At 45.3% G+C, this 66,500-nt stretch overlaps 2 protein-coding genes across 2 annotated transcripts in view; one reads left to right on the top strand and one right to left on the bottom strand.

The window, feature by feature from the left end:
• TASOR2 (transcription activation suppressor family member 2) overlaps positions 1 to 15,872 on the top strand; it is a 67,283-nt gene extending 51,411 nt beyond the window's left edge. The window contains exons 18-23 of the mRNA XM_026648587.2: positions 1 to 2,686; positions 5,492 to 5,617; positions 8,157 to 8,310; positions 9,799 to 9,904; positions 13,934 to 14,115; positions 15,754 to 15,872. The exon at positions 1 to 2,686 is cut by the window's left edge and continues 602 nt beyond it. Of these exons, the coding sequence (XP_026504372.1) occupies positions 1 to 2,686; positions 5,492 to 5,617; positions 8,157 to 8,310; positions 9,799 to 9,904; positions 13,934 to 14,115; positions 15,754 to 15,872 (3,373 nt within the window). The remainder of the gene's footprint in view (positions 2,687 to 5,491; positions 5,618 to 8,156; positions 8,311 to 9,798; positions 9,905 to 13,933; positions 14,116 to 15,753) is intronic.
• A 7,329-nt stretch (positions 15,873 to 23,201) lies between these two features.
• GDI2 (GDP dissociation inhibitor 2) lies at positions 23,202 to 51,994 on the bottom strand. Its single transcript, XM_024200538.3, has 11 exons — positions 51,857 to 51,994; positions 39,527 to 39,634; positions 38,258 to 38,357; positions 36,496 to 36,630; positions 31,583 to 31,781; positions 30,972 to 31,103; positions 29,305 to 29,404; positions 26,053 to 26,224; positions 24,742 to 24,886; positions 24,268 to 24,322; positions 23,202 to 24,180 (listed from the first exon to the last, which is right to left on the bottom strand). Exons 1-11 carry the CDS (start codon positions 51,899 to 51,901, stop codon positions 24,025 to 24,027), a joined length of 1,347 nt encoding a protein of 448 aa, XP_024056306.1. The 5' UTR covers positions 51,902 to 51,994; the 3' UTR covers positions 23,202 to 24,024.
• Between the last annotated feature and the right edge of the window lie 14,506 nt (positions 51,995 to 66,500).

Raw genomic sequence — 66,500 nt, 5'->3', positions numbered from 1 at the left:
CAGCTGCATTTCTCAGGAAGACAGAGGAACTGATTCTGCCGATTACACTTCTCTGAGTATTAAAGAATCAAATCAAGTACAAAGCAATACAGCAACTCAAGGAGAGCAAAAGAGCCCTTCTACTGACACAACAGAGCTGCCGAACAAATCTTCAGGAGCAAGTGAAAGCTCAGGCCTAGTCTTTGAAAATACACATTTGGAAGCTGACTCTGAAGCTGAGAAAAGCTGTGACAAATTTAAGAATACCGGAGTCTGTTCTGTTACTAAAAAGTCCCCATGTAATGATGAATTAAACCAGATAACTATGCTTATTACACATGGAGAACATGAGGCCTCTCTTTGCAAATTGGTAGAATCAGCTTGTATCATATCAGCGGATAATGAAAAATCTTTTGCTAAAGAACATTTGGACTTGAAACAAATTCATTTGGCAAATCATCAGTATACGCGCAGTCTTATTTTGAGTGAGGAAGAGACAAGTCCAGCTGACAAGCCCACTCGTACTGACCCAGAATTGATGACTGGCTCTCCTTTCCAGCAGCACAGCAGCCCTATTAGCAGAGAGACTGAATTGCACAAAAGTATATTAGAGCCAAGTGAGCATGATCCAGTGCTCTGCAAAAATATGAATTCTGACCACACTGATCAAAGAGATGTGACGGAAATGTGCTCCATCTCTGAGAATCAAACACCCTTGTCTGCTGGGGATGACTCCTCAAGTTCTTGTTACACCGAACGACCAAAGAAAGACACATTTCTAGAACACGAAACCCCTGTAGTTAAAAGAGCAGACTTACTGGGGAGTAAGGAAGAGATTTCTCCAACTGACAAGCCCACTTGTACTAACCCAAAATTGTTGACTGCTGTTGCTTTTCAGCCACATAGTATCCCCATCAGCAGAGAGACAGATGTGCACACTAGTTTATCAAAGCAAAGTGAGAAGAATCCAGTATTTTCCAAAAGTATGAATTCTGACCACACTGATAAAAGAGCTGTGATGGAGATAGCTTCTTCTGCTGTGGAAGACGTCTCAGGTTCCTGTTACACAGAACCGGCAAAGAAAGACATGTTTTTAGAACATGAAATCCCTGTTGGCAAAGTAGCAGACTTAGTAGAGCATGATGACAAAGAAGAACCCACATCATGTGAGGAATTTGATCCAGGAAGCACTAGTCCTGCTGCGAGCCCTGCATCTATCTTAGAAGAGGAGGAGGAACAGTTCGCAGAAGCATGTGACCAGAGTTCTGTTTGTGAAATAGCAGAACTGCAGAGTGATTGTACGATGGAAGAATCTAATCTGTTTGCTGATTTACATCAAACCGACTCCGATGTCACTAGGGAAGAAATCCCTGGTTCCTCTGTTCAAATGCCTACAACATTATGTGCACACCCAGACTCTAGAGAGACTCTAGAACTTAGTGATACTGAGGATATTTTGGAGGAACATTTGGCCAACCAAGGTACAGAATTCCCTAACAGAGAGAGAGGTGTGCATTTGACTTTTGAAAGTTTATCATATGAGTCTTTTTCTGGAGACTCTGACCAGGAGTACTTTGGAGGTACGGTCCATCCCACAGCTAAATGTAGGGGCTCTTGTGGTACAAGAGCCATTGGTGCGATCCGTGCAACAGCAGTTACAAGGACTAATTACAATTATTCACGTATAAGCTCAGAGAATGAAAACTGGAAGAGTGATGACTGGGACTCGTTGGAAGCAGACAAAAGATTTTCAGTTGTGGAGTCAGGCTGGCCCATTGGGTTTAGGGAAGATGATAGGTATGTGCCCCCGTTTGTCAATATTAAAGATGATCAGGGCACCCTGAGGGATTATACAAACTTTATTGTTACCAAAAAACACAAAGACAAAACTAGACCTTTACAATCTTCAAAGAGACATGACCATTCTGTGGAACGATCTGACTTAATAAGCTCATTGACTAGGACCTGGAAGGTTATTGATGATCTGACCCAGAACACTTTAGATATGGAATGTCTGCGTTTCAGTTATAAGCTAAAACAAGTAATAAAGAGCCAGAAATCACAACTTTCTACCTCCAACAGTATGTTTCCAAAAGAGTTTTCTGCCCAGGTAATGGCTGAGACTTTGCCCCTGAGAGAGGCTCCTGAAGCCCCTAGTCTAAATGCACCACCCAGGAGTAGGAGTCCCCTTCTGGTAACTGTTGTGCGTTCAGATACAAGGCAGCGTAGTTCAAGTTGGCACCTGAGAAACGATATATACACAGATTTTGCTGCACCACCTCTCTTTGTGCCATGGCAGGATAAATTTAGCAATGAAAGAAAGGCTGCAAAAGGCAAAAGCCAGGGCCGTGACTATGGTATTCCTTTACATCTCAGCAAGTTAAAATATGATGATAAACTAAAAGAATCCCGGGGGGATATTTCGGTCATTTTAAATGAATATGCTGAGTTCAACAGGGTGATGTTGAACAATGTACATGTGGGTAACAAAGGAAGAGGTCAGAGCACTACCTCAGAAGAGACTGCAGGCAAAAGGAAAAAATGCACAAATTTCCCCAAAAGAACAGCCTCCTATGAGAACATGATTAGTGACTTATGCAACACTCTACACTACAGACTGAAAAGTGTTGTTAAAGAGGCTTGCAAAAATGCTTGTATGTTCTACCTGGTTGAAACAGAAGATGATCCTTTCTTTGTGAGAACGAAGGTAATGTGGCAATTTCTAAAACTTCCTAGTTTGTTTAAAATTGTGAGTGATCTTAGTGCTTCTTGTAATGTTGAACTGGTACCAGTGGCTATGACACAGGCGGTCTCTATGCAAGCTTCCTCACACAATTTGGCCAATGCTGCTTAATGCTGACCTGCAGTATCTTCCTGCTGTGTCAGTCCTAGAGGATTTCAGTCCTGATCAGTAACACCTTCTGCTACTTCATCTTGGCTCTCTGGAGCTGTAATTCAAACCAAACTATGCCAAAGTGTGTGGTAGTTTAGTGATGCATACACAGAGGGAACTAGGATCAGCGATCACTGATTAATTTTCACTTGTGATCAAAGAAAAGAGGTGGACTTCAGGCATTAAAGGCTAATCCAGCTCCTCAGATTTTTTCTGTTCATAATAGTAAAGAATTGGCAAACCACACAAAACCATGTGCCAGATGAGTACGGTTTGAGTTTGCCAGGCTGTACCGTGGCCGTCGTTTGTGTATGCTTCATCATTTTTTTTAAATGTTTATACTGGGAAGAATGTGAGGCAACCTTTGCTCCGCCTTTGTCATGGTTTTGCACAGTTTAGGAATAATCCTGGCTCCTTGATTGTCCCGGAGTCTCAGGTGGCTTCTCTGGCTTGAAATGCCTTTTTTTGTTTGCATTTGGCACAACTATGACTGTTTCTGATTTAGGTTTTGCTTACTTGCTCCGGTGACGTGGTGGCCAATTCTTTCCATAGAGAGCACATTGCATCAGTGTTCCATAAACTGCACTGGCGTCTTCTGATTGCTTTTGATCACAGTTCAAGACATTTATGATGGTGCTTTTAAAAATAACTTTACAGTACATAGTTTGATTCCTGTTTAACCTGAGAAACCGGCCTATCTCACTGCACCTGATTGTGACAGCCAAGTTTAACCGAGAGTCCGAGTGTTTTGAACATCTGTGCGCTACTGAAAGGTGGTTTTCAGTGGGGGGTCTTTGACACTAGAATTTGTTTCCCCAATTAGACTATATCTATTCTACAGTTTTGGGGGGGAAATCACTCCGTTTCAGCTGCACTGGAAGTGGCAACGTTGCAGAGCTAGTGTAGACAGTCACTGGCATCTTTACCACTGTTGTTATCTATATCAGCTCTGAACTGGTCTAGAAAACAGGTGGTAAAAACAATGGTGTGTGCCAGGGCCTTCTCTGTGCTCCCAGTTGTGCCTTTTCTGACCCAAAAAAAGGGCTTTTTCACAAAAACAAAATTTTCCACAAGAAAACGTCAGTTTTGCAGGGGGAAAAAAGAGACTTTTTTTCCATTGGGAAAATCAAAATGAGGGCGCCCCAGCTGCCTGACAGCAAGGCCTTGGTCAAGTGCCCTTTCTACCCGTGAAATTGACACAAGCTTTCCTGGAGGGCTGCCAGGCTGTGTCACTTGGAGACTCTCTCCCTCTCCGGCAGGCAGGCTGGAAGGCTCTTGCGAATTTCGTTGACAAGTGTCTTACAAGTGGACAGCCAGGAAGCCAAAAGATTCTGTTTCAGTGCTCCCGAAAGAGAATATTTCCTGAAAACCCTTCCCCTGAAAAATTTTGCATGTTTGGCCTTTTGTCCCAGAGTGGGACAAAAGAAAAATTTCAAACATGCAACATTTTACGCAGGAAGGTAGATCTGTTTTCTGGCCGACTCTCGTAGACAGCCTTAGTCCCACAGAACCGTAGCCTGACTTCCAGGGTGTGGTGGAAAGCCCATCTGCTTACTCATGCTTTTCTATGTAGGTGATTGACTTGGTGCATTTTTTTTTTTAACCTCAGCAACTTAATTCTGCAGTGGAGTTTGTCTATAAAGCGAACTTTAAAAAATGTAAAATTAAATCAGCTAGTATGCTGTCTCAATACTGGGTCATCTACTCTCTGCATTGTGGCTGCAGCGTACTTCCCCGAGAGCCCATGCAATATACAGATCGAGATGTTTATCTAACCAAGAGTATATTAGAGTACGAAAATAGATTTTGCTGTGCTGATGAGTTGAGATGATATAGGTGCTGGCCGTTCTGAATCTTTCTTCACTGCAGACTGGTTGGCACAGGGAGAGTCCACTGCAAAATGCTTGCCGTTTTTTCTTATTCTTTCTTTGCCTGTGTGGTGTTGGAGTAAGTGATCAATTTATTTTTAAAGTTTTTTGTTGATATTTAGAGTAAGTTGAATGTTCAGATAATTGGATTATTTTAGAAACAAAATAATCAATAACAGAAATACACCTTAGGCCAGTGGTTCTCAAACTTCTGTACTGGTGACCCCTTTCACATAGCAAGCCTCTGAGTGCGACCCCCCGCTTATAAATTAAAAATACTTTTTTATATATTTAACAAACACCATTATAAATGCTGGCTGCAAAGTGGGGTTTGGGGTGGAGGCAGACAGCTCGCGACACCCCATATAATAACCTTGTGACCCCCTGAGGGGTCCTGACCCCCAGTTTGAGAACCCCTGCCTTAGGCATGTTGATAAAATAGCTTACTCTTTCCAGTCCTGACGGGTACTCTCATCAAACAAGCCTGGATTATATAAGTTCAAACTTTATATAAATTTGTTTGCAGAATTGGAGAGAAAACCCATCTAATAGTAACTAAACAAAACAAGATTTATTTTTCATGCTGGGCTTTAGCATATCCAGGGTCTGAATATCCAGGTTATTTGCAGATAAATCATCGCTTTCATACACAACTGGAAATCATATTAAATGGCCTATTTTTGGTAAGGTGTAAAATATGTTGGCCATACAAACATTCTTACTTTATTGCAATGATTTATTTGTGTTTCAGAGCTTATTGAAGAAAGGTGGCCACACTGAAATTGAACCTCTGAATTTCTGTAAAACACAACACCTGGAGACAAACAGACTGATTGTCATTATTAGAAATGAGGACATATCTTTGCATATTCATAAAGTAGGTTCAGAAATATCTTTCTTGTGCCAAAACTGGAAACGCCCTTTCTAAATACGACAGTCCATTTTTAAACAGGTTTCTAATTGTGCACCTATCCAGAGTTTTATTTTTAATTGTTCAGGTCTGCATACCTATTGGTGATGTCCTAAAGATGTGGCAGTTTAAAGCTAACCTAATACTTATGCAAGGTACATGGCTAAGGAGTTGTAAAAAAAGCAAGAACAGAGGGCCCATTTCTTTCACTGCCGTTGCTCCACTTTAGATCACAAAATAGCTAGCGACCTCCGAAGTCAGTACAAACCAGGCAAGGCACCAGTCTGGGTTGTCTGGTTTAACCAAGTTTAGCTTTTCCAAGTCTGCACGGTAAACTAGTTGGAGCCAGGGTTAGAATGCAGGAATTCCTGGCTCGTAGGCCCCGGTTAAGATCCCATCAGCATTCCAGGAGCACCAATCACTGCAGAGTCTAAGTACAGTAACTCCTCACTTAAAGTCGTCCCGGTTAACGTTGTTTCGTGGTTATGTTGCTGCTCAATTAGGGAACATGCTCGTTTAAAGTTGTGCAATGCTCCCTTCTAACGTCGTTTGGCAGCCACCTGCTTTGTCCACTGCTTGCAGGAAGAGCAGCCCGGTGGAGCTAGCTGGTGGGTGGTTGGAACCAGGGTGGACCGACAGCCCCCCTATCAATCAGCTCCCCCCTCCCCTAAGTTCCCTGTGCAGCAGCTGCCCAGCAGGCTAGCAATTGCAGCTGTCCCTTCCCCCACTGCCATGTGCTGCTCCTGTCCTCTGCCTTGGAGCTGCTCCCTGAGACTCCTGCTTGCTATGTTGGGGGGAGGAAGAGAGGGGCTGTCAGGGTATCCCCCTCCCCCCTGCTCCTGAACCCCGCTTACCCCATCTTCCATAGAGCGGGGGGGGGGACACGACAGAGGGAGCTTCCAGGCAGCAGCAGCTACCCTCAGGTCTCAGCTTGCTGATCTAATTAACAAGGCAGTGTACTTCTGACCCCCCTCTTCATACTTAAAGGGGCAATGCACATCTCTCTCTCACACACACAGGGTGTGTGTCTCTGTCTGCCCTCCCTCCTTTCCTGCTGCCTTGTACAGTAGAGTGTGAGAGTTAACCCTTGAGGGCTCAGCCAATTGCTAGTTCATCATTTAGCAGTAAGGCATTCCCTGGAAACATCCCACCCTCTGACTCCTCCACCTCAGCCAAGCTTCACAACCATCATCACTGTGTACTAGTATTAAATTGTTTGTTTAAAACTGTGTGTGTGTGTGTGTGTGTGTGTGTGTGTGTGTGTGTGTGTAGAGATAGATACTATAGTCTTTTGTCTGGTAAAAAAATGTCCCTGGAACCTAACCCCCACCCCTTTACATTAATTCTTATGGGGAAATTGGATTCGCTTAACATCGTTTCGCTTAAAGTCGCATTTTTCAGGAACATAACTACAGCGTTAAGTGAGGAGTTACTGTTCTGTACACAAGGTCTAAAACCCAGGTGAGGCTTTCATTGAAGTCACTTTGCACTGAATTGACACAGGAATTGCCACTTTCTGAAATTATGTGATCATTATACTAGGGCAGAGTGTCATTTAGAATATTTCTCTGGGGCCTGTGTGGTAATTGTAAACCCTGCATTTCCTCAGTGTTACCTGTTAGAATTAGCAACTACTGGGATAAGCTAAGATGTGACCAGAGACGATTTAGCAAAGTACCCCCTTCCTGTCCACAGCTCCAGCTTTTCTCTGTCTTTTTTAACTTGCATGTTTTAAGACGTACTAGAGTTCACTGTACCCTGTGACCCAGTTTTGATTACTCTACCTGGTCTCATGTCTATACTGCACACTAAGCCCAGGTCTGTGGACTCACTGTTCTCAAGCCCATGCTTACGCCGCCACAGTGCATTGAAAACCTGGGTTTCAAATTGCTGGACCCGGGTCTCATGGCCGAGCTAACGTTCATACTGCACGATGCAGACTTTGTGACTCAGATCTGCGGCTTGGGCTGCGTCCACTCTGCAAGACGAGAGAACATGGACCTGAGTCACAGCAGGACTTGGGCTCCGACACATCCCCTTAGCAGGCTCTGTGGACCGGGTTCTGAGTGCTCGCTGACCTGAGTCAGGCTGCTTTGCGTCTTGTGTCTGTGGACAGGAGGAGGCAGAGCCTGGGCTTCGCATGCAGTGTAGACATACTCGTAGTTCTTGAATTGCTGCCAGTGCAGTGGGTTCAGCCCTGTGGCTCGGAGTGAGAGAGAAGTACCTCATATCCTCACAGTTATCACCACTGGACTATTAAAGAGAGGTCTAAAAGGCTCCTACAGAGTCCCATTGAGTCATCCACAGCTCGGAGGGGCTGTGCTGTGGAGACTTGAGGATGAAGTGTGTAAAATAGGAGGAAATGGGCAACATCCTCAAGAGTCCAGCAGGGGGACACCGTCTCCTGGAAGAAGAAAGAATGAGAGAAGTTCCTGGTTACATGGTGTGAAGTCTCACCAGTTAAAAGGTACATATTGTACATGAAGAATGTTTTTGCCTTTAACAGATCCCATCCTTGCTGAGATTAAAGCACTGCCCAAACGTAACCTTTGCTGGAGTGGACAGCCCAGAGGACGTAACTGATCACACTTATCAGGAGCTGTTTCACATGGGGGGGTTTGTGGTCTCTGATGATGAAGTGTTAGAAACTGTAACTTTAGGTGAGTCTTAATTACCCCCACCCCCTTTATACCCATGAAAATCGTTGGTATTTGTTGCAAGAGGATGATCATTACAGCACTGTAATAACTGTGACTTAAATAGAGCACAGGCTTACGATGGATATCTAGGGAAACATGTGGCTCTAGAAGGCCTTGGCATTGTCAGGAGCCTGTCGAGAGATGTTGGTCGGTAGCAGATGCCAATATTCCCAAAGCCAGTCAGGATGGAGCATTTTCGCCCAGAAGAGACAACTTGCCAGAGGCTTTTTCTTTCTGTGTATTGAATTTAATGCTTGTGAAAGGCATCAGATTGGCTTCCCTCTGTCCACAAAATGGGCACCATCACCAGTTTTCCTTAACCATGACAATGCGAGATCATCTCAAGGGCTGAGAGGGAAGTTCAGTGTCCGTGGCCCGTCACGGGCATTAAGAAAGGGATAGACAATAAGACAGAAAATATCATATTGCCTCTATATAAATCCATGGTACGCCCACCTCTTGAATACTGCATACAGATGTGGTCGTCTCAAAAAAGATATATTGGAATTGGAAAAGGTTCAGAAAAGGGCAACAAAAATGATTAGGAGTATGGAACGGCTTCCGTATGAGGAGAGATTAATAAGACTGGAACCTTTCAGCTTGGAAAAGAGACAATAAAGGGGAGATATGATAGAGGTCTATAAAATCACGACTGCTGTGGAGAAAGTAGATAAGAAAGTGTTATTTACTCCTTCTCATAACACAAGAACTAGGGGTCACCAAACGAAATTAATAGGCAGCAGGTTTAAAACAAACAAAAGGAAGTATTTCTTCACACAATGCACAGTCAACCAGTGGAACTCTTTGCCAGAGGCTGTTGTGAAGGCCAAGATTATAACAGGGTTCAAAAAGAACTAGATAAGTTCAGGGAGGATCAGTCCATCAATGGCTATTTGCCAGGATGGATAGGGATGATGTCCCTAGCTTCTGTTTGCCAGAAGCTGGGAATGGGCGACAGGGGATGGATCACTTGATGATCACCTGTTCTGTTCATTCCCTCTGGGGCACCTGGGATTGGCCACTGTCGGAAGACAGGATACTGGACTAGATGGACCTTTGGTCTGACCCAGTATGGCCGTTCTTATGACAGCTGTGATGTCAGTTCATTCCAATGAGAATGGGAGTGTTTTGTGGTGTGAACATCTGTACACTAGAAACTAGGCAGAGATTCCCACTAATTGATTTTACATAGGCCAAAGGACAGTGTTCAGTTGGTAATGTCTTTTGGCCGATACCAACCTTCTCTGGATCCACTGGCGAGTTGGAGATGAAAGATGCCTCTGTTCTAATAACCCCTTGAACTCTCACTGAAAAGAATACAAAACTCTTTGACTTTTTGCGCTTTAAGAACACGATAATGTTCCTTCTATATGTAGTAATACTTGGACATCTGGTTTGCCGACAGCACCTGATTCTCAGACTCCATACTGAAATATTTTATTCCCACAGGTCAGCTGAAGGAAATAGTTAAAACACTGGAAAAGCTGAACAGTCATGGAAAGTGGAAGTGGCTGCTTCACTACAAAGAAAGTAAAAAACTAAAAGAAGACGTAAGGTAACAGTCAGCACGGATCTGTCAAGAACAAATTGTGCCAAACCACCTTATAGCTTTCTTTCACAGGGTAACAAACCTTGTGGATGGGGGGGGGGGGGAGACTGGGGAGCGGTAGATGTATATCTTGACTTTAGTAGGGGTTTTGATAATGTCTTGCATGACCTTCTCATAAACAAACTAGGGAAATACAGCCTAGATTTAGCTACAATAAGATGGGTGCGGAACTGGTTGGAAAACCGTTCCCAGAGAGTGGTTCACAGTCAAGCTGGAAGAGCATAACAAGTGGGGTCCCGCAGGGAGAGATCAGTTCTGGGTCCAATTCTGTTCAGTATTTTCATCAATGATTTAAATAATGGCACAGAGAGTACACTTATAAAGTTGGCAGATGATACCAAGCTGGGAGGGGTTGCAAGTGCTTTGGAGGATAGGATTAAAATTCAGAATGATCTGGACAAACTGGAGAAATGGTCTGAAGTAAATAGGATGAAATTCAATAAGGACAAATGCAAAGTCTTCCACTTAGGAAGGAACAATCAGTTGCCCACATACAAAATGGGGAATGACTGCCTAGGAAGGAGTACTGCGGAAAGGGATCTGGGGGACATAGTGGCCCACAAGCTAAATATGAGTCAACAGTGTAACACTGTTGCAAAAAAAGCAAACATCATTCTGGGATGTATTAGCAGGATTGTTGTAAGCAAGACACGAGAAGTAATTCTTCTACTCTACACTGCGCTGATTAGGCCTCAGCTGGAGTATTGTGTCCAGTTCTGGGTGCTACATTTCAGGAAAGATGTGGACAAATTGGAGAAAGTCCAGAGAAGAGCGACAAAAATGATTAAAGGTCTAGAAAACATGACCTATGCGGGAAGATTAAAAAAATTGGGTTTGTTTAGTCTGGAGAAGAGAAGACTGTTACAAGAAGGAGGGAGGTAAATTGTTCTTGTTAACCTCTGCGGATAGATCACGAAGCAATGGGATTAAATTGCAGCAAAGGAGATTTAGGTTGGACATTAGGAAAAACTTCCTAACCGTCAGAGTGGTTAAGCACTGGGATAAATTGACTAGGGAGATAGTGGAATCTCCATCATTGGAGATTTTTAAGAGCCGGTTAGACAAACCTGTCAGGGATGGTCTAGATAATACTTAGTCCTGCCATGAGTGCAGGGGACTGGACTAAATGGCCTCTCGAGGTCCCTTCCAGTCCTACGAGTCTGTGATTCTAAAGTAATGACAGCACTGGCTGGCTGGTTTCCCAAGGCTTGTCTACACGGTGCTACAGTGTGGACTACAGAGGTGTGGTTTCTAGAGCACTCTGCCCTATGTAGCCTCTGCTGGCACGAACTACAAGATCTCTCGTTTGTGGGGATGTAGTCCTATTTCAAACAGGACTACATTCATGCACATTAGGTACCTTTAAGACCACGCCAGCAAGGTCTATGGAGAAGTCTGAGCGCAACATGTTAGAGTGCTCTAGAAATCACACCCCCGGAGTCCGCACTGTGGCACCTTGTAGACCAGGCCCCATCAGATTCATTTAGCTTCCAGACCCTCTGCATGGCCTTTTATCAGTTGTATGAGTGATACAGCCTGACATCACAGTCTTCAGAAAGTCCAGTACGGACTGACGGCTAGTTAAGCATCTAAAACTTTGTCTTGGTCCCTTATTGGACTGATTAGAGGGTTTTAAGTTCTGCTCATGTTCCTTTATGTTTATGTGAGCAATTTTTTGTTAGACAAGGACCAGTTCCAGCAAGTTTATAATTAAAATCTTAAATCCAGACCATCTATAAATCAAGTAAAGGTTATAAAAAATCATCTATCAGAGGGTAGCCGTGTTAGTCTGTATCCACAAAAACAACAAGGAGTTCAGCTAAGATTTATTTGGGCATAAGCTTTTGTGGGTAAAAAACCCACTTCTTCAGATGCATGCTGAAGAAGTGGGTTTTTTACCCACAAAAGCTTATGTCCAAATAAATCTGTTAAAAAATCATCTGATACAGATTAGCAAAAACGCTTCTTTAATCTGTTAAACCTGGGGAGTGTGAAAAAAGGCCTCATTCAGTGAAAGCATACACACAACGGTGGTAAAAGAGATTATGCTTCCAAAGTCAAGCACTCTCGAGTTAGAAAATGCCAGAATTAAGGTTGCTTGTGCATATGGTGATAGTCTTTAATTAAATGCTCACATACTATCTTTCCACCAGACCTGCCTCATCCAGTGCACATACAAACTGTGCAGCTACACTGAAAATAAAGTTATATTGTGTAGGTAATTATAAAGCTACAGTAACTGGAGTTACTGGCATTGGGCCAGATCCTGAAGTCCTTATTGAGCAAAGCTCCCATTGAAATCTTTGGGAGTGTTACCTGTGGAAGGACTTCAACGTTTGGTTTATTGAGGGCTGTTTGGGTGGGTTGTGGTTTTTTCAATTGATATTCAAAAGGAAATTTATTAATTTTACAAATTTCCCTTAAGCGGTTTCAGATCAAGTGGATTGGACTGTATTATTTTTATTAAACTGTCAGATCAAATTAGGCTCAGCGTAAGTTTTGTAAAGGCAGAGTTTTACAAAAGCTAAAGTTAAAAGGACATTGTCAACCTGAAATCTAGTCAGTTTTCAAAAAAAGAGTTCCAAGTATTTTGTGGTCCTAGGTCAGCCACTAAGTTTCCGGAATAATGTTTGTGGGTTTGTTTGTTTTTTTGTTAAAACATTTCCCCCTGTTGCTGTGTGAAAGACTCACACAAACAATGAGGGGCCTTGACTGTGCCAGGAAAACAGTGAAACCAACCATTCAGGGAGTACTGTCACATGGACAAAGTTATGCATGCTGGAAAAAACATCTCGATCCGTCAGTCATTTTAGGTGCTACTTGTAAGTAGGGTGACCAGACAGCAAGTGTGAAAAATCAGGATGGGAGTGGGGAGTAATAGGAGCCTATATAAGAAAGAGACCCAAAAATCGGGACTGTCCCTATAAAATCGGGACATCTGGTCACCCTACTTGTAAGACCCATACGTTTTTTAAAAAGTGATTTGTTTTAAAGTTTACAATGTCCATTTAATAGTATTGCTTCCATGTTTTTTTAAAATGAAAACAGTTTGTTTGGATTTGAACATTCCCCTGTTGTGTTTTTTCCTGCTAGTGAGTGAGACAGAAAGTGAAACTTACTAGACTCAAAGGTGAAAACTGAGCAGTCAGTTTTCACTGCCCGAGCAGAGAGAAGTACAGAAAGGAAAATTGGTGAAAAGTAAATATATTTTTAAAACTCTTTCACCTTCAGCGACCCAACGCGTGAACACAGGGCAGGAAATGTGATTGCTCATTGGACAGTGCGTCCCTTTGAATCAGAAACTTTGGGTCTCTGACGTCTGCACCGCAAAAAGAACAAAACAAAGGCCACGGCCGCAAGTCTGAGAACCTGGGTTTACAGACTCGAGCTTGCACTCCAGCGATAAACATAGCCATGTAGACGTTCCCGCTCGGGCCCAGGTGGCTTTCAGAGCCCGGGCTCTTGCCCTAGTGGGAGCATCTAGGCTGCTATTTTTAGTGCCGTAGCAGGACGCTCATTGCTGCAGCGTTTTATTTGCAGCATGGACGTACCCTCAATGGGCTCTCTCTTCAGAATCTACCAGACCAGGATCCTGCAGTGCGTAACATCTGTAGGTGTTAGCTACATCGATGGAACCATTACTCCAATTAGACTCAAGCAGCCCTTCTCAAGTCCTGTTCCAGTGCTGGTAACAAGACACCTGAGCTGACAATAACAAGCCACCCTAAGACCAGCTAAGCGGTGGTCAGCTTTGGGAGCTCCCTTGGCAAACTTTCTTGCAAGGTGGCGGGGTGGGGGTGAGCTGGAGTGACAATTACTAACGTAATTGCATTGGCACAGGTTAAAAAGCAGGAAAGTCAAGGGGAAAGGAACAGGTGTGTAGAACGAAGGCTGTAAATATTATCCAGGATTATTCTGTCTGAACGTAAACTGACGCCATGATTCACGGGGTAAAACTTGTTTCTGTTCCAACAGGGTGGATTCTACTGCGCACAAAAAGAACTGGCTACTGAAATCGTGCCAGGAAGCTAATACCATTGAAGTTCTTCACTACCATCAGTGTGACTCCAAATCGTGCACAAAATCTGAGCATCTGAAGTGCTTGTTGAACCTGCAGGTTCAGCAGATCAGTGCTAGGTTTGCTGTGTATCTCACAGGTAAGAGCTGAGCTCAGGACACCACTAATGATTTGTTTTACAGTAGCACCTTTTAACCCCAGCCGGCATTGGAGCTTCATTGTGCTGGCTGCTTTACAATCGTCAAATAGACAGTGTCTGCCCTCAGATTGTTTATGTGCTAACGAAGGACAGGTACGGTAGGTGGGTGTGAAACACAGCACGAGGCCAGGGTAACAAAACAGGGACGTCCGGTTGCACATAGTTCTGGTGTCCCTGGCCTCTGTTTGTCAGAAGCTGGGAATGAGGGACAGGAGATGGATCACTTGATGATTACCTGTTCTGTTCATTCCCTCTGGGGCACCTGGCATTGGCCACTGTCGGAAGACAGGATACTGGGCTAGATGGACCTTTGGTCTGACCCAGTAGGGCCATTCTTACGTTCTTATGGATTCTATTAAACATTCATTTTTGATGACAAACAGATTTTGACATGAATTATAATTGGTGAAAATAAAGAAAAGATTCCTTTGGGAGTTGAACCGTAATTAACTCAAAGCTTGTGAGGCAAGCACCTGTAGCGTCCTCTTATCCTGATAAGGGGGATGCGTAGGGTGACCAGATAGCAACCGTGAAAAATCAGGACAGGGGTAGGGGGTAATAGGCGCCTATATAAGAGAAAGTCCCAAAAAACGGGACTGTCCGTATAAAAATGGGACATCTGGTCACCCTAGGGATGCATCTATAGCGTAGGGGACCAGAAGCACAGACATCTTGTTGTCTTCCCAGCTTTGTTACTGTCTGGCTTTTTTACTGGAAGGATGCATCTGACCTCCGGGCTTCCATTCGCCCTTCTTCCAAAGGAGCGTGATGATGTGATAATGCTAATACTGATCTGCCTTGCCTACATGCTCTGTGAGCTTTACATAGCCGAGTGTTTGCTTGTAAGCACAAAGCGTTGTGCCGTCTTTCAGTCGAGGAGGGTAGAAAATAGATGGGTCCATGGACCAGGCAGAGCTAATAACTGTCCTTGGTGTAGCATACGCTAGAGTCCCTTCGCTCGGATAATCTCACAGTGCTTTACAAGCATTTAAGGAATTAAAGCGTAGAAGAGCCTTGGGACGTGATAGTGTTAACTGCTCTTTAGCGCTGGGGAAGCTGATGCATAGACCAGAGTCACACAAGGAGAGCGGGAATCTGATCCAGGTCTCCCATTCCAGCGCCGCTCTCCGTACTGTTGTACTGTATTGCAAAATGTCGCTTGCTCAGTGCAAGTTTTTTTTATTTTTTTTGGGTCAGGCAGATAAAATGTTGTTCCATTATCATTCGTCACAGTAAAGGGCAGGAGAATTTTCTGCCCGCTTGGGTAAATTTTTGGTGCCAGTTTTTCAAGGCTATTTAATGCACTCGTGTGTTTCCTTATAATGGATCGTTTTATTATTGGCGGCTCGGCAGCTATTTACAAAGCACTTTCATTAATCTGCTGAAATTTGCAAAACAGCCAATAATAATTGGCATCCGTCACTTCACCCGGGGAGATGAACAGGAGGAAGATAATACCTGCTGGTGAGAGAGGTCCGCTGGACCTTGCTGAGTTACTTTCGGTTTTCCATGAGCAAAGAGAACGGTTTCATCTCATCAAGGGAATTCTTCTTCTTCCCGCTGCTTTTCCATTTGCAGATAAGCCCAGCGTCAGCAGAGAGGTCTTTGAAAGCAAAGGGATCCTAGTCACGGATGTCAATAGCTTCACTGGAACTGTGCAGAACGTGGTTGCCCCATTTCAAAGCAGCTATTGGTAAGAGCAAATGAGTGCTTACGATGTGAATCCCTCTATCAGAAAGTGCGCTAATGCCCATGCTGGGAATTGCAGAAGCAGCAAATCTAGTAACAGACTTCTCAATATCAGAGGGAATTGATCAGTGCTCTGTGGGGAGAGAGTGGAGTCCTGGAGTTTAGAATTACTCAGATGAGGCAGATCTAGCCTGTTCCACAAGGGGGCGATATGGCATTATAGCTTGTCATTGTCTTGTTCGTTTCCTCCCAGTCACTGCAGGAGCTTGACTACTCAATGGCTCCATCTGGTGCTTTGGGAGAGGGAGAGGGAGTTACCTTTGTAGCTAAACCCTTTATGTGTTGTGTCCAAGACCCAGGAGCTGGGACTCCCGAGTGCTGCTGTCTTTTGCACTAGTGCTTTGCATCAAGGGCTAGGGAGCCACAGCCAAGCCAGGGATTGCTCGAGTGGTAGCTGCTTTCCAGCAGCTGAAAAAGGGAACAGCTGCAGGGTCCAGAACGCAAATAAAGGAATCCTAGGGCTCCGGAAGGGAACATGCTCGCTTACCTGCCTTGTCATGGGCTCACTGTTGACTCCAGTGCCGTTTTTTAAAGCTTTGAGGTCAAGGCAGCGCCCCTCATACCCAGCCTGCATGTTTCCAGTGGTCAGCGGAGTATCTGTGCTTCCCTCGGTCAGAGAGTTGAGCCTGTCGAAGGGCAGTGCTGACTCTTGGACTGCGCACAAATAAAACGGGGACAGCGGAGTTGTATCAGCAAACCCTTCCGCTAGGCTCGTGTCTTCTTCCTGAGAATCCCAGTCTGCGCCCCTTGTTCTGCAACACTTCGCCACGCAAGCCGCCTGGCCTCCCACCTCTTCTGCACCCCACTGCTCTCCTGCCCCTGCATCTCTTCCTCCCCTCGCCACCTCTCCAGCTCCCTGCCACGAGGGCGTTCCCTGCCTAATTGCCTTGCGGCCACTGTCCACCTGATTGCTCCCCACTCCTCCCCCAGTTTAAAAACCGGGGTCAGCAGGGGGTCTTGATGAAAGAACTCTGTAAGACTATGCAACCAAAAGTCAGGCACTTGTTAGCTTGAACTCTCTGATTATTTTGGTGCGCATGTAACCGCAGGGCTTAGCTTCACTGCTGTGCTAGCAAATGAACTCCTGGAGCTAGCGTAGCTCTGCTGAGCGTGCTCACGCTGTAAGCCGCTGGAGCGGCAGTGACTGCGTCAGCTGAGTCCCTGCTGGCTCACTTGCTCCAGCGGGAGCAGCAGTCGAGCATTAAACCAGGGCCCACTCCTCCCGGACAGACCAACTAGCTCATGTACAAAGCACCATTTCCCAGGAGCTAGAGATTGGCGTGGACAGGAGGCAGATTGGGGTAACAACTCATGCTAACACTGCAGCGTAGATAAGCCCTTAGCGCGCACCTTGTGTTAACATGCAGGTTGTTAGTGCACAGACCAGTGGTTCTCAACCTGTTTATCACTGTGGGACGCAGGTTGAGAACCACAGCCCTTTCCCCCCCCCAACCTCCTACAGTTCCCTATGCCCAGCGCCTGCCCCCCAGAGAACCCTCCACAGAGGGGACCAGAAGGGGAGCCCTGGGAGGCAGCTGGAACCTGAGACCCCACCGTGGGCAGCGGGACCAGGACCCCGTGGCATGGGGCCGGGCAGCCTGACCCCGGGATCCCGCCCCACGGGGCCGGGCAGCTGGGACTCCTGCGCCGGGCCAGGAGTGGAGCGCCAGAGGCGGGCCGGCAGCCGAGTCCCTAGGTGCAGAGCCCTATCTAAAAGCAGGCACCCTGCAAACCTCTGGTTCCCAGCGTCCTCCACTCCCTCACAGCCCAGAGACCCACTCGCCAGCCCCCTGGTGGCAGGAGCCCTCCCTGAGCCTGCCCTGCCCCCTAGCAGACCAGAGCGGCAAATTTTGAATTTTTTTTAGCGCACAGCTGGGCCACAGCTGCGTGGTATTTGGGCCACATGCAGCCTGTGGGTTGAGAACTGCTGGCACAGACTTTCCAGGGATGAAGGGTTGTCATGGTAATTATACAGTGAGGGGGCCGCAGCATGCTCCCCTCGAGCTCGGCTGGGACAGCAGATGTGGAATAGGAACAGCCTCTCCCTTGCCAGCAGGCAGCAGCCTCTGCTGAGCTGAGGGCTCGTTTTGCCGGCTGTGCTGGTCAGGGTGGCAGGAATTGAGTGAGGGGGGCTGTGCTGCCCTGAATGGAGACCTGGAATCCAGCTCACCCTCCCCTACACTGAGCAGTGGAAAGAGAGGGATGGGGGGGGGATGAAGCCTGCACCCCCCTTTCTCCTGTGCTCAAGGGGAAAAAGGGATGTGGGGTCAGAGCCCTTTGTGGGCAAGGGGGAGCCCTGGGCAGGGAGAATTGAGCAGACTGCCTGAAAATGTTTTCCCATAGTGAGACTCTACTGGAGGTAGCACCAGCTGGTAGTTTCAGTCATTTGACCAGATGCCTGGATGTTCTTCCGCTTTGACAGTGTGGCTAGCCCACGTGAACGTATAGAACATCCTGCCTGTCACACAGCATAGAGCGGGTAGCCAGTGCCATGGAAATAGCTACTAAAAACCATTTGTGAAACTTCATGTGTTGCAGGTGATGAAATTCAAGGACAGCACCGGTGGTTCCAGTGACAAAGAACGAAGCTTTTGTGAAAATAGTTTAGATAAAGGTAACTTGCTGGGGTGCTGCTGTTACAGACTAAAGCTCTCCCTCTGCCTTCTGCGCCGAGTAGCTTCCCCTTTTGTAGTAGGATGTTAATTATTTGAGGGTAGCCAATGAGTCTCAGTAGAGGAGCAGATGCACCCCCTTCCAGCTGCATAGGAAGAGAGCTATTTTAATGTATACAGTATTTTAAATTATTTGTTTTCTGAAGTTAGTACAGCTGCATATGGAAACAGTAGGGGAAGAACAGTTTACTTGAAGCTTAGAGATGTTAGTCCATTTTAGCAAGTGCTTTTTATAAATGCGTGTTTATGTACATAAGATACACAACATGCATGTGGTATCTGAGCAGCAGGATTTTTGTACATTTTCAGTGTGTTCAAGATTACTTCTCCAGATCACTACGTCTGCAACTGGTCAATCAACACTACATTAAGTTCTCACTGGTTTTCTAATGGTACCATTTGACTTGTGGGACTTCTGTTTTCCACTAGATGGAACTCTTGTAAATAGCAGAATGTCAGGATTCTGGAACAAAAAGCATATTTATGGTATTCTAAAAAACTAATAGATTTTGAAAGGAAACTTCAGCACTCAAACAACATTTGTAAGATACTTAAGGTATCTACTGGGAGGAAGTGTTTTGTAACTAATCATTTTTTAAAATAAAGCAGACGAAAAATAAAGCTGTCGTGTACAGGATGACTTTGTATGATGTTTGACTAATAAAACAAGACAATTCAAAGTCTCGTGCATTGCTGTTGGTTTAGGACTTTACCAAAGCACTCAAACTTTCTTCCCTGTAAATGAGTATAGCTTCCCCTCCCCGCATACAAATTGTTCTGGTGAACTGCATTGACAAACAGGGAGTTGGGTGGGAAAAGAGAAATTCCACGTCTTTAGCGGGGCTGTAATGTTTCTTATCTGCCGGCTCGCAGGATCAACGCTGCGGTGTGCCAAAGAACCTCGGCCAGGTCCAGAAGGGCCTCATTGATAGGGAAGGTTCTCTTTGCTGACGTAGAGATATGCAGGATACCAAGCAGCTTGTGCTGTTGCTCTTTCACTTCCTCCGGAGGCAGGGTTGGCTCCAGGCACGAGTGCAGCAGGCAGGTGCTTAGGGCGGCCAACGGAAAGGGGCGGCATGTCCGGCTCTTCGGCAGCGCGTCCCTCAGTCCCTCTCGGAGGGAAGGACCTGCCAAATTGCCGCCGCAGAATGAAGCGGCAGCGGTAGAAGTGCCAATCACGTTTTCCCCCCGCCGCTTGGGGCGGCAAAAACGCTGGAGCCGGCCCTGTCCAGAGGGAGCTTGAGCCTACAAAAACAGGCCCACACAGCTAGCGCACTCTCCCTCTGATAGATAGATGCCACTCACAGCACAAGCGGGGTGGACTACATGTGCAGTCCAACAGGCACTGCTACCAAAGATCTCCAATCCCAGGTGCAGGGGGCACTACTGCATGTAGAGTGGTGCATGCATGGGGGAAGGGGGAGGGGGGAGGAGAGAGAACTACATCTTGATGAACCTCAGTTACTGTACAGGGGAGTAACCTTCTCTTCCTATGGGATATTAATGGCATGTAGTCAGAGCCTGTGTTTCAATGGGCTGCTGAGGGGACACCAGAGCAGTAGGGCATTACTGGTTGCCACAAGCTAAAAACCATGGCTGGTGGTTGGTTAAAGATTCTACCACCACCCAACCCTTCAGTGGGCTTGTACTGAAATAGCAGTGCATAGAGTTCTAGGAAAGACCTGACCTTTCCCCTGCACTGGGCAATGGAGTGATCCTACCCTTCCTGGTGTATTTAGTGTCTTCAAGGAAAGTTCACTCTTCTAGTCCTTTGTCATGGCAGGGTGCTGCTGTGCCCCACCTGGCAGTGGTTTTGGATGGCTCAAATAGTCTGCAGAAGTCCATGAATCTCTCACATTCCATGATTAAAAGGGTGCTAGAAGCAAGGGAGACCAAGTTGAGATGGAATCCTAAGCCTACATCTTTCAAGTAATAGTAGTCCAGGTGGGCACCCCCCAATCATACCTTAAAAGATGAAGGATGTCATGAGAAAGATACTCCTCACGGTATTGCAGGGCAGGGAGAAGACGACACTTCCCACAGAGGACACCCACATGAAGCAAACACTATACTCCGATACCATTGATGTAGGCTTCCAGGGACGTCCTCTACTCCTTCCCCAGTTGTGGGGAGAAGAGAGAGGAGAGCATTAACCAGACATAGCTTAAGAAATAAGCCTCTTCACTTAATACCTCCAAACAGGAGTTGAGGCTGCAGCCAGACAGCACTGATGAAAAAGGTTTCATGCCAAAACCACTAGCTGAGAACCATGAGGGGAAAAACGTTTCTTGGCAGCGATGGGAGAGTTCAGGGTTCTAACAACTCTAAAAACAAATTCTGGAGCACAGAATGGCCAGACTCCAGTTCACTGTTTGAAGCTGCAAACTAAATGGACAGATAGCAACAGCACAGGAAACTCACTGTTTTTACTACAGTAACATTCCTTGTCCACCACCTATATCCTGAGCTTTCAGTGGAAAACAAATTAGGTCCATTAACTTACCTTTACACACTCCTCTGCAATTGCATAGGTGGCCAAATGTAGGGAAAGGCAAGATTTACTCCTCCCATAGCTTGATCATCACCTAAGAGTAAGACCGGGCTCCAAAAGCAGTTGAATCAGACAAGAGATGAGACTCTGGCAGCTGAAAGGTGAAAAGTGTGGCCAGCTCTGACAGCATCCAAAAAGAAATTAGTCTATTGAGAGTAAAAATAGACTAGTTGGAGATCAATCTCTCCCCTCAGTTAGTGGCTGCGATGCGATAGTAAGAACTAACCCCTCATGCAAGTTCTCAAGGTGCATTAGTTTACAACCAAGCACATTAGTTTTATTGTGGTGCTATGTCAGAAACCATCATTTCTGCCTTTTTCCAAAAGCACTGTGAGGCATTTGAGAGGTACTGGTGAAACTCGGAATTTTGTTCCAATTTAGCATGCAGCAGTAGGGGGTCTTTGCACTTCTGGCTCTGTTGTGCAGTTGGCCAGTCACTAATGCCACGTGTTGCCTCCACAAGCATTTTGGCTCACCTTTAGGGCTGATAGCCAGCACCACTGTCTCAGTGTCACAGGCCCAAGGACTCCCTCCCTCGGGGGTCCCATGGAAAGGCACATTAGCATTGTATGGTGCTATCGTGGGTGTAAGCATTGCAAGACATTTTGGGGGGAGGGAAGGGACGGTCAAAGGTGTGAATGTGGAATGGAAGATTCCTTTACAGGTAGCAAGAGGTCAAAAGGGGAAAGAAGGAGACAAGGGGGGGCGCAAAGCAGAGCTGTGCGTCCCTGGAGCTGGTGTGTTTTGGGGAAAGCTAAGGTGGTCACAGAAAGCCAGTTTGGACTGGTACAAAGAGCACCAGGAACAGAGGGCCCTAAACAAAAACACCCTCAAAAGAACCCAGGACTTAAAAACCCTCCCGAGAGCCATAGCAAGTCGGAGATTACAGCGGACCCTGGACTACCTAGGCCCAGGACAGAACTCCCATCCACCCTATCCCCCTCTTCTTCTTACATTACACCCAGGCTTGGCCAGCTGTGGGTAGAGTGCGTGTGTGAGTATGAAAGGGGGTTAGGGCTTGGGGCACTAACACTTTTTTCCTTCCTCTGAGTGATGTGGCGAGCTCCCATCACCCTCCATTGTTATTTTAAAGCTTTATTAATAGAATAATAAAACTCAGTCCCTTGGTGTACTTCATCATCTCCTCCCCTAAAAAAACCCTGTGGCTTCAGCCTGATCACCTGCCGCCTCAGGCAGACTGGTAACAGAAATCTGTTACATCAGTGACAGCCTCCTATCACTTCCTAACCTACACATCCACTGAGCGTTCTGGTTCAGCGGCCAGTTACCAAACCTAGGTCAGCAATTGCTTTACTACCTCCCATCGAGGTCTGAGTAGCTGTATAGCTGTAGTCCAACACGTTGTGCCATACCCTGCAAAGCTTGTTCTGGTAAATGCACGATTACTTTGTGTGAACGCTGAAATGAGAAGTACTAAGATCTGGCTAAAGTCTGAAGTACCCCCATCGAAAGGAGAGACCCGTGAATCTTTAAAACAGCCAAAGCTAGGCTTGTTAACGGGCATCAAGTTAGACAGGAGTTTGCAGTCCAGAACCAAGGTGATGCTGTGCCGTTTTCAACTGCAACAGTGGTACTTGAGGGGCAAATGAAAGTAGGCAGCCCCGGTGAGACTGGATAGAGAGTCTAGGAATCTGGCTGCACACCAGCTTGAAACACCAAGCTGTCAAACTTCCCGCTTAGTTAGAGAGTGAGGATAGGGCCAAGTAAGGGCTGAAGTGTTTAGCCCAGGTGCTACAGTGCCCTCCACGTATAGTGATTCATCTGCTCTACTCCCCTACTGCTGATTAGTAGGGACAGATTGAATGTCCATGAGATGGGCTTACAGCTTACATGGTCATCAGCTGCTCTGAAAGGAAGTGCACAGCAGCTTTGAAAGTCAAGCCAAGGATGTTTAAGTCCATTGTTTTTCCTTGTATTTGAATGGTTGAATTCCAAGCCATAGAAGCGTCACTCTCTGGCAGGCATGCATCTTTTAAGATCTCAAGCAGACGCTATCTGTACAAAGTGGAGTGAATCAGACCAGAGCAGAGGACTGGTTTCCAGAATTTGGCTTTACTTTGCAGTACAGAAATCATTTGAGCCTTTTCAAGAGACATCAGAAGCAGAGGCTCTGTCATATCAATACTGCAGTGCAGTTTGGTCCATCCAAAAAGCCACATGGGGTACAGAAAATACTTTCACATCATGCCTGCTTTGTAATTTGTTCTCTCAATTTTATTAGATTGACACACAAAGGAACCTTAGGCACAGTTGTCCCAACTGATGTAAACAGTTTTAGACGCTTAAGGGTGGGTTAGGTTCTGTGCCTAAAACTATGCCAACATTTGCTGCTACAATAGATGTGGGCTTTGTCCATAATACAACTTGCCACAAAGTTAAGATTGATGGGAAAGACTTTAGGGATGCTGTCCACAATAATGGAGTGCTCAGTTTAGAGTTTTCTTGGTATCAAGTCTGAATGGCATCTGTCAAGTTCACTGATCCACCAGAAGCACATAATTGGGGAATGGTTCACAAATGATTAAAAATACAAACGGTAACGTATCAATGAGTTATTTCAGTTTGCACCAAAGTCTAGGTCTGCAAAAAAAAGTTCAGTAGTCTGCTTTTTGCTTATAAGGTTAGTGAACAGTTAAATGTGTCAGTAATTAGCCAGATTCTGGACAGCAGCCCTACTAGAATGAAATTAACACATGATATCCAAAAGGGGAGCATTTACCAGTGCAGTACTCTTCAGTCTCTCAGAGATGTGATTACAAAAGCAGGCCTTACAATATTGAGTTTCATACAGTGTTCATTAAAGTTCCTTATATTCATATTAGCCGATTTAATTTCTCCTAATTAGACATTAGCTCATTACTGCTGCTCCTGCTCCCCATAGATATCGTTTTTCTTGCGTTTCATCTCTTCAAAGTCGAACTCTGATCCCATCATCCTCTTATAAATATCTTTGATGTCATCACACGTCGTCTCAAAGTGAGTGGTAGCATCATAGGTGCGAGAAATAAAGATCTGGAAAATAAGTTTTCAGGCTTAGTGTCTGGAGATTCTCCCCTTACATGGACACACCAATTGGATTGTTTGCCATTTCATACTAACCTGGCTTTCGGTTCCCAAGTCAGTAGGTGCAAACAGATCACTGATGCTAACAAACCTAGGAGAGAAGACATATTTCAGAATGCTTAAATGTTACCCAACCTCTCGAATCCCAGCACCTCAATGAAAGGTGAACCAATACAGGAGCCAGGTAACTTGTAATATGATCAAATGCCAAAGCCCTAGAGCAAGAAGTGCACATGAGGAGGTTTTTGGTGCTAGGATAGAGCATTGGAGCAGTTGTCTTGGGTGTGAGGGAGTAGGCTGAGTGAATATTCCAGTAGGAGTGGATGTATCTGCCATTGGCCTTCCGGCCTCCCTCATCTGCCCCATGACCTCTCAAGGTCAGAATACAACCAGAAGACACCCAGATTTGTCTTTGTGTGGCAAGTAATGGTTAACTAGTCCACTGTGCTAGTTTAGTAATCACTAATGCATATGTGCTGCTAGATTGCTGATGCAAGGTGGAAAGCTTACTTCTGTTCAATGGGCTCCAAGAGATCTAAGGCAGGTTTGATTTCTCTCTCTGGATCGCCTGTTTCCACAGTAGTACTAACAATGGCTATGTACTTCCCTTGCGCTGCCACATTGTGTGCAGAGGAGATCATGCAAACGTAGATATCTAGAAAAACATGAAAGTAATGAGAGTTGATCTACACCACATGCCAATTGAGAAGAGCTAGGAGATGCTGACCGTGACTTTGGATGTGAGCGGACTCACCCATAGCTGGGCCATGTGGATGTGCATTCACATTTCTGTTTCCCTCTTTTTCCTCCTAGAACTTGTTGCATTTGAATCTGGTCTGAGATCTAGTTTTAGTTCGTTGGGACAAGGATTTACATGTAATTCAGACCTCTACATACATCAAGCCCTTGGCGTAAGTGTAGGGGTTTTCATCTAAAATCCCACTGTAATTTCAAGGAGTTTTTACACCCAGTAGAGAGATCTCTGGCCACACAAACCCCCATCAGCTGATTGCACTAGGAACAGAATTCAGCCCTCTGCCTCCACTGCTTGAGCAAAGGAAGACAATAACTGACAGCATAAGAGAAGAGGTGGCCCTTCTCATCAGGCCAATCAACTGAGTTGGAAACTGGGCAGATCCAACTACATCCAGTATTGGACAGCTATGTATAAGCTAGTACATCACAAGCCTTCAAGCAAGTTTCAGGCATAAAAAAGTGTTTCCAGATCCAAGCTGAATTAGAAGCAGCAAGTTTCACATTCTGGCTCATGCCCTTGCACAGTATTGGACTGCAAACACTTAAATCCCTTGTCTGAATCCAAAGCATACAAGTATGAAAGCCTTGGTTTGGGGCCTAAATCAGTCTGAAATACAAACTTCACCTAAACCTTTTAGTTTTTCATGTAGCACTATTGGCACTTGGTGCTTCAGATACAGAGGTCCCTGCCTAGATTATCGGAGGGCAGCAAGCAGCTCAAACTTGGGTCCATAAAGCACTTGGACATCTTTGACAAGTGTGGGATTAGGAAGGGAGCTAGATCAAGACACTGAGGACCCCAAGAAGCAGCATTAAAAAGGAAGGTGATCTGTTCTTTGGGAGGGTGGCTTCCTGAAGTGGTTTTATTACAAACTGTTTAAATGTTTTCCTTGATGACTGATAAAGCTTATTACTTCACAGAAGCCTAAGACTTTCATTTGGCCCAGCGGAGGCAAGTCCACTTACTATGGATTTAATGAGCATGCCAATTCAAGTGCAGTCTATAGCAACACCTACTTATGCACCGACATGCTAAGCATTTAACAGCCACTCTTCCCCACACACCTGATTTCCGGTTGACCTGATTCTGTGGAATGATGATCTGGCAGGAATTGGCATCATTTGTGTTCTTGATTGGGTGGTTTAAGATACAGATGACTCGAATCACTAGGCCAACTTTTGTTACACGATCTGGGACATAACTGGGATCACAGATGAGTTGTTTGCAGCGAGCAACCTGCCAAGGATAGACAAAGTACAAACTTAAACTCCTCAAACTGGAAGAATAGTTTTCCCAGATGTTCTCAAGCACAGAGTAGCCTCTTCGCATCTCTAGTCAGAACTGATGAGATGCACTGCTGCTCACCAGCAACAAACAAAAACTATTTGAGATTTAGTTCCGTGAGGTGGTTGTTTCCAGTTGATTAGCCTGACAGTTTAGTGCAGTGTCAGATTTTCACAGCAGAGAAGTAAATGCTTAGAGCAATGAAGCCCCCAGTATGTTTGTCTAGTGTACATAAGAACATAAAAATGGCCGTACTGGGTCAGACCAAAGGTCCATCTAGCCCAGTATCCTGTCTACCGACAGTGGCCAATGCCAGGTGCCCCAGAGGGAGTGAACCTAACAGGCAATGATCAAGTGATCTCTCGCCTGCCATCCATCTCCACCCTCTGACAAACAGAGGCTAGGGACACCATTCCTTACCCATCCTGGCTAATAGCCATTAATGGACTTAACCACCATGAATTTATCCAGTCCTCTTTTAAACGCTGTTATAGTCCTAGCCTTCACAACCTCCTCAGGTAAGGAGTTCCACAAGTTGACTGTGTGCTGTGTGAAGAAGAACTTCCTTGTATTTGTTTTAAACCTGCTGCCTATTAATTTTGTTTGGTGACCCCTAGTTCTTGTATTATGGGAATAAGTAAATAACTTTTCCTTATTCACTTTCTCCACATCACTCATGATTTTATATATCTCTATTATATCCCCCCTTAGTCTCCTCTTTTCCAAGAGGAAGAGTCCTAACCTCTAATCTCTCCTCATAAGGGACCCGCTCCAAACCCCTAATCATTTTAGTTGCCCTTTTCTGAACCTTTTCTAGTGCCAGTATATCTTTTTTGAGATGAGGAGACCACATCTGTACGCAGTATTCGAGATGTGGGCGTACCATCGATTTATATAAGGGCAATAATATATTCTCAATCTTATTCTCTATCCCCTTTTTAATGATTCCTAACATCCTATTTGCTTTTTTGACCGCCTCTGCACACCGCATGGACATCTTCAGATAACTATCCACGATGACTCCAAGATCTTTTTCCTGACTTCTTGTAGCTAAATTAGCCCCCATCATATTGTATGTATAGTTGGGCTTATTTTTTCTAATGTGCATTACTTTACATTTGTCCACATTAAATTTCATTTGGACAACAAAATGGCAATCACTTAGTTTTGTGAGATCTTTTTGAAGTTCGTCACAGTCTGCTTTGGTCTTAACTATCTTGAGCAGTTTAGTATCATCTACAAACTTTGCCACCTCACTGTTTACCCCTTTCTCCAGATCATTTATGAATAAGTTGAATAGGATTGGTCCGAGGACTGACCCTTGGGGAACACCACTAGTTACTCCTCTCGATTCTGAGAATTTACCATTAATTCCTACCCTTTGTTCCCGGTCTTTTAACCAGTTCTCAATCCATGAAAGGACCTTCCCTTTTATCCCATGACAGCTTAATTTACATAAGAGCCTTTGGTGAGGGACCTTGTCAAAGGCTTTCTGGAAATCTAAGTACACTATGTCCACTGGATCCCCTTGTCCACATGTTTGTTGACCCCTTCAAAGAACTCTAATAGATTAGTAAGACACGATTTCCCTTTACAGAAACCATGCTGACTATTGCTCAACAGTTTATGTTTTTCTGTGTGTCTGACAATTTTATTCTTAACTATTGTTTCGACTAATTTGCCCGGTACCGACGTTAGACTTACCGTCTATAATTGCCGGGATCACCTCTAGAGCCCTTTTTAAATATTGGTGTTACATTAGCTAACTTCCAGTCATTGGGTACAGAAGCCAATTTAAAGGACAGGTTACAAACCTTAGTTAATAGTTCCGCAACTTCACATTTGAGTTCTTTCAGAACTCTTGGGTGAATGCCATCTGGTCCCGGTGACTTGTTAATGTTAAGTTTATCAATTAATTCCAAAACCTCCTCTAGTGACACTTCAATCTGTGACAGTTCCTCAAACTTCACATTTATATTGTGCAATCTTATGGATGTATCAATAGTAAGAATGTAGGGACATTGAACAAAAATTGCCTCATCAGCATCAGAGGGATTATGGTTATGAATGCATATGTCTAATCAGTGAGGTCATCTGGAGATTTGGAAACAGAATTTGAGCACAAGTTAGATATTTGGTCTATACAGCATCCATCATTTGTAGTTTTATTTAGATTCACCCTGGTATGAACTGTGCCATTTTTTAATGCTTTGAAGATTAAGAGGCATCTGTATTACAGAGATGGTTAGCCAGTGTGACAAATTCAACTCGCCCTGTAAAATTGCAAGCAAACTGGCAGATGAGTGAAGTGTTTTTAGAGCTGCCATCAGATATGGGCAAGTAGATTTTCTGCTTGGGCTGGTAAATTCTGATAGTTGGGCAAGGCTGATTTACTGAGTATCTGGGGAAACAGTAAGGAAATTCAGTGCCAGAAATACACAAACAACTAATGCATCTTAAGGCCAAGGCCAATTTTATATTTAGGTTAGATGCACTGACCGCTGCAAGGAAAGGTGTCTCGTTTTGATTGACCTGCCTCCTCAGCTTTCAAGGAACACAACAATCCTGACATACATCCAAAGTGAAGATTTAGGATAAAATCCCTCTGACGTTATTTTCTAAGTCTACTTCAAGTAACACGTGAAGTTCACCTGTTTAGATTTTCTTACTGTCTTTTTACCACATCACTCCAGTGGCACAGCTTTGGGAGCTTAAAAGCCACCTTAAGATTGAGTCAAAAATCCTGCAAGTTTACAATCTGATGGCTCAACCTCGTTTGGGTGCGTACCAACCCAAGCCTGAGTTCCTCAGACACCACACTTGCTTTTGCACTAATTGACGCACACCCCCCCCCCCCAAAGACAGCTTGGTCAGTTCCTGTAGTATTTCAGATGCCCTGCTAACTGTTAAGTTAAGCCAATATTAACTGATGGGGGTTCGCGCAAAAGCAAGTGTAGTGTTTGAGGAACTAAATTGAGAAGGAGATCTCTAACCGCAAATATTTGAGAAAAGAATCCAAAGCATTACTGTACCTCTCCTTCCGATTTCACACCAACCACTTTGCCATTTTCTATCACAATCTCTTCAATTGGCTTGTTCAGCATGTAGGTGCCTCCGTAAATAGCACTTAGCCTACAAGAGTAAGGAGACTTTAGCATAATGAAGCTTCACGTTTGCTACAGCCTTCTTATAGCTGATTGTTCATTTCCTCTGCCTTAGCAGGCAGCTGCATACGCTGGAAGTGACTGAGCTCCTGGTAACAGTTCCCTGGCCTCCGTAAGGAGTCAGAGCCAGGAGGCTTTGGAGAAGAAAAATCCCCTTCCCCCCACCCCACCTCGCCCAGGGAACACATGCCCTGCCCAAGTCTAGGTGACGGACTATTCCTCAGGCGGCCATTTAAATGATCAGCGAACCTTTAGTTTGGAGTCAGAAGTGTCTTATTCCTGTAACTCAATCTAGGGCCATAGTTTTACTGCCCAGGATGCCATTAAGAATATACTTCAGTGACTTCGACAGACTTGCTCCCAAATTCTACCAGCCCCCAAATATCTATTTTACAATTAACTTTTAAGAGCAGTTGCAGTTCTAGCCAAGATGTGCATCTTATTGTAGCAGTTGCTTATTACAAATATTAAGAGGAGAGGCCAATAATGTGGTAACTTAAGCAACTTCTTTTGAAATTGCATGGGAATTACTGAAAGCATAGACTCAACATGTGCAGTCACTACTTACTTCTTTGATTAAGAATCAAGACTGTCAATTTAAGGCCAAAGGAGGAAACTGAAGTGAACTATCAAGACACCAGCCAGTACTTGTAAATCATGGCTTTGACTAGTCCCATCTGCTGACTGGTCAGAATCAGCTACTTGTTGGCCAAGTAACTCAAATAGGCTTCAAGCCACTAAACTCCAAGACCTGCAGCATTCAGGGAACAGTTCTGTGGTGGAAAAGCCAAGTCTATTCAAAAATGCTGGATACTGTTTCAGCTTTAACATTTGGACTTTGAACAAATTCTACTCTGCTTATACGGATCTCCCTGTGTCACTGAGAAAGGTTTAGTAATTCTGAACATCAGCCAGCAGGGCCTCAGTTATGAAAAAGCTGGAGTGTGATTCCACATCAAACACTGGCACATTTAGAGTGGAAATGCTACTCACTGCATTTTACTGTAGTTTCCAGTTTTAGTTAAAGACGCACACACCCCCAAAGCTTAGTCAGTTCCTGTAGTATTTCAGATGCCCCGCTAACTGCTAAGTGAAGCCAATATTAACAGCCTCTGCTTTAGCACACCTCTGACACTAAACAATTCGCTTAGACCCTGGCTCAGCTCTGCAGAAAAGTTTAGTTTGAAAGACCTTCCCCTTTCAAGTCAGTTTAGTTAACCTGGGGCCAGAGAACTAAGATGTGACCCACTAGACACTTCACCCTCTGAGAACCCCCCCCCCCCATCCCCCCCGCCTAATTCAAGTACCATCCTGCCCTACCCCTCCTGCAGAAGCACTGCCCCTCCCAGCTCTTGCTGCCCATCCCACACAGAGGGATTTACCTAGAGAAGAGAGGGACGCTAAAGAAAATGCTGTTTAATAGTTAAGAGGTTCTCAGCAGAGTCTGAGCATTAGAGTCTAACAGAATCCTCGAACACACTTGATGCATTTGAGACAAGTTATTCACACCACCACCACCACCCCCCAGTTCTCACCTTGCAAACCCCTGGGGCAGCTCTCCAAGGCCATAGAGGGGATAAAGGTAAGGGCTTTTACCATATCTAGCCAGAGACTCGCTGTAAAGTTTAATCCTGTTGATTGTTTCTTGGCATGGCTGATCTAGGTAGCTGCAAAAAGAGAATCGAGACTGTACAATGCATTTGGTGAAATGAGTTGCTGTTTACTCAGACCCAAGATGGCCTTGGATTCGGGTGTGCTTCAAGAGTTAACATTCATCCCCATGAAGTTATGATTCCCACGCTTCCCCCGACTCCACTGCTTCCCCTTAAAGGCTTATGCTTCAGAAGAGCTCTTCCCTTTCAGCCTGACAGAGAACATTTTATTCAGTGTACCATTGGAGAACCCATTTAGGCGCCAAGTAACTCTGGAGGATATTTCTGCTTGTGAAAGAAACCCAATCAGTATTGAAGACGCAGCATGTAAAGGCTCCATTCCAAAGGCAGCACTAAAGGATGCTGCATGAGATTTACTTCAAGAAAGGTACATTTGTGGCTAATGAAGGTGGTCCACTACTCTGAAGCATTCTCTCCCAACTCACTGGCCACTAGCTTAGTTTGGGAAAAGCCGGTGAATAGTGAATACTTACTCATCAGTTCTGTAGAGTGCAAGGGCATGGCCTGTGAAGTCTATGACATCTTGGCCCAGGTCAAACTTTTTATACACATCTCTCATGGTGGTCTTCTTGGGATCAACACCTTCAAAAGTCCGGGGGTCATTTTCATCAAAGTTGGCAACATACACTAAGAATTTCCTGAATCGGCGTTTCTCAAACAAGCCCATTAAACCTACAACACCAAAAGAATTAAATTAGTCAGATCAGAGGTCAGAAGTGAGGAATTTGAGCTACTTTGAAGGTCCTTTCAAAGTAAGCTTTCCTCCAGTTCCATGGCAAAGACCATGGAGTATTACACCAGAGATGAAGGGCTTTGTTTAGCCCTCGACAGCAGAAGTTTATAATTTAATCTTTCCCCAAGGTACCCCTAAATTAACTGCCAGAGTATGAAGTAACCATTCAGGCTACAGAGGCCAAAAATCCAGCTAAGCATGGAAAACCAGTTTGCTTAATACTGGCAGCTGTCATAGTAACTGCCTATTAAGAGCTTGGAAGATGTGCCAGACACTACTCAGAGGCAGGAATTATATGACAGCCACACCCAGAGTTCAGAGACAACCTACATGTAGCCTGGCTTCCACGACTTCCAGTCACTGGAAGAGGGGCGGGGACTGACCTGACCATGGTTAGTGAGCTTTTCTGGATCAGCCTCAGACTAGCAGGCGGCTGTGTTAAGCTCGATTACCCTCTAGCTAAGGGAGAAGGAACTTTCTCTCCTATCCAATAGGGTGGGAACCAGACACCCTCTTCCACCACATTTGGCTCCTCCCCAAAAGCCTAGCAACTGCCTGCGTTGCTGCCAGCTTTCCCCAAATTGAAGACATGAAGCAGACAGGATCATTCCACTGCTGTTCTGAGCAGAAGCAAAAGGTAGTCACTGTCAACCGACAGCAATGCTGAGCTAGACAGAGCAGCAGCAGCATTTGAGCAGGCTGCAAATTTAGACAGACATTTCATTGGTTGCATTCAGTTCGCATTTGAGAATTTTTTACAACAACTTTAAGGAACTTTATGACTTAGTTCCCCATACTTGCCAGAGATGGCTATGCAATGCTGGTCCATGTAAACAACTGTAGTAACTACAGGGATACGAACTGCAAGCGGGAGAGTGTCCTGCTCCAGGATAGATTATTCAGGTGTGTTCCACAATAGGAATGCACGAGGACCCTGTATATGATCGCAAGTGACTAGACTGTCATTTTTTTTTTGCAATGGGTACAAAAAGAACTAAAAGGGCTACCTAAATAACTCTTCCTCAGTTTATGCATCTTGCCTGCTTAATGCCATTTCAGAGTCTGAGTGCTGGTCTACATTACAAAGTTAGGTCAACGTAGCTACCTTGCTCGGGGGTGAGAAAAAACTCCTCAGAGATGAAGTTAAGCCACCTAAGCACCAGCATTCACACTGCTAGGTCAACAGAAGAATTCTTCCCTTGACCTAGCTAATGCCTCTTGGAGAGGTGCATGTACTACAGCAGTGCAAGACCATGCCCATTGCTGTAGGGTCTACACTAAAGTGCTGCAGCTGTGCCATTTCTAGTGCACACATACCCAAAGACAAAGTGCCAAGACATGGCATTGCTACTGAGCAAGAAGCCAAATACACCAATTTCCTGGAGTCTCAGGAGTTTACGTCAGTGAACCTGAAAAAGTTAAATAGGAACTTGAACCAGGGGAACACCAAAGAATAATTGGCCTTCTAGAAAAGTTATCAGGACAAGAAACTAGCCACAAAGGGCTGATTTGACAGGGTCACCAAGGGATACAGTTTTGCATCTGGACCTGTTCTCTCTGGTTTGCTAGCAGACATGTCTGCTACTGACAAAGAGGTCTCCCCTCTATCATGCACGAGATGTGCAGCGTCCTCCCTGGCACATTCAGAGCCTCCCCAAGCTTGTCCTCAGGAAGGGTATTTCTGCACCTGTGAAAGATTCTGGGCTGTCTTGTTCCTCTGGAGAGGGCATTACTAGAGCCCTGCATGGATACAAAAATCTGTAGCCACATCCGATCCATATAAATGGTCTGCAGATTTGCAGGGCTCTACTGACAGCTCCACAGGTCACCGCGCAACAGTGACACAGGGCTGTGCCAAACCCCCAACTACCGCCCACTTCTCCCCAGAGACCTCCCACAGCACCAGGGTCACCCGGGGGGGGGGGGAGGGCAAGTGGGGCAATTTGCCCCAGCCCCCGCAGGGGCCCCCACGAGAATATAGTATTCTAGAGTATTGCAACTTTTTTTTATGGAAGGGGCCCCCGAAATTGCTTTGCCCCAGGCCCCCTGAATCCTCTGGGTGGCCCTGCACAGCACACTCCACCCCCATCATACCTCCTTCCCAGCTATGGGCAGGGAGCCTACATCCTGGGCCCTCATGTGCAGCACCACCCTCCCAATGGGGGGCTCGAACACCCCCCAGTGCAGCTGCAGCGGCTCTAACACAATGTGCTTGACTCACTGCACAGGAGTGCATGGTCACGCTCCCTTCTGGGAGTTGTATTTTATCACCGCCGTCTGAACAAGCTGGGGGACTACAACACCCAGAATGCCGAGCAGGCTACTGCTGCTCCTGTGTGATGCAGAGAACAGAGCTGCAGCCTCCGGGCCGGGTGACAGCCACTCTGTTCTGGTGCGTGTGTGCTGCAGAGCCCTGCGCGGATACAAAGGTTGTATCTGCATTGGAGCTGCGATCCGCAAAAAATCATCTGCTGCTATCAGTGGATTTGCAGGGCTCGCGGGATTACCTAGTACCCCAACTTTAATATTTGGAGAGATGTTGGGAGTGCCTGACTGTCTTAGGCCATCCTAACCAGTTGTACTGGACTGTGAATAATCACTAGCATGCTATTTGGAGACAAAACTGTTCAGTCATTAACCTTAACGGTTGCTAGCTGACCCCTACTTTGTATTAAAGGAATGAGAAAGTTCAGGTTTGCCAGGTGAAAAGGTATTTAACACATTCATATGAGGAAGAGAATTTTAACATTAGGTTGCCTACAATACAAGATAAGCATCTCTGCTCGTAGCGAAGAAACTTGGGGATGGGAAGATTAAAGCTACAAGGTAAAAAGTCTATGGCGGCACCAGAAGCAGAGTTTGGTTTGCTAGTCCTGTACTACAATAGACCTTCTAGAGCAGAGGTGGGCAAACTACGGCCCATGGGCCACATCTAGCCCACGGGACCGTCCTGCCCGGTCCCTGAGCTCCCAGCCGGGGAGTCTTGCCCCCGCCCCCTCCCCCCGCTGTCCCCTCCTCTCCCGCAGAGCCATGCTGCCGCGCGGGCCGTGCTCTGGGCGGCGGAGCGGCGCGCTCCTGCCGAACAGAGTGGCAGCGTGTCTGGCTCCGGCCGGCGCAGCAGCCAGACATGCTGCTGTGCTCGGCATGGTAAGTGGGCTGGGGGTTGTATAAGGGGCGGGGGGCCCCGGGAGGCAGTCAGGGAACAGGGGGCAGTTGAATGGGGCAGAGGTTCTGGGCAGGGGAGGCGCAGTCGGATAGGCATAGGGTTCCAGGGGGCGGGGATGGGGGCAGGGCAGTCAGGGGACTGGGAGCAGGGGGGTTGGATGGGGAGGGTCCCAGGGGGCGGTTAGGGGACAAGGAGCAGGGGGGTTGGAAGTGGGAGGGGGCAGATAGGGGGCGGGGGTCAGGCTATTTGGGGAGGCCCAGCCCTCCATTCAGTTTTGCAACCCTAATGTGGCCCTCGGGCCAAAAAGTCTGCCCACCCCTGTTCTAGAGAGAGACCATCCCTCAGAGACCCAATGGGGGCAGAGCATGTCAGAGCCAGTTTGAACGTGTGGTGTTATGACTTGGCGTAATGACTTGCATGAGGTTACACCACCATTCAAATTTGTTCCAGACATTCTCCAATCATGATGAGGTGGGGGGAAGGGAGTCAGACTACGATGAGCATGGGGCCTAGTTCCCCAGGAGGCTCACCTTGCTCTGGTTCTGTGCGAAGCATTGCCACCTGCATTCAGCCCTGCTGGCACTGGCCTCACACTTCACCCCAGATAGACTTCTGCCTCTGCCAGAACCCTTGAGGGCTGTGCCTTCTATAGCTGCCCAGCTGTGCCAGGGGAGAGGGCGAGTGAGGCTCTAGTGAGTGGGGCCAGGTCTTGTGCCTTCTGCAGGGAGCAGGGCTAGGACAGGGGAGGCTGGAAGTGGCAGCCCCCCAGAGGGGCTTAGGCTCCCCCACCCCAGTTATGGCAGAATGGGGGGGCATGCAGCCCCGAGGGAGGGTAACAGGCCCAACTGCCAACTCAACAGCTAATGAGTTACAAAACTGAAATGTAGGTCCTGCACCTGCCTGCAGCCACCCGCCTGTGTCCTGAAGCCCTCCTCGCCTCACCACCTCTGCCTGGAAGGCACTTCTACACACACCTGCATTTGGCTATCATGGAGGGAATGTGGATCAAATCTGAATGGCACTGCAACCCCACATGGCAGGCAGCATCCTTACTGCTATTGTAAGGGGGAGGGGCTCCAAGCAAAAGAGTGCTAAGGTGGGGTGCAGTTCAAAGAAGGTTGAGAATCTCTGTGTTAGTACATTGACCACGTCTGGTGTTTGCAGAAGGAAGTAGATTTCTCATTTGGAAAGTGAGCAGCTGAGGATGATCCCCATACTCAGGCATAGAACGTGCTGCTGGAACAGAGCACATTATAAACATCATTGCTAATGTGCAGCATTACCTTGACACATTAATCAAATCTTGTTACCCTTTACTATAGTGTGGTTGCAGATGAAGAACGCATCCCTGAACGAGTCCCAGTTCATCCGAGACCCCCGATGACCTTGGTACAACTCAAGTCACAGGAAATGCCAAATATTTACGCGTACAGCTATGAGCTCTCAGAAGGACACAAGCAATAGTATAACCAAGTATAACTGCTTACTGGATGCCAGGGCTTCTGCCTCAGTGGAAGGAACTTTGTAGATTTTTCCTCCCTTGTAGACAAAGCTTCCTTCAGTCACTTTGAAGTCTAGGTAGCGAGTGACTTCTGTGTAAAGCAGCATCTTTACCAACTGACCTGCAATGAAGAAGTTTCAGCAGAAAAGTCAGCCAGCAGTCTGTGGCCAGGTGAGCATTTACTCTGTCTGAAGGACAGAGGACTGTTCCTCTTTTTGCAGGGCCCCCATTATGGTAGAAGAGTGCTTTTGCAGTTTAGGATGAGCTCCTGCAATGCTAGGAGCACTGCTCTGCCACAGCATTCCCAGATTAGCACACACAAGGTAGAGATTGCACAAGTTGTAGAGATTTATGAAAATGTTGACATTCTATTAATTTTAGCCAGCTTACAGCAGTTTAACAGCTTCCTTGGATACAAATTACGCTCACTATAGCTTTGGTAAGTATAGAGGAATATTACAAACACTGTCCCCGCTCTATTAGTATCCCTGTCATTTTATTATGGGGCCTGCTACATATAGCAACATTTAGACTTAAGTTTCAACTTTGCAAATAATGTTACCTAGAATAGACTGTAGTAGCTCTTGACTAAATACTCCAGTTTTATGGACAAGTATCCAAACAAGTTAAACAAAAACTTGTATGCAGTTGTAGGGTGGGCCCCCGCCCCGCCCGCTCCAGAACCCATGAATACATCCCTGGCAGGAAAGTCCATACTACTACCTAGCCTGCTGACAGAAAAAGTCACATCCCTAGTTGTTTTCATATGGGTCTGCAGGTTAGTTGAGTTTAGTGTTCTGCACACAAAGTGGTTTCACTATGCAAAGACAAGCTTTATGCTTGGTAGTGTCTTACCCCTTACATACATTTCAGCGACAAAAAGTCACCAGAAGTAATACACTGTCAGACTGAAAGTATTAAGTACCCAGGGACACACCACAGGACAAGTTGTTGACCAGTCAATAAGACAACCGCACCCTAAAAATTCTGCAGCTGCCAATGAAAGAGAGGAAGCCATTCCAGAACACTTATCAGTGCCAATAAGGACTGGAGCAGGAAACTCAGTATTACTGAAGTTGTCAGTGGTTACAGAAATAAGTTTTTGGAAAAGTTGGGAAGGAATCACTGGAGTCGAGAAGTATGCAAGCCACTGACAGGCTGTTACAGTCTATTAACTCAATATTTTCCCACCCTACACAATTGCAGTCACTGTTTCTTCCTACAATTTTTAATTATGCTGCAGTACTTATGGCATCCACTCTACCTAAAAATTCAAAAACCTTGCTTTAGTAAGCAGAGGTTTGAGAGTGTGTTTTTCCATAAAGTCTTCACTAGTCATGGCTCAACTTTCCCCCTGATTAATTGGTGTGCAAAACAGGTGTTAATTTGTCATCTACAGACTTCCCCCCCCCACACACACACGGATTTTCAGTTGTGTTTTTAGGATTCCTTTAGAGTAGTATAGCATGCTACAGCGCATCTACTGGAGACAGATCTTCATGTGCAACATCTCAGTTGGAAAGACAGCTAGACCTGTGACACCTGTGTAATTAGCCATTGGAGGCTAGATGGGTATTACAAGTAATGAGATCACGCTCTCATATCTGGCTGGTTTGGACGAGCAGTATTTCAAGCCCTGGAGTAGATACAGCAAGAAACCAGTCCTTAATAGTAGCTGTTAGAGTGACTGATACATAGAAAGTTTACTAGCTTGGGACCTTCGGTCTGATTTAAGTTAAGTTACTTACCATTAGCCATAAGGAATTTTGGAATTAGGTCCACGTTCCAGTCTCTTCCTCGGCCCATTGATTCTGGTGGAGATCCTGGTATGTTAAACCTTTTGTAAAGCTTTAAAAAAGGATAAGTGTTCGTATACAGTGGAGAAAACATGCACTATTCATTAATGAATCTGCAAGGTTACAATAATCTCATCAAAATACACGCTTACGCTCCCCAGAACATGCCAAAACTTCTTGTGCATTAATCTATAGCCCTCCCACCGCAAGCCTGTGGCCAGCCAGATTTTAGTTTGGCGGAAACTGGACTAATTGATGCCATGTGCAAATCACATCAAGCTGTTGCTACTTTAGGTATAGCATCAGGTAGCCTGCTTGCCTCAGTGTCTGATTTTCCTCTAATACAGAGCCCTTAAACTGGAGACAAGCTTGTCAGGTTTGTGGCCTGTTGAACTGAAGTTGCAGTTGTAGAATACTGCAAGAATAATTTCACTCCACTGATCAAGTTTGTTGCCTCACTGAGCAGAAGGGCAAAGAATACCCGTATCTGTGAGCCTGATTTTTAAACAAAAAGTTTCCATATGAATTAGTGTTTTGTCCATCTTACATTGTAGGATTATGTGTTGAGATTGCTGAGACCAATTCCTAATAGAATATTGATCAGCGATTTGCAGCAACTGCAGCTTTGGGGCTAGGATGTTGAGAGAGCTTTGCAATCCTCATGTGTAAATGAGCTAAGCAATTAAGTCTATCCCAGTCAGTGCCTTTTGGATTAAAATGCATTAGTGCTTTTACTTTTGATCCTATCTGAGTGATAAACAGCTTGACACATTGTTGCGTTTTCATGACAGTCACATCACTCAGTAAGCGGGACGGCAATACAAAAGACAGCCAAGTCATATCCATGACAGTCGAAACGAAGCTATTTTGGAGCAACTTATTTCTAGAGACATGTTTAAAAATACTAGCTATTAGCATAAACACTGAACAATTGACACGTGATACTGAACGAACTGTCCTTAGTGTTAAGCTCCCCAAGTAGCGTAGGAATAAAGACCAAAGGCTCCAAGACAGCATTTCTTTGTTTTAGGTGTCAGCTACATTTCTGGTCTCTTCCACACTTGTACTAGCTGCACTCCTGGTAAGCTGTGCAGTTAATCCTCCCCTTAGGAACAGGGGCAAGATTCAATCTTCAGTTAGGAAGAGGACACAAAGATTTAGAAGCAAGACCATGGAGGTACAGGAGTGAGTACAATAGAGTGCATTATTCTAGGTACTTACATCCTCCAGTGGTGTTATAGATGCACTTTCACCTCCATAGTAAGAGTTGCGATCCATGTGAAGGACCTTCTTTCCATTCACTGACATGATGCCAGAGAGGATGCATTCCTGTACAAATAAGAGGAGGTTTTAAATGCAGGGAAAGAGTCCTTTGCTTCAGTTACAGGACTGGGTCATCCCATCCCCCAACCCTCTTTCCTTCAATTCTTGGAAACAGCATGGAGCAAGTCATGCTGTTTCAATGAAAGCCCTAAGGACAGGAGCAGCACCTGGGTAGAGTTTAACAGCACCCAAACCACTTTTGACCGTTTTGCCTCATAAATACAAGTTGGATGGGCAAAGCAAGATGGCTTGTAGGGACGATATGGGGTAGACAGCAAGAGTATGGTAGATATTTGAGTATATAGCCACTATATGCCAGGAAGCTGTAGTTTTTGACAACATGACCACCAGGCAGACATGAGGAATGGGCATCTTTTTAAGATGCTGTTACAAGAGTATATGCCGAAGTAGTTATTTTACTATTTATTGCAAGACAACTTATAAGCAGCAAAAATTGAATAGATGCAAGCAACTCAAAGTCCAATGTTGATTTGACAAGTCAATACAAGCCTGCTAGTCTTTAGCATTTTTGTTTGTGATAAAAGCCATTGATATCAAGTGTTTCAAAACAGCTGTTCTAGATATTCTGTCTGAAGTATCACTCCATGTTGTGAACATTTCTTTTTCAGAGTCAAGCTCATCAACCTGTTATATGCAAGTGACTTTTGGCAGACTAGGAGATACACAGAAATGTAGGGCTGGAAGGGCACTCAATAGATCTAGTCCAGTTCCCTGCAATGAGGCAGGATTAAGTAATGTTACAAGACCATCCCTGACAGATGTTTAACCTGTTCCTAAAAACCTGCAGTGAAGTCTATTCCAGATCTTAGCTATCCTTATAGTTAGAAATCTTTTCCTAATAGCCAACACAAATCTCCCCTGCTGCAGATTAGAATGTCCACTAAAGGTAGGACAAGTAGTAGTTGTCCCCACACTCCCCATCAAGTTAGAAGGAAAGCAGTGCCTGGCATCGGTGTTGACATGGACTGTAGAAGACCCAAGCCATGTTACAGTTTTGCTGAGCTTTGTTCAAAACAGAAGCTACAGTGGCTCTCCCAATAAGCTTTGGGAAGTTTTATAGGGCATTTGTGTCAAGCCAGGAAAGCCGCCTGTTGTGGGGCCACAGGTTACCGTTTAAAGATGTCCGTCTTACGGGGAGATGCAGCTGCTGCTAGATCAGCCCTAGACGTGCTAGCCAAGCTTTGAAGGACTCAAGGCCTTGATATTTCCTTAGTAAGCTTCAGTTAAAACTGAAGGCTTATTTTGCCATTTGTTTCTGTTCAAGCCGACTGATGTGCAAAAGAGCATATAAACACACCACGGTTCTTATGAATTTGACTTAACAGCCAACACAATTTTTATACTGCTGCTGCATGCACCCTTTAAGAATAGAGATGTTACTGAACATTAGACCAAGGACTCCACTAGTCATTTAACATTGACCCAGTTGAGGCCCTTCTTCCCATTCACATGTTTGAAGTTAGAACATATTTACATTTGGCCTGTTGAGAAACAGCTGAAGTGATAGGCTGAGCATATCAATGAAACTGGGTTCCTCCAAGAGAAATGTTAGCTCTGAAAGTCTCAATGTAACTAGATGTAGCTATGCAACTCCCATTGAAGATAGTTGGAGTTGTGGCTAAACCCCCAACCAGCTTTGAAAAAATTCATAGCCTTTCTGCTCCAACTAACTGAAGTATTTACAGCCTGAAGCAATTGTATAGCCAAAGACCAGCACAGAGAGCAGCAAAGGCACATGACCCCTCTGTGCCTCAACCCTGTTCAACAGGGACCACCTCTCAGAATAAGAGCATAAGAACGGCCATACTGGGTCAGACGAAAGGTCCATGTAGCCCAGTATCCTCTCTTCTGACAGTGGCCAATGCCAGATGCCCCAGAGGGAATGAACAGAACAGGGAATCATCAAGTGACCCATCCCCTGTCGCCCATTCCCAGCTTCTGGCAAACAGAAGCTAGGGACACCATCCCTGTCCATCCTGGCTAATAGCCACTGATGGACCTATCCTCCAAGAATTTACCTAGTTCTTTTTTGAACCCTGTTATAGTCTTGGCTTCACAACATCCTCTGGCAAAGAATTCCACAGGCGTTGTGTGAAGAAATACTTCCTTTTATTTTAAACCTGCTGCCTATTAATTTCATTTGGTGACCCCTAGGTCTTGTGTTATGAGAAGGAGTAAATAACACTTCCTTATTTACTTTCCCCACACCAGTCATGATTTTATAGACCTCAAATCATATCCGCCCTTAGTAGTCTCTTTTCCAAGCTGAAAAGTCCCAGTCTTATTAATCTCTCCTCATATGGAAGCCATTCCATACCCCTAGTCATTTTTGTTGCCCTTTTCCGAACCTTTTCCAAAATATCTTTTTTGAGATGGGCGACCACATTTGCATGCAGTATTCAACATGTGGGCATACCATGGATTTATATAGAGGCAATATGATAATTTCTGTCTTATTATCTATCCCTTTCTTAATGATGCCCAACATTCTGTTCGCTTTTTTAACTGCTGCTGCTGCACATTGAGTGGATGTTTTCAGAGAACTATCCACAATGACTCCAAGATCTTTTTCTTGAGTGGTAACAGCTCATTTGGACCCCATCATTTTATATGTGTAGTTGGGATTATGTTTTCCAGTGTGCAGTACTTTGCATTTATCAACATTGAATTTAGTCTGCCATTTTGTTGCCGTCACCCAGTTTTGAGAGACCCTTTTGTAGCTCTTCGCAGTCTGCCTGGGACTTAGCTATCTTGAGTAGTTTTGTATCATCTCAAAATTTTGCTGCCTCACTGTTTACTCCTTTTTCCAGATCACTTATGAATATGTTGAATAGGACTGGTCCCAGAACAGACCCCTGGGGGACACCACTATTTACCTATCTCCATTCTGAAAACTGACCATTTATTCCCTATCTTTTAACCAGTTACCAATCCATGAGAGGACCTTCCCTCTTATCCCATCACAGCTTGCAGAGTGAAGTGGTAGTTCTCCACATTCTATCCTTGACTTCTACATCCACTGTCAGAGGCATTAATAGTGATGGTAAGTCTTTTGGCCATGCCTATTAGCTGCCAGTTAGCTTGGCAAATGAACGCTATCTGACCTGGATATGCTAACATCCATCCTTAAGACATTCAGATGTTAAACATTGCCCTCTAGAATGGCCAAGGGTTTAGTTTACTTCTTTAGTGAAACTAATGCCTCTTCTCCCAACTTCCTGAAAATCTGCTGCATGCAGCTGTCAGCCAAAAGCCATCATATCTAGCCAGGCTCTTTCACCAACGTTCACCTTATGTTGTGATTAGTTTGCTATTTTCAGCATTGTCCACTGCTCTCTCTCTTTTTCCAGAGTCTGGTCTACCACAATGCTAAGTGAACCTGTTAACCCATATTGGTTAACAGTCCAAACATCTGCCCATTGTGAGTCTACATTTTAGTGTATGGCTCTGAAAAAAAAAAAAGTTACAGAACTAGAATGTTCTGCTAGTCAACCCTTGTTTGCTCTTAAACAAGCCTTGTAGACAGAACATGGATATGTTGAACTAGAACACATTAAGGGCTTGTCTTCACTTCATTTTTAGCTCAAGCTGTAACTGGAGTGTTGCCTCTAACCTGACTCCCACCCATACACAGTCTCAAGTTCAAGTTAAGCGGTACTTTACTCTTAAGATGTTAGCTTGTGTTGGTGGGGGGGGGGGGGGGGGGCGTTGGTTTTTTCTTCAGCCTTGGCAAAACACACTAATTTTTGGTTAACTAAGTAAGCATATTCCTGACAGGAGAGGAAGGTACAAGAACACCCAGAGTTCTCAAGTAACTACATAAACATTCTTAAGAGATGGTACAGGAACACACCAATCCCTTATAAGATAGGGATGGGATGACAGGATAAGGGATAAGGATGTTCTGTTCAAATTAGCAGATACAAGGAGAAGGTGGTAACTAGCAATATCTGGAGTGTAAGTAACTTGTTTGTATCAATGTATAAAAGGAGAAAACATAGAAGGGGCATCTTTGGCCAGCCAAGGGGGCAGCATCTAGGTATACTCACTGAGCTGGTCCCATTGTTGTGGTCATACATGTTTCTATATCTGTAACCATGGAGCCAGGGCACTAGTATGGTGCTTTGTCAACAATAAACCCGGCTGAGTGCCTTCGCCACCAAATCAAGCCTGTGGTCTCTTTATAGTAAGATCAAGGTCTGCTGAATTCACATGTTGCACTATCTGCTAGTGTGGCTAACATCAGAGCTCCAAGAACAGTAACACTGCAGCAGCAACATTCCTCAGCATTTACCAGTGCCAGAATTCAGGAAGATGTGAATCTCTTTCGAGTAAAGTGAAGTTATCGCTGGTTGGTTACATACCACCCAAATGGAATGCATAACTACATGTCTAGATTGCCTTTGTCCTGAAGGAGGGTTAGCCTAGCTACTGCTCAATCCAGAAAGAAAAGTCACACTGATTGCCAGCTCTACTCCTCTAAGATTAGTCATCCCTACCTGAGAGAGGGTGCCACCAAGCTGTATTCTGACAGTGAACAACAGGATTTACCAAGTGCAATTAATTCACTGGCTGATTTGAAGCCCTGGACTCGGTTCACTAAATTAACCTGCAGAGGCTTCATTTGTAGTCTTGTGGATTTGGCTTGACAGGTCCTCATTAACAGAATGGCTTGTCTTTACAGCTGCTCTTCAACAGCCATGTGCCTACAGTGACTTATTTGAAAAATTAAAATCTGCCAAAACACTGGCTTGTCAGGTCTGGCAGATGGTGGTACAGCACTGATAATTTCCATGAGAAAGCGGAGTAGGATTGCAAAACAAAAGAAAAAAGTCAACTTAACATATCTGAGTTATTCTAATGGCTTCAATAACTAAATTCCTGAAGCCGGATGACTTCCTCTCCCCATTAGTGACACAAATAGACATGTTAGGTATCTTTTGCCTCATCTCTCTCAATTCACAGGTGTATGCCACTTCCAGCAAGATAATCTTAAAAGGAAGCAGCAGAAGATGAATTTGGAGCTTGGCAGAAGTCATAGAAAGTGTTCTAGTTGCCTCATTCCTTCAGTTCTGTACTGTCTAACCTGGATTCTTCTTGTAGTTCAGGCTTTAAGAACTAGCACAATTTTATTTAAGATCCATTTGTAATAGATTAAAATCCATGCAACGAATGGCCTGCTACACTACTACCAAAAGCAGGTTCTCGCACACAGCACTGGAGTTCAACTTAAGCGGTTTGTACCCAAATGCCACAAGCCTATGTCAGATGGAGAATGTGAAAGAGGCAGCAACATACTGTATGAAGCCTTGTTGTGTCCTGTATCAGGCCGATACGGCATCTTTTTCTCTGATAAGATAGCTGCAGATAGAGACTGTCCAAAGGCAAACTTGTTGGCTGATCAGGCTTTTGAGGCCACATCCATGCCCCAGGTGCAGCAGTTCACACCTGGGACCTCACTGCTGAAACTTTATGCCCATATGACAAATTGAGATGGGGAAGTTAGTCAGAGAACATAATAAGAACAGCCTCTGGGGAGGGAGGAAGATGTGGAGCAGTTTGTGGCCCTCCACCCATTTTATTGGTAGAACCAAATCAGGCCCTTCAGCCTGCCACATGTAGTTTTTAAAATAAAGTTAGAGTGGCTGCTGGAACACAAAATATTGCTGAAACTGCATCAAGGCTTCTGCCAGGGAAAGGGGCCCAGATAGCCCAGGCATCTTAAAGTGTAAGAAAAGAATGAATAAGCAATAAGAAAGAGGCTTAGCATGCTCACTCTGCATATAAATCATGATGAACACCCAAGAGATAGTTTGAACAATCAGAAAAGTGAAAGTTAGTATTAACCATACTCATTGCAGCAATGTGCCATTGAACATATGCAGTCAGTCAGTGATAAATCCTTTTAGACTGCAAGCTCCTTGCGGCATAGACTGTTTGTCCAGGGCATGGCACACAGGCTTCAAAACAGGTTGAGAGCCTTTCGGTGCTAGTTGTCAGATAGCTGAAAGCAGATTCCCTTTGGCCTCATGCTTAAGTATCCATCCAAGAGCCCAGTTTGTGATTCAGCATAGTCTGATACAGTAACAAGCAAGGAAAGATATGAACCCATATCAACACAGGGACCGAAAAAGATAACTTAAGCCCCAGTGCCTCTGAGCTAAGCTTCCTAGTGACCGCTTTTCACAAGCAAGGACACCAAGTGACCTGCCCTGTTTACATGAACAGGATTTGCTTCTCTCTGCTGGTGCCAACATGGTAGGAGTCTCACTCTCAAACAGAAAACCTTCAAGGAAAAAAAAAAAAAAAAAAAGTCGGAATTTGTATGGATTTTCTCCTAGAGCTTAGTGCCAAGTATGACAAGTTCAGAAACAGCCTCAAACTGCCAGAATGATCGAAACTTCAGCCAATTGTGTCATTGTCTATAGGGGGAAAAGATTCTGTATTCAAGTGATCTTGTGACACAGCCTCTAGTTTAGAAGATTAAGTATTAATTTTAAGATCCACTCTAAAATACACGTTGAGGTATAAGTGTTCTAACCTAACAAGTTGGAAGCCCAGGTGATCCTGACAGGCAGTATATCAGTAGGTGAAGATCTTCACTTACTAGAGAAAATAATACTCATCTTTAAGTTACATACACTAGCTGGCTGCATGTATATTAAAAGCTCCCCCCCCTCCCCAAAAAAAAATCTCCAGGAAGCTCACAGCACTATCATTAATATATTCCAACCAATGGATATCAAGGTAGAAGAGAGTTAAGTCAGCTAATTTTAAAGCTCTGATTAATGGGATATCCCATCTCATAATCAGCTACCAGAAGAGATGACGTGCACGAAACAGTATGCCTTCCATTTGGAAATTACATTCCCTCAGAGGTAGATTGAGGTTAGTCAAGGAATCTAAACCAAAGTTGTTACCTATGCAGTTGCAAATCAACCCCAAGATGCAGATCAACTGACAGGCTGAAAAGTTGAGTTACTGGTCCTATAGAAAATAATTCAAGGTATCTACTGATGTGTTTGTATAGCAATTTAATCTGTGGTTACAATTTAGTTCTATAATTTTTGCCAAGGTGAAAAAAAAAATCTAATTTGGTGTATTACTATATGACACAGAGAGTGAAGACTTATATGGAGATCCTGTTATGACTATTACTTTGTTTGAATGTATACTGATTTGACAGGCAGTTAAACCAGACTCCTCCAGCCCCAACTACACTTTACTTTCTGAAGTGAGCTCAAGCCATTACATAATTTCTGATTAAACTAAGAAAATGAGAGGAAAACATTAGTAACAAGAGTTTGGGATCAATTTTGTTTAAAATAATATTTTCCAGATACTTGAAAGGCATTAGTGAGACATGTTCTTTCGCAGTGTTTAGAGTAAGCCTATCTAGACCTTTTCAACCAAGCATGCTATGGGAATATTTTTGACAGTGAACCCTGGCCAGCAAAAATTCATTCTTTAGTCTCTCTTTCACTTCAACCCATGCTCTTACGCTCTGAAGATCTATCACATTCATTTAATGGAATGACACTGCTATCCGTCCCTATGATGCCAGCCAACACCAGGCCGGAACCAAGACATAGGTTCAATCTAACATGCACTCTAAGCACATAACTTCTAACTACAATAACTAAGGTTTAGATTTTATTAGGGGCCTACTGACATGCAACTTTGAAATGCCATTCATCACCAGGATTTCTAGGACATAGTAAGAAAACTGCAGGGCATGTGGTAGCTCTGGTGTTGTACTGCAATCATAGTTTGCAGCAGTCAGCTCTGAAAATACAAACTAACCTTTTGGTACACATGTAGGCAGAAAGGCACCACATCTTAAGATGGATCAACATTTCTCCCCCCACCATCCTCATACATGTTTAATTTGATAGGTCACAAGTAGCATCTAAGTTTTAATTCCTACAGACAAAAGATTGTGAAATCTGTCATGAATGAGGAGTTCACATGTTCAGCTGTACTTTTAACTCTAGGAACACCAAGTTTCCTAGTAATTTAGGGTTGCACAAACATCCCAGCACCTCTTTATCAATACCATGACTAATTAGCATTGCAATTGATCCATCCCGCACTAAAGTAACAATAAAAGAACTACCAATTTGACTTACATAAGTGTTGGTTTACTTTTTATAGGCTACCAATGCCACCAGGCTCCTTGGAAAATCAAACTCTGGAATTAGCTTGTTTTAATTGACTAGCAGATGTAATCAGTTTCAACTATTAGTGATGTGATGCCTTTGGATATTCATAAGAGAGGCTTATTTAAATTTGTACAGCAAGTTTTCCCCAATGTGACATGAGACCTCAATTGAGTAAGTATCAAAACTAACTATTTGACAATACAGTAGGTTAGCAGTTCTCCACAACATTTATGTAACAGTGAACTTATGGACCTGTCTAGAATGATCACCACTAGACAATGCATGTTTTTATGCCCCAGTATAAAGGCTTAGGCGATACTAAAGCTGACAACTTATTGATTTTATTTCACATTTGATGTGAGTGACAAAAGGGGGAAGCAACAAGTACCTTTAGAACAATATTTGATTTTAAATTAGTAAAAAGAAAAAGGTGGTGGGATGTCATAAAGGAAGACATGTTAGCATGTGGTGTGATAGAGGACATGGCATTGAACAGAGTACTTTGGAGGGAGGACTCATTAAGCGGATCCCATTTGATGGGATTAACGCAAAGATGATGATTTTATATATTTTGTTTTATACAGACTGGAATGTCAAAGTTCTCGACATCACCGTGTTGCGAGTTCAGCAACATTAGGTAAGTCCACCAAAAGTTGTGCTGATATGATGGCAATCCGAAGGACAGGTGCAATATAGCAACACTGTACTGTACAGACATCCGAGTGCTGACACACTTCACTAGTGCCTAGGGATACAAGTTATTCTACAGTTTACTTCTGACAAGCAGGTTAAGGGTATTTCCATGTAGAATATATTAAGGTTCCTCATCTCTAGGAGCTCTGACATCTGTCCATTCCCCCCCAAAACACACACCAAATGTGAACCCCCAGAGACTCTGACACAGCTTCTCAACCATCCCATAAAGCACCCCCCTCAAGAAAGTTTAGAAAACATGCCTTACTCATCTTCCTACCTCAGCCTCTGAAGGGAACCCTATCCGGCTTCTCTCAGATGAAGATTCCTTGAGGCTAAGGGGGTGTGGCCAGCCAACACATTTCAATAGGGGTTTGGGGATCAACAGGGCAAAGAGGTTATTCATGTCATTCTGTTGTAGCTTTACTCTCTAAGGGCTAGTCTACACTGGCACCGCTTTAATGTGGCTTGTGTGGTCGCAGCAGAGCTCTCCCAGCACTCTAAAAAACCCACCTCCACAAGAGCCATGCTCCCAGCACTGGTGCACTGTCTACACTGGCACTTTACAGTGCTGAAATTTGCTGCGCTCGGGGCGGAGGGTGTTTTTTCATACACCTGAGCAAGAAAGTTGCAGCACTGTAAATTGCCAGTGTAGACAGGCCCTAAGCCTCTACCCCAAGTAGTCACTGGACTCAAAGCCACATTGACCATAGGACAACAATTTCAAGCTTCTTGTTTGTTACCTAATTTATTTGAGGGAGCAGAAATCCTGTAGTGAAGTCTGAATTAGATTCCAGCTTTGATGTTTACCACTACTATTGGCTGGTAATCTATTTCCCTCTCAAAGTTGCAGTGTATGTTTATTGATCCCAATCCCTTAGCTATACCATTCCTCCCCTTGTTCCCATGCATTCACTCCCCCACATTTGGGTCTGTTCTTACAAAAAACCCTCAATTTTATCTCTTCATAGTATTGTTTTGAAGAGTAAAGTCTTTTAGAAGAACTTTCACAATTAAATCCAATACCTACTATGACTGGAGCTCCTAGGCACTACAGTACAAAGAAATAACAGTTAAATTCTACCTTTTACCACAAGCTATCTAAGTTTCATTCAAAGCACTTTATAACAATACAGCCAGTTTCTCAAGTATACCCATTCAAATAAAACTGTTGATCACCTGTAGCTCTTAAATGGATTAAGATCAATGTGATCTCTTAAGATGTGTGTTCATAAGATGAACACAAGGATGGTGCAGCTGGACAACCAGAAGAGAAGAATCCACTTCGTCTTGTATCTCAGTCATGTAAGTTCACAATGAATGCACTAGATATGTAGGTTAAGTGCTTAGCTTGCCAACTCAGCTTTACCATCCTGTGTTTCAAATGCAACAATCACAGGGAGCTGCATTCAGGCATTAGTAGTGTCAAACTATTGTAGGAGGAAGAACCGAATACAGAAGTGTTTCTGAATAGTCTCTTGTTAGTTAGTTGGAACTTGAGCCATTTCCCTAGTTTTTAATACCACATAGTACTAAAGTCAGTCAAAATATAAGACAGAAGCCCTATTTCCCAAGGAAAATAGAGGGAGCAGCTTGTGTTGCTATGATCCCCTCTTGCTAACTCAAAAAACAGCTGTCCGGGAGATGGAGAATGAAACCAACTAGGATTGTATCAGTTTCACTCACCACTTTTAGAAGGTGGGACAAGTAGCAACTGTCAAGGTGTCTCCCCCAGGGAAAGGGGTGGAAACCCTTGGTTTCACACATTTAGCCAGACTAAGGCACAAGTACTGTAGGAATAATCCTGTACCAACACGGAATGGCCTACAGGAACAAATAGGCCATCTCAAAAGGCAAAAATATGGCTATTTATCACCATAGGTAAAGCATCAGTCCCCAAAGCATGTAAGTGACAACAGCATTTAGCCTATGGTAGGAAGTGCATGCAGCTCTTTATAAGGTATTATCAGAACCCTGAGTCTGAGGTGCAAGGGAAAGAAAATGGGGGAATGCCCACCCACTTCAAAATGCAAAATTGTGTCTCTGTCCAGATTAGCAAGAGCAAGACAGACAGTTTTAACAGTAAAGGAAGCATTCATTCACAGCTATATTGTATTTTCTTTCTCCATTCCTGGAAAAGAATAATGTCTATCTTATTCTGCAACTCACAATCCATCTCAGCCTTTTTTCTTACTAAACCTGTATTAGCAAAAGTTAAGGTGGAGGGAGATTTCTCCCCCCAGATCAAAGAATGAATAATAGGAAGTCAGTAACAGCAGACCCTGAAGCAGCAGCATTGTTACGTCTCATCTGCAACCTGCAAAGCAGCATCCTCCACCACAGAAGGAAGAGATGACCAAGGATTTTGTAGAGCGCCGAGTATTACCAATAGTCAAATTTCAGCAGGGGAGGAAAAAAGGGACAATTTATGAGCAGAAGCAGAAAAAAAAAAATCCCTTGAAGGGATTGGTTGACTGTTTACAACTCAGTCACGCAATTGCTGGTTCTTTTCCCCACCCCCTGCTACTGCAGTCAGGGATTGACAGAGCATGAACGCTGCATTGAGGAAGGGAGGGGGGGAGAAAGACTGACTGCCTCCACCCTAAAGCTGGGCTTGTGCCTTTCCAGCCCCAACCCACGGAGATCAGAGTCCCAACTGGAAATCCTTAAACCCCAGCGCGTGCATGTTTTCGGGGGGGGGAGGGAAACAATCAGCACCAGGCCATAAAGCCCGGTTGGTGTTTGATTGTTTTTCTAACCATTGCATTTCCTGGGGCCTCCCAGAGGCAGCTTCAGGAGACAGGAGTCAATATTCAAGCCCCCTCAAGCAAGGGAGACCCCACTAGCGATCCCAGCACCGCAGTCCCACGGGAGACCCCACCCACCCACCCACTGGGCTGGGCAGGGCCCCCTCTTCTGCCAGCTGAGCCAGGAGACCAGCTGCCAGCTCAGGCCCCTGTTGGGACCCGCCCAGGCTGGGCTCCTGGCGCGGGGATGAATGAGAGCGGCGGCAGGAAGGGGGCACAGCGGAGGGGGGAGGGGGGGAGGGAGCCAGGGGGCAGAGGGAGAAGTGGGGGGGTGGGAGAAATGGCGCAGGAGCGGGGGGGCGCAGGGGGCAAGAGGCGGGGGGAGGGGCGGAGAAGGGAGGGTTTGTGGGGGGAGGGGAGAAGCAAGGGGCGGGGCCAGCGGTGAGGGGGAGAAGTGGGAGGACGGGGGGGGGAATCAGGGGGAAATGGGGTAAGGGGCGGGACAGGGGTGAGAGGGGACGGGGGCGGGAGCCCGCTGCAGCCCGGCCCGGCCGCCCCGGGGGAGGGGAGCGGGGACGAGGCCCGGCCGGACGCCCCCTCCTCACCGTGAGGCCGGTGCCCAGCACGATCACGTCGTACTCCTCATTCATGGCGGCGGGGTCGGGGTCCGGGTCGCGGGGCTCGGGCGGGTCGGGCGCTGGAGGCCGCGGAGACAGAAGCAGGATAAAATGGAGACGCCGCCGCCGCCGTGAAGAGACCGCGCCAGGGGGGTGGGCGGGGCCGCCGCAACGAACCGAGGGGGCGGGGCCGAGCACCAGCCCCTGTCAATCGCGCCCATTCGGCTCCCCCCGTTGGGCCGCTCGGCTGTCAGTCGGGAGGCTCCGCCCTCACCCGTCGCTAAGGGGCGGGACGCCGGCCTTGCCGACGGGAATGCCACCGTGGTGCTGGGGGTGTGCGCCTGCGCGGACGGAGGCGGGTGCTGCGCTGACCCGGGGCCGCCGCGAGTGCTGCAGCGCGAGCCGCCCTGGGCGCCGCTGGTGCAGAGACACAATTGCACTTCCTGAGCTCAGCGGGGGCATGCTGGGGGGGGGCGGGGCACAATGCATTTGCAGGGACGCATGGCAATGTATTTCTTGCACTGCGTGTATCGCTCCCAAGGCCCCGCAGAAATCTCCTTCCCTGCAAACGCCCTATCCCAAAGCCCATGGGAATGAAATCCCGGCGTGGGCGCCGAGGTCACCGGCCAGCCATTCATAAGCCCCATTGTGGCGGAGAAGGCATTCCAGTTGGCTTTGAAATATGGCTTTGCAACGCACCACCGCTACCCCATCAGACAGGCCTTGCTTGGCGATATAGTAGAACCCTCGCTCAAGCGGAGAGTCCATTTTCCACACGAAGTAGCTGGCTTTGTTATAGAATCAGACGTAGGGCTGGAAGGGACCGCAACCCGCAAGAAGTCATCCGGGCCAGCCTTCTGCACTGGGACTACCGCTACACTATGGATCTTGCAGTGGCACCGTTGTACCGTTACAGATGTGCCACTGTAACGTCTCCCATGTAGCCGCTCTGTGCCGGCAGGAAAGCCTCTCCCACCGACATAGCGCTGTCCACACCAGCACTTTTGCTAGTGAAACTGACCTTGGTCACGGGGGTGTTTTTTTCACACCCCTGACTGACAAAAGTTTTACCGACAAAAGTGATAGTGTAGACAAAACCTAAGTTAGGACCAAGTACACTTAGACCTTCCCTGACAGATGTTTGTCCAACCCGTTCTTAAAAACCTCCGATGATGGAGATTCCACCATCTCCCTTGGAAACCTATTCCAGAGCTTAATTATCCTTATAGTTAAAAAGTTTTATCTAACATTTAATCTAAATTTCCCTTGTTGCAGATTAAGCCCATTACCTCTCATCCTACCTTCAGTGGACATGGAGAACAATTGATCAGAGTCCTCTTTATAACAGCCCTTAACATATTTGAAGACTGTTATCAGGTCTTCCCTCCAACTTCTTTTATCAAGATTAAAGATGCTGAAAAGAGCCATTTTAAAAAAGTCTCAAACCCATACAATTAAAATAAAGTGGCCAATGAAACAGCAAGAGTCAATTCAGAGAATTTCATTTTAATTTTTTCTTTATATAATTTTTACTGGGCAACATCTAGAGCCATAAGTAAAGAACACAGGTTGGGTATTTGAAAGTCGAAGGGAGATGATGGACGCTAAATCCTGGGACTTTTAAAATCAATATGAAAGCAGGATTTAAAATGTGTCTATTTTGAGTGTACAGTACATTAACAACCATCCCCTGGTGAAATTAAAGTGGAATAATAGACAATTCTTGACTGCAGCTCCCCATTCAGGCACTTGTTTGTGCGTAAAGTCGGCTTTGGCTGTAGCGTAAAGGCTGATACTTACAGTTGGTCGACATTTTTCAAAATTGCAAAGACATTTTTTTGCAAAAACATTTGTTTTTGACCAGTGGTTGAAATTTTCAGAAATTTTGGACCAGAAAAAAATATCAACCAATTCTGCAGATTATAGATTAAGTGCAGACTGCAAAATATTATCTGTAGCTTCATTTCACACTTGCTTCTTATCAAACTGTCTGTACTGGGCTATCTTGATTATCACTTCAAAAGTTTTTTTTCTCTTACTTAATTGGCCTCTCAGAATTGGTAAGACAACTCCCACCTGTTCATGCTCTCTGTATGTGTGTATATATATCTCCTCAATATATGTTTCACTCTATATGCATCCGAAGAAGTGGGTTGTAGCCCACGAAAGCTTATGCTCTAAAAAATGTGTTAGTCTCTAAGGTGCCACAAGTACTCCTGTTCTTTTTGCGGATACAGACTAACACGGCTGCTACTCTGAAACCAGCCATCAGCTATTCTGAGAGAAAAAGATGAGACAATCCTTCTTTTTGAGATGGACAGGCACCCAGATCTAGAAAGACAGACGCATTTGCTATTTCACAAATGGACGGCTACATGGACAGATATATTTAGCTAGATATTATTTATGATTTGTTAAGTGATTACAATGTGACTGACACCTTTGTTTTACTTGCACTTGTTCTACAGTTGGACAGACAGAACTACGGTCCAAATCAACAAAACACTCGCATGTATTTAACTTGAAGCATGTGCTTAAATCCTGTTGAACTGGATATGACTTAAGCATGCACTTAAAATTAAATGCATGCTTAAGTCCTTTGCTGATTCAGGGCCCAGGTCTAGATCAAACCAGTCTATCTAGCCATTCACACATTTTTACATCATTGGTATCTGCAAGACTTGACTGATATCTGACTGTCAGTCTGCATGGTTTTGCTGGGTCTGAACTCATCTGCTCAGGGTTTTTTTTTTGTTTGTTTTTTGTTTGTTTTGTCTGTTTTCTGCATACATAGATGTGCTTTGTGGAGTGGGTTGTTGTTTTTTTTTATAGGAAGCAGCTGCAGTGGGGGCAATGACAGGTTATTTCTGCTGAGGACATGGCAAAAGTATAACCATATGGTGAATAATCAGAGAGTTAGTTTTGCAAATTTGCCTATCCTTGTGTGAAGTTATAGTATGAAAAAGCAAAAGAAACAAAAAAAATACCCCCTTGTGCTTAGTTTTACTTCCCCGTTGAAGAGCTCAGCACCTCAGCTAGTCTAGCCTGTATCACGATATAAAAATTTCTGGCCTAGAACTTCTCTTATCATAAATCTTGCTTCCAGCTCCTGGCATGGTCAACAGCACAAACATTTATTTCCTGTGTGATTTATACTGAGTAGAAGAACTGGTTAGAGCACAAGACTGGGAATCCAGACCCCTGTTTCTATTACCTGCTTTCTGGGTGACTCTGAGGAAGTTCTTTAGCCCCAATTTTTCAAAATGTTGGTGCCTCTGTTTCTGTGTCCAGTGAGGCACCTTGGGCCAGACAGTCGTGGGTGCTGACCACCCACAACTCCAAATGATGATAGCACAAGCTATTGGGTGCTCATTACTGCTAAAAAACAGGGTGTCTCCAGTTAACAATTTTAGAAAATGTTAGTCTTACCAATGGTGCCTCAGTATACAGTACTAATCTGTACAATGGTTACTATTTATGAGACATGGCAGAGATACAGGGAGCTCTGAAATACAAAATACTCAGGTCAAAAGAGTAGACAAAGTCTTGATTGAAAACAGTGACACTTACCTCCCTCACAGGAGGTCTGTGGGGCTTAACTTATTAATTAGTGTTCGTAAAGCATGTTGGTGTCCTCAAAAGAAAGTGTCTCGTGTACGTGTACACCACTCGTCTTAGTGTTCGTGTACACCACTCGTCACTGCTGGATGGAGTCATCTACTTAAGCGTGTGTTATAGACCCTATACTACTAATACCTGCTAAAGCAGTGGGTCTCAGACTTTTTTACTGGTGACCCCTTTCACATCACAAGCCTCTGAGTGTGACCCCTTATAAATTATACGCACCTTTTAATATATTTAACACCATTATAAAAGCTGGAGGCAAGCAGGGTTTGAGGTGGAGGTTGACAGCTCGGGACTCCCCATGTAATGACCTTGCGACCCCCTGAGGGGTCCCAACCCCCAGTTTGAGAACCCCTTTGCTAAAGGTATTCCTTTAGAGGCTCAAACTTTTGGTGCACGAGGATCTGGGTTCAATCCCACAGTCACAATGCAGTTATGAGTGGCTGTGCTGTGCAGCATAAACAGAGGTAGCAGAGATTTAGCTGTTGCAAAATTGATGATGCAAAAGTTGGTTTATTGTGCTTATTGTTATGCAAAAGTTAGCCAGTTGTGAGAAGCTGTTGCAACAGTTTCCTCTAAAGACTGACCTTAAATTAGAGAAATACCTTCTACTATCATGAGTCATCCAATGCAGATCCAGGAAAGTCCTGTGTTGTTTGTAATTTAAGACACCCCCACCTCTCTCTTTTTTTCTTTACAGTATAAACAGCGGCAAACCTGGATGCTAAGAAATATGACAGAAATGCAGCCCATATAAATTCAACAATCAATATCCTAGAAGAATGGAAAGTGGTGGCAAGGCTCATCACTGCTTTATGTCTCACTGAGGCAGGGATAGTGGAGAAGCAAATTCTGTACCAAAAAAAATTAATGGGACTATTGGGCCTGGGTTTTGTTTGATGTATTAACTGATCTCTCCACAGAATAAGCCAAAGGGGATTTTCACTTCAAAGTGATAGATGTTCTTCGGGAATCATTATGAAAATGTTCCGGTGATTGGTGGAGGTTGGCACTAAAATAAAAATAAGGTTTCTGCTGTAAGACATCAACAGTAAGGTCTTGTGGGGAAAGGCACTTGACTGTCCCTCAGAAGATGTAGGGTCGATCACCCAGTGTGACTCTCAATAAGTTATTCAGTCTCTTAGGCCTGGTCTACACTGGGGGGGGGGGGTCGATCTAAGTTACGCAACTTATTTATCGACGTATTTAGATCGACTTACCACGGTGTCTTCCCTGCAGTAGGTCATAAGAACATAAGAATGGCCATACCGGGTCAGACCAACGATCCATCCAGCCCACTACCAACAGTGACCAATGCCAAGTGTCCCAGAGGGAGTGAACCTAACAGGTAATGATCAAGTGATCTCTCTCCTGCCATCCATCTCCACCCTCTGAAAAACAGAGGCTAGGGACTCCATTCCTTATCCATCCTGGCTAATAGCCATTAATGGATTTAACCTCCATGAATTTATCTAGTTCTCTTTTAAACCTGTTATAGTCCTAGCCTTCACAACCTCCTCAGGCAAGGAGTTCCACAGGTTGACTGTGCGCTGTGTGAAGAAGAACTTCCTTTTATTTGTTTTAAACCTGCTGCCCATTCTTTTCATTTGGCTTCTCGCTCCGGTGGAATACCGGAGTTGACGGGAGAGCGCTCGGCGGTCGATTTATTGTGTCTTCACTAGACGCGATAAATCGACCCCTGCTGGATCGATCACTCCGGAGGTAAGTGTAGACATGCCCTCAGTTCCCTGTCTGTAAAAGGGGGATAATAAATGCTTCCTTTGTCTATTTAGCTGGTAAGCTTTTCAGGGCCGGGGCTGTCTCTTACGATGTGTGTACACCTAGTTGGCCTTTAGGTGTTACCACAATAGAAGCAAAAGGAGGAGGAGGAGGATCAACTGCACACAGTATAAGATTTGTATTTTCCTGGAGCTGTTTTGGATGAGAGGACCAGGAAACCCACGGAATAACTATTCAGTTGCATGACAGAAGCAAGATGCCCCCCTCCAGGCTTCCTAGACAAATTGTGGGGAGCCTGCACCTCCAAGCCACATGAGTCACGGACTGGGTATAGCATGATACGGCCCATGGATAAAGGGTGCGTAGTGAATATATACGTGCATGGTAGCCCTGATTAGGAAATGGTCCCTACGCACATCCCATTACACATTTTATTCCCATTTTTAGCAACTGCCTCAAATTCTTTTCCCCCAGCAAGGGTCTTTCACACCCCTGTCAGACCTCTACGAACCCTTCCCCTAGCCTGACTGGTCCCCCAAGTCATAGATACTATTCTTCCAGCTGAGAGATTAGATCAGAGTCCCTTTGATGCCCACAGTCATCCAAAGGAACGCAAGGTCTCCCCCAACATCCCGAGGGGTTAGGCATGTAGCCTCCATGGCAAGCCCAGCCTTTTCCCCCCATTAAAGAGGCTTGCAGACAGTTTTACCTTTATATACAAGCACCAGAACTTTTCAGCTTTAGATGCAATGACAAAGTCCCATGCATAGAGTATGGCAGGAGACCTGACTTCTACTTCTGGCTCTGCCACAGGCTGGCTTTGTGTTATTCGTTTAATTCCTCCCAAGTGCCTCAATTTCTCGTTCTGCTCAATGGGAGATAATGACACTTATCCGCTTTTGCAAAGCACTTTGAAATCCTTGGATTCAAAGCAATAAACGAGAGCCCCAGGTGGGATTTTTCAAAAGGGCTCAGCTTTCGGCCTGACTTTCTTCCCACCGAAGTCAATGGGCCTTACTGACTTCAATGGGAACAGAGTGAGGCCAAAGCGGAGTGCTTTTTAAAACCCCACTATTCGTGTCATTATGCTAATGAAACAGCCTGAAGTATCTACTCAGGCTATTTATGGAAAATGCACATGCACGGAAAGCAACGGCTCTACAACAGCTTTGTTCCCAAAAGACAATTGCTGTGAGCTACGTGCTGGAATTCCTTGAATTAGGGTTCACAGAGCCAGGCGTCTATTTTAATTTTGTTCTTGATTAATATGAGAAGCAATTTTCCTGGACAGTTTCTAAAAATGTAAGAGAATGTGAATGGCAACTAAAGGGAAGTTGCAGTCCAGCTGAGATGCTCTGAGGGACAATTATTTGTGTCTGATAGTTGCACCTAGCTCTTATCTAGCACTTTTCATTAGTAGATCTCAAAGCGCTTTACAAAAGAGGTATCATTATCCCCATTTTACAGATTGGGAAACTGAGGCACAGGGTGGTGAAGTGGCTAACCTAAGGTCGCCCAGCAGCAGAGAATAGGTCCTGAGGCCCAGTCCAGGGCTATATATCCACTAGGCAACACTGCCTCCCGTCATCATGGGAAAAAATATGGATAAAACTTTTGAGGTCTCATTCTTACCCCAGTGCCTTACTCTAGTTTTACACTGACTGGACTACACTGTAATCAATGGCATGACAATGATGTGAAACTGGAGTTGTGCAGGACCAGGCCTTTTAAATGTGTTTTTTTGAAGTCATTGTTTGGCGAAGGTGTCAGAGTGGCAGCCTCCGAATTTGCAGCCCTCCATCCTTTGAACAGGTACAGCACAGAAACAGCAGCACAGGGTCCTCTTTCCCATCTCCCCATCAGCACTGCCGCGGACGGCCAGCCGAGTAGATAGGTACAGCCCCTCCTTAGCCTCCTTTCTAACTCTGCCAACAAACCATCCCAGCTCTAATGGGGTGTTCTGTGATGTGGACCTGCATTGAGACACCCCTCCCCCATTAAATAGTAATATCTTTTGTGGCCTGCCAACCTGAGCTTGAACTGGATGGCACAAAAGATGCTGTAGTTCACTTCTCTTATTCATTGATCCATCTGCTCCTCCACTATCAAAGAGCATTGCTTTGGAGAAGTGAATGATGGGAGAGGCACTGTCTATTTCGGTGAGTGCTGTCTAGTGGCTAGGGTAGGGTAGATTCATCACTAAAGGTTGGTCCTGTTCTTGAGTCTGCCACAGAGCTGCTATGTGACCTTGGGCTCCTCACATACCTTTTCCGAGTCTCAGTTTCCCCACCTGGAATACGGGGATAAAATAATACGTATCTGCTCAGGGAAGGTGGTGAGGCTTTGTTAATTAATATTTATTAAAGCACTTGGAGATCTGTGGATGGAAGGCACATTAGAAATGCAGAGCATTATTTATTAGTTTTAATTTCCATCAGTGCTGTCTTCAGCTGTGAATTAGACCGTACAAAGGTTGGGGTGAGGGAGCAAGAAGCAGCGTTAGTGAGTTTCTTGCATCACTTCTATGCTAGCATAAACCCCGCCCATATTTCATTATGCTGGGTAGCTCTTTTTGCTGAAATCATTCATCCCAAAGCCCAGTTCTGTGCAAGAGACCAGCAGTAAAAATGCAGAAGGCCCACGTCACCTTTTATTGACCAGATGATTTTAGGTCTTGCATGATCTCCCTCTTTCTGATACCCATTCCATGCCTCCCCCTCCACCTCTTTTCGAATCCAATGAATATTGTCTTCTTTTTGGTCACTGTTTGTCTTAAATAAGTTTGAAAACTAGACTAATTCTGTAGTTCTTCTATGGTGCATTCCATCTCCAGGGATCTCCCAGCCCTTTACTAACATTCAGCATGATTCAGCAAAGCACTTAAGCACACGCTTAATTTTAAGCACGTGCAGAAGACCCACTGAATTAAAAGTTAAAGTTCAGCATGTGTACCAGGGCTTTGTTGAATGGTAACCCTTATCTGTACAACGTCCCTGGGAGTTAAGTGTTGTTATCCCCATTTTACCAATGGGGAACAGACACAGAGAGGTTAAAGGACACATTTTCCAAAGTGCCCACTCCTTTTGGGTGTCCGATATGAGACACCGAGGGCTTGATTTTTCACAACTGCCACACACCCACAACTGCTGTAGAAATCAACGGGAGATGCGGCTGCTCAGCACCACTGGTAATTAGACTCTAAACTCTTGAAAAATTGGTGCTAAGTGATTTGCCTAAAGTCACGAAGGGACGCTGGGGCAAGCTGGAAACAGAATCCAGATTGCTTGAGTTCCACCAACATCCTTTAACCACTAGGCTATACTCACTCTCCCTCCAAGCTCTTGGAGCTTTTCTGCACTTAAAATGCTGCAGTGGCACCACTGTGCTGCTGGAGTGCTTCGGTGTAGACACTACCGACATCAATGGGCGGGATTCTCCCGTCGGCATAGGTAATCCACCTCCCCAAGAGGGAGTAGCTAGGGTGACGGAAGAATTCTTCCATTGACCTAGCACTGTTTACACAGGGACTTAGGCCTGGTCTACACTAAAAAGTTAGGTTGAAGGAAGCTGCATTAAGTCGACCTGTTAATGGATGTGTCTACACTACCGGGTCCTTTACGCCAACCTAAATCGCCTTTAATGTTGATTTCTGTAATCCACCTCTGTGAGCTTAATCCGATTTTCATGGGTCGACTGCGAGGTAGTGCAGGTGCAGTGTTGTGTAATTCGACTTCCCGTGGTGCTATGGGGAAGGGCCATTGTTCGACTAGCTCCCGACATGAGCCTGCCATAAACTTCATTAAAAGTGCGGTCACCTATGACCCGGGGGGGGGCCTACTCACCATGGCCGGAGCAGCAAAACAGCACAGTGAACGGTTACGGATTCTGATTATGTTATGGCTTGCACCTAGTGTAATAAGAGGTTGGGTTTTTTTATGAAAGCCTTGCTACGGAAACATTTTATTTATGTAAAATGGCTCCTTTATTTTTTCCCCTGACTGACAGCTGGAAATGTATCCTTCGGAGTGTCATCAACACCTGAAAGCAGACTTTCGCTGATTAGAAAGAGGAGAAAGAGAATGCGGGAGGACATGTTCACCGAGATAATGAACGCCTCCGGGACAGCTGACACAGAGCTGAGAGCGTGGAGGATTTCACTGTCCCGAGAAGTTAGACATGGACATGGAGAGCAGGAAAGCTTCCCATGAGCAAGAGCATGCGGTGCAGGATGAGATGCTTCAGATGATGAGGGACCAAGCAGACATGTTGAGGCGTCTGGTTGAACTGCAGGAACAGAAGCAGGAGGGTAAAGTCCCTATGCAGACCCTGGTGGACAGCCAGCCAGCATCGCCTGGCACAGAATCACCCTCCCCCAAGCATTCCCTGAGGCATGGGTGAAAAGTCCATTATCCCTTTCACTTAACTCAGGGGAAGGGTACAAGGAACAGAAGATGCCTATTCACAGACCTTTGATGGTCTGGAATGCGGTATTATGTTACACAGCTGAAAATGTTTCTCCCGTTCCAACTTTACAACCCCTTTTCCCCAAGGTTACCGTTTTTTTCTGTTCTCCCTCTTTACTTATGTTTGTTAAATAAAGTAAATGGATTCGAGAAATAAATGTTCTTTATTGAGTAGAAGCAGTGGGCTTGGGCAGGGGGTTGGCTTTACAGGGACAGTGAAACAAGCCAGGTGAAGGTATGGGAAAGCAAAATGCAGACAAGCAGCTCACATTACTGTGACTCATTATTGAAACGGCTTTTCAAAGCCTTGCTGTGCTCTTCTTATTGCCCTGGTGTCTGGCTGCTCAAAAATGGCTGCCATGCGATCTGTCTCAACTGCCCACCCCTGCGGAAAATTCCCACCCCTTTTTTCACAGATATCATGGAGCACACAGCAGGCAGCTATAACCATGGGGATGTTTTCTTCACTAAGGTCCAACCTTGTTAGTAAACTTCTCCAGCGCCCTTTCAAACGACCAAAGGCACAATCAACCACCATTCTGCACTTGGTGAGCCTACAGTTGAACCGTTCTTTACTGCTGTCCAGATGGCCAGTGTATGGCTTCATGAGCCATGGGAGCAAGGGGTAGGCTGGGTCCCCCAGGATAACTACAGGCATCTCAACATCATCTATGTTCATTCTGTGGTTTGGAAAGAAAGTCCTGGATTGCAGCTTTTTGAACAGACCTGAGTTCCTAAAGATGCACGTGTCATGAACCTTTTCCGACCATCCTATGTTGATGTCGGTGAAATGCCCCCTGTGATCCACCAGTGCTTGCAACACCATTGAAAAGTATCCCTTTTGGTTTATGTACTCTTTGGCAAGGTGGTCTGGTGACAAGATGGGGATATGCATGCCATCTATAGCCCCACCGCAATTAGGAAACCCCATTGCAGCAAAACCATCCACTATGTCCTGCACATTTCCCAGACTCACTACCCTTCGTAGCAGAAGTCAATTAATGGCCCTGCACACTTGGAGCACAGCAGCTCGCACGGTTGATTGACCTACTCCAAATTGATTCCCCACTGACCAGTAACTGTCTGGCTTTGCAAGCTTCCAAACAGCGATTGCCACTCACTTCTCCACTGTAAGAGCAGCTCTCCTTTTTGTGTTGCTGAACTGCAGGGCAGGGGAAAGCTCTGCACAAAGTTCCTGGAAGGTGGCTTCCGCATTCGAAAGTCCTGCAGCCACGGCTCGTCATCCCATACCTGCAAAACGATGCGGTCCCACCAGTCAGTGCTTGTTTCACAGGACCAGAAACAGCGCTCAACAGAGTACAGCTGCTCTGTGACTGCCAGCAGCAACTGTGAACTGTTTTTTTCAATGGCATGCAGCAGGGCTGCTTGCAGGACATCGCTATGTTCCGTGTGGTGGACCTTACTTTGGCTCTGGAAATACTGCAGGAGAAGGCGCGAGGTGTTTGAGATGCTCACAGCAAGAGTGCACAACTGAGCAGGCTCCATGCTTCTGGGGTTATGGCGTACGCGCAGCAGTTTTAAGGCGCAAAAACCATTGGGTTGTTTGCCGTTGAGCACAGTGCCTCATGGGATGCTGACGCAATGTTCCCATTTTCCCCTGCGACAATGTTTTGGTCCCATGAGGCACTGCACAAACTTCCCAAAACACGCTGCGGCAAGTTGCACTTTGGGATAGCTACCCACGATGCACTGCTTTGTGCATCAATGCAGGCTAGTGAGGACGCACTCCATCGAGACAATGAGCATGGTGTGGCCACGCACAATCGACTTAATTAATTCAGAGGCTCGAGGTCAAATCAGGTAAAGTCGACTTAATTTTGTAGTGTAGACAAGCCCTTAGGTCGGCTTAACTACGCCGTTCGGGGGGGGGTGGATTTTTCACACCCCTGACCGATGTAGGTAAACCGACCTAATTTTCTAGTGTAGAGCAGGCCTTAATAAGAGACAATCTCTGCCTCTAAGAATCTACAATCTCAATAGCCAACCCAGATAAAGGGGTGGGAGAAAGGAAGCATTGTTATTTCTAACCACATTTGGCAGATGGGGAACTCAGGCACAGAGACAAGAAGTGACACACCCAGCGTCACGTGGGAAGACCGTGACAGAGGTGGAAACTGAACCTAGACTCCCAGCCCCGTCTCATTGCCCCGTTGGCTTTTTTCCTGCATGCTCAGGTATCCGGCTGTTATGAGCAGACGTTGCTGCACTGCCTCTTGTGTATTGTTTGGATAAATGAGTAAAAATAGTTGAAATTCAGCGACAGGTGACAGACTCCAACGAGAGATGGCTGAATTGGAATTAATTTGCAAATTGGACACCATTAAATTAGGCTTGAATCAAGACTGGGAGTGGATGGGCCATTACACAAAGTAAATCTATTTCCCCATGCTTAATTTTCCCCGCCCTACAGTTCCTCACATCTTCTTGTCAATTGCTGGAAATGGGCCATTTTCATTACCACTACAAACAGTTCTTTTTCTCTCCTGCTGATAATAGCTCACCTTAACTGATCACTCTCATTGTAGTGTGTGTGGTAACACCGATTGTTTCATGTTCTCTGTGTATATATATATCTTCCTACTGTATTTTCCACTGCATGCATCTGATGAAGTGGGCTGTAGCCCACGAAAGCTTATGCTCAAATAAATTTGTTAGTCTCTAAGGTGCCACAAGTACTCCTGTTCTTTTTAGTAACAGGTGAGAGTCACTGAATCCAAGAGATTAAGGAGGAAACATGAGGAAACGTACAGCAGCTGGAAGTGTGAGTCAGAGAAAGACTCATTCCTCTTTATTCTTCATTAACACCTTGAAAAACAAACATGGGGCTAACCCCCTGCTCACCCAGTTCACAGGGTTATTTCTATGCAGTCAATAGCACTGCTCCCAGAGAAGGACACGCAAGGTGCAGCGCACGCTCTCCAAGACAAGTTTTCAAAGATCTGCCTTTCTGGGTACGGGCCGAAGTGCAAAATGAAGCAAGCCAATATGTAAAAACCAACAACGTTGTTTGTTTTCCATATTCTGTTCTGCTATGGGAATTTACACATCTATGAAATAACTTCATCCGTTCACACTGACCGCTGGGGAACTCACTGCAGGTTACAGTGATTTGCAAATTAGCATCAAGGATATGGCATCACAACATCTTTAGTTTACTTATATGTATTTCTACACTCACCCAACAAATGCATTGCAGCAGAGTTTAAAAAAAAAAAAAGGGAACTCTTAGTAATATGTGATCTCATGGTGGCCGACATCTAGAAACACACTTAAACATGTGCTTAACTTTATGCATGCAAATACCAGTTAAGTCAATGGGAGTACTTGCATGCTTATAGTTAAGGGTGCAAATCTTTCATGGCGGTCATGTAAGTCATGGATTCCGGGACTTTCCGGACCTCCAGGACTTCCACAACTGCAGCGGCTGACCCCAGAGCTGCCCGCCTGAGCAGCCGGGGCGGCCCTGGGGCCAGCCGCACCGGCCGCTGCTCCAGCGGCCCCAGGCAACTGGTCCCGGGCGCTGCCCCACAGCAGCCGTCTGGGAGCAGCAGTGGCGCCACAGAGGAGCAGCAGTAGTGGTGGGGCCCCGGGCTGCCCTCCACCCAGAGTAGCGGCGGTGGTGGGGTCCTGGCTTGGCCTCGGCCTGGAGTGGTGGTGGTAGGGCCGCCCCCCGCCTGGAAGAGCGGTGGGGCCCCGGGCTACCCCCTTCCCGGAGCAGCAGCAGCAGGTCCCCAGGCCGCCCGCCACCCCCAGGAGCAGCAGCATCCACTGGAGCACTGCTCCCGGCCCCAGCAGGTAAGATTTTGTTAGGGGTATTTCCATGACTTTTACTAGAAATACCTGTGACTAAATCATAGCCTTACTTATAATCAAGGTCACACAGCAATTCTGTGCAGAGCTGCGAACAGAATCAAGGAATCCTGTCTGCCTTCTGCTTCAAGTCCCTTAACCAGCAAATCACTTCAGAAAATAGAACTCAGTCCTGCCCCTTTTGAAGTCAGTGGCGGTTCCCCCATTGAACTGCATGGGAGCAGGAGCGAACTTTTTTACTGGATCGAGCCAGTTGAGTATTTTTTTTTGTTCAAACGATTTTGCTATGAAAAATGGCTTTTCTGGAATGAAAATGTTCCATGTGGTTGGGTTTTTCTGGCTTTTCAATGAAAAAAGAAATGGAATTTTGGCGGGGTGGGGTAAAAATATTCAGTTTCTGGTTTCGGAAACTATTTTTTTAACCCCAAACCAACTTTTCTTTTACCAAAAATGGCTTTCAGAAACGGAAAATGTGTGTGTGTTTGTGGGGCGGGGATGGCGAGGGGTTGTTGGTGGGGTGGGGTTTTTTTTCAGACCCTTCTTCCAAAAAGCTGCCTGAAGCATTTTGGAAGGAAATTTTGAAAAAAAGAAAAGAAAAGTAATTGGCATGTTTTACCAGTGCTAATACTACATTTTTGGCACAGGCATAATTCCCTTGGAGTTAGTGAGACCATTCACATGCTTAAAGGTTCCTGAGACCAGAGAGGAGAGCTTGATTCCCATAGAATGTCAGGACACTTCAACATTCCATAGGTGTCTGAATTGGGTTTACACTTATGTCACATGTTAACTTCACTGTATCAAACAGCTTCCCCTCCTGTCTCTGCGGAAGCAACGTTAGGTTCCCTTTTTCCTTTCTGCTTACAAATGAAGTTGACTTCTCTATCTGGGCTTCAAAAGAACCTGAGTCCCTGGGGAAGTTATTGCTGGTGTATGAAGCAGTTTTATTTCCGGGGGAAGTGACAGCACAGGAC

The sequence above is a fragment of the Terrapene carolina genome, unplaced genomic scaffold, assembly GCF_002925995.2.
Source record: "Terrapene carolina triunguis isolate 2854851 unplaced genomic scaffold, T_m_triunguis-2.0 Scaffold68, whole genome shotgun sequence".
In the NCBI taxonomy this organism is placed as follows: domain Eukaryota; kingdom Metazoa; phylum Chordata; order Testudines; family Emydidae; genus Terrapene; species Terrapene triunguis.
This window is presented reverse-complemented; position numbering and strand designations above follow the sequence as displayed.

What these genes read in the sequence shown, in the direction of transcription:
- GDI2 (XM_024200538.3), bottom strand. Translation starts at nt 51,901, where the DNA reads ATGAATGAGGAGTACGACGTGATCGTGCTGGGCACCGGCCTCACG. An exon ending in TGCTGGGCACCGGCCTCACG is followed by an intron (nt 39,635 to 51,856) that starts GTGAGGAGGGGG and finishes TTATTTGTACAG; the next exon opens with GAATGCATCCTCTCTGGCAT. An exon ending in AAAATTCCTTATGGCTAATG is followed by an intron (nt 36,631 to 38,257) that starts GTAAGTAACTTA and finishes TCTTCATTGCAG; the next exon opens with GTCAGTTGGTAAAGATGCTG.